The sequence below is a fragment of the Condylostylus longicornis genome, unplaced genomic scaffold, assembly GCF_029603195.1.
Source record: "Condylostylus longicornis isolate FDR11 unplaced genomic scaffold, ASM2960319v2 ptg000063l, whole genome shotgun sequence".
NCBI classification, from domain to species: Eukaryota; Metazoa; Arthropoda; class Insecta; order Diptera; family Dolichopodidae; genus Condylostylus; species Condylostylus longicornis.
In genome coordinates, this window is record NW_026578031.1 from 491,625 (window position 1) to 563,713 (window position 72,089).

A 72,089-nucleotide genomic window follows, 5' to 3' on the forward strand; every position below is an offset into this window, starting at 1 on the left:
ACTTAAAAAAACGATTTCATCTAATTATATTTTGTTTCCGCACGATATGGTGAAAAATGATTCACCATTATTATTTTTTCACCATAACAGTTTCTCTCAGAAAAATATTTCAATTTATTGTGTTGAAAACAGAGATTATGTTTAATGAAAATTATTTGATATGCGATTAAAATAAAAATTTTTACAATTTTTGAAATTTTGTAAGGTGCGAGCATTAAGTTGCACCAATAATACCAAAGTTGGTTATAAATTAAAAAAACTTATTTGAAAAATTTGTTATATTTTGTAAAAAAAAATTTATAAAGAAATGTGACAACGATAATAACGTTTTAATACGTTTAACAATGTTCAAATGACTTTGTCAGAAACTGATCCATGTACCCAATTACATTTTAAATATGATGAAGTTAAGAGATTATTTGAAATCTATACTCGTATTTGTAATTTTGATGGTTTGATATAAAAATATTTGTTTGTAAATATTTAATGTCAAAAAACACAGATAAAATTACTTTTGAATATGTTTTCAAATATTTGCCAACGTTCGGCGCATTCCGAAGTTTTGAATTTTGAAAATTTAAAACTTATCAAATTATTCTACACTTTTCAACATTTACATTTTGTTTTTGAATTAAATATCTTCGCTGTCATTATGACTATTTTATAACTGTACAAGTATATATGTATGTTCATATGTATATGGACATATTCCTCGGTTTCGTACACCATATTGTTGCTATATTATAAATTTTCTTGTTCTATGCAAAAATACAAAAATGTTCTTAAGATTTGTTATAATTATTCTATATCAGAACAATATTTCAAATTTTTGACGTATGAGTGATTGAACTGTTAATTCAATTTAAAAATCAAAAAATATTTTTATTGAAATTTTTTCGAAATTCAAATTCAAATTTTCAATAATTCGAAATATTTTTTATTGTATTACGTTTGAACTTCTCATAAAAAAATTTCAATTTTCTTTTTGAAATTTAATGTTCATTAAATTGACATGTTTAATTAACAAGAACAATATGACAACTGAACAAAATGAGCGAGAAAAACTAATTTTAAAAAAATTTATTTGAGATTGAGATTCAATTATTTTATTCCATAGTCCACTCTCATTTCGTTACTAGGTACAAATTACAATCGTTTAACTTCAGTTTTCCTAACTTTTTCTCGTTCGTTTATAATATTTCTTGCTATTATTTTATGGCTTTATATTTGACAATTCATTTCTCTGTTATTTGTCACTCTCATTTTTATTTTGTTATTAAATAAATTTTGTTCTAGAATATTGTTATACCATATAGTTTTTTACTTAAAATTAAATTTTTTCAATATAAAAAACAATTTACCTTTAATAATAATAAAATTAATAACAAAAAAAAAAAACAATAATTTCGTCCATTTGTTCTATTTAATTCTTCTATTGTGACGACATCCTGTAAATAGAAAATAAAAAATGGTTTTATTTAAATGAACTAATTTTCTACTTTATATTTGAAATTCAAATTTTACACTCTAAAAAATAAAAGTAAACAATTTCACTCATATTAGAATTTTCGGAAATTTTAAAAAACAAAATTTCGAAGAAATTATTTGATATTTTTCAAAATTTAAAATAAATATCAAATGTCCCAAAAATATTTATTACCAAATTACAAAAAGAATAAAATAAAAATTTAAAAAAATTACAATAAATTCAAAATTACAAGAAAATCAAAGATTATAAGAAAAAAAAAACTAAAATTTCCTATACAAATAAATTTTTTTCAAATAATAAATTCATAATTTCTCTTCCTTTTTAAATCTTTTTCAATAATATTATGCCTATATGTCAGTAATATCCTTTATCCTATTTGTGTATTGAATTTACTTACAAAGAAAAAATACGTGTATGAAAGTTATATACACACACCTATGTATGTATGTATGTAAAAAATATTTTGTAAATTAACTTATAAAATTGAAAAGAAATTTATGTTTAACTTTTCTAAGGAAGAAATTTCCCAGATCCTTTTTTGATACTTTAATAATAATTACTTGTTTTGTATAACTAATTTAGAAAACGCACACATATACAAATTAAATAATATGAAACTAATAGGTACATTATATTATAAGAATGTACATAATATAGAATCATATGTAAATAATTTTATAAAATATTGAAAATTAAATTATAAAACATTATATACAATAAAATAAATTTGAGTGATATAAAATTTAAAAGTGAATTCGTATGTACGTACGAGTATATGCAAATGCATTTAATGAAGAAAACAAATACAAGGAAAGAAAGAAACAAAGTGAACATTAAAAACAGACAATTGTGGTAAATTAACAAAAATTGCCCAAAAATATAAATTTCTTCACAATAATATGTACAATACAATTTGTAGGTACATATATTATTGTGTAGGTGAATATAATATATTATGAAAAGTATTATACAAAATAATGTATAATAGTGTTATGTAAATGCCAATAGCAGTGAATTCATTTTATGCAATTCATACAATATAATGTTGCAAAATTTTATTTTTTTTTTCTTTTCATTTTTATTCGTATACTCGTAATATAGAAATTTATTTATTGTAATTTTTTTTTTTAATTTTATATACTTGTATATAAAATATTAAATAGTTCTAATGTCTGCAGATACTTAAAATATTCACAATAGTGTTCAATATAATATTATAATTGTTATTTTTGTTGTGTATAAATTTTTGTATAATAATATTCTTATCATACTTGTATGATATTTTACAATTAGTATTGTATAATGTTATGATGATCATTTATAGTTAATTTGTTATATATGTATACAATTGAATATTTTATTGTTATATTATTACCGACATATTAAATTTAGATTATAAAATTTTAGGTATTACAAATTTGTAATTTAAAAATTGTTATATATAGTTAAAATTGTTTCAAACTAAGTTTTTTAATGTTAGTGATTGTATATAACACTTATTTTTTTTATATCAATATTGCAACAGTAAACAGTTAATAATTATTATTTTTATATTTTTATATTGTAATCAATATAACTGTATGTCAGTTATATTGATTACAATATAAAACTGTTATACTGACCAGTATAACAGTATTCTAATTCTCAATTTTATGATAGTATAGTGTTTTTTACACTTTTTTATAGCTGTATAACAAATTTATAACTGTTATACTGATTATGTAAATTAAGCTATTTTGAAATATTGTTTTATTTAGTGTGTTTAAATGGCGTTTTTTCTAAATGCTACATATAAAATTGAATGTAACTTATAGTTGATTTGAACAAGCTATAAAATAATTTTTCTTTCATTCAATTCAAAAAAATGTTTTAATGTTCAAAATGATTTAAATAGTTTTTATTGAAATATGTATCATATTATAAAATATGCATGTATATTATATATGTATTGCATATATCCTTTTAAAAATCAGAAGCTCCTCTTGAAAAGAAAATAATGCCAAAAAACAAAACAATAAAATAAAATAGACACAAGCAAAAAAATGCTAATTTTATTGCATTGAATGCATTGCATTTTTGAATGTAAATGAGTTTTTTAATAATATAAAATCATGTGTTTTTACTGTACTTAAATTGCTATATTTATGGTTAATTTCATAGTGTGTATATGTATTTAGTATATAAAGTATATTTTATTTCATAAATAAAATATAATATTATGTAATAGATTATTTTTTAAAACTAAATACTGTAGAAATAATTTTGGTATATAAAATTATAGAAATATTGAAACTCTAGTGTACATTTTGATATTTGGTGCTTAAAAATTATTTTTTTTTTCTGGTATTTAAATTTGAAATTGAAATTTTATAAATGGTATTATATTTTTTGTTTTTAATAAAAACGGTTTTAATACTACTTATGTATTATATATTTTTGGGTTAATATTTTACATGCAAAAAAATGCTAGTTTTGCCTTAAGATCTGATAAAGCGAGAAATAATAAACATGAATATTTTTATCTGAAATTAAATAATTTTAGTATAATTATAGTAACTGTTATATTCATTATGCTTGACGGAGAGAAAGACCTATATATACAAACAATATGTGTATAACATGTATACAAATATTGTAAACTAAAAACAAACTTTCATAAGAAATTATCGAAAATTTAAATTTTTTAATAAAAACAGGAAAACTATGAATGTTTTTTAATCTCTTTATTCAATAATTAATTATTAACAACATTATAATTTTTTAATTTTATTTTTTTAAATTTAAATAATTTTTGTCAGGTAATTAAAACACTACACTAGTACACATTGAACTCATTATTGAAATTGTTTAATGACAAACAAAAAAAAAAAAATAAAAATTAAATTAAAAGAAAAAAAATATGATGTGATTAATTTGTAATTTACGTTTTTTTTTCATCGAATTAATTGTAATCTACGTATAAAAAGAATTAAATATTCATTGATGACACGCTCTTATTGCATATACATACATACATATACATATTTGCATTGGTGAACATGTAAAAAAAAATTATGCACGCATGCATAATCATTGAATTAAATTTAAATTTACTTCAGTAGTGGAAAAATTTTTAAATGCGTAACGTGATGTCATCAGAAACAATTTTCGGATGTGGGCCCACTAATCAACTACCTAAAATTGAAATTTTCAATTGTATATGTATATTGCTTTTTTTTCAGATCTACAAAATTGGTTCAAAAGCTGGTGGGGTCAGAAAATCCAAAACACGGGTTTAAGTTTTTTTAAAATCACGGTTTTAAGTTGAAATTAAAAAAATTGTAAATTTTGTAACTTAAATTGAGAAAAGAAATTCTTAAGTCTAATCTCAACTGAAGCATTTGAAAAATCTAGAAAGTCTGAATTCATTTACATAGCCTTGCTTTATTTTCAGTTTTCGATCACTTATTTCTTTTTAAAAAAATTAATTATTTTTATAAAAATTAAGTAAAATAATTTACGGAACGGAACAAACATTTTTTCTCATTTGAGCACGAAAACTAAGTAAAAATTAAGAAAATAATTTACTTTTTCTCTCTCAATATTCAACCAAAATTGTTAAATACCCAATTATGCCTTCTCTTCTCTTCGCTTTCCTTCCGCTATATAAAAACTCAATTCTACTACTCTTTTCCCTTATTACATACACAATATGTAATCGTGTGTAATCATACATACGGATTGATAGTTTTACAATACACATACACCTAAATCACATTACATTGTAGATTGCATGTAAATTACAAGATGGCTCAAATATTTTCAACCTTTTTCTATTTTATAAAGTTTTCATATTAAAAGCAGAAGTGAGTTGAAAAGGTAAAATAAGAGTAAATTGGAGATAAAAATTTTTACATGTTGAAAAAAAAATGAATAAATAAATAAAATTTAATAGAAGAACATGATTGCCACAAATAAAATGGACATGGCAACCGATTAATTAAACTAGGATAATATTTTATTATGCCTGCATTTTATATACCTACTCGTAATATTTATCTCTTGGGAATCAAAAAATTTTCAGGGCACGGTGATTTTGTGTACTTATGCATATGTTATAGTAAGTATATAATATGAAACTGTGATTTTTAAATTTCTTTTTGTTATTATTAAAGATTTAATATTAAACTTGAATTTTTATTTCGATGATCCTTATGGTTTTATTATTTGCAATTAATTCACACAACTATTTTGGCTAGAAATTTAAAAAATGCGATAAAATTTAGATGAAGATATCGGATTCTGAATCTTACATCTTGTAAGGGCTTGATTTGCTCTCATGTATAGTATTAAAATGACATCTTTTAATTGCTGTTATTGCTATAATGCATTTTACGATTAATTAAAAATTGTATTGGGTGTTTCATGTCCAAATGTTCCATAATTAAATTCTGTTTTGAACTTTATTGTTACAATAAAAAAGCTTTATGGCGGTAATATGAATGCGTTTATGGTTTTAGAAATTCAATATCTGCAATTAGCAATTTCTGAATCAGGAAGAACTTCAGTATACAGATTTCAATTTCAAAACGTTCCCATTCCTCTCCTCAAAATGTAAATATAATTTAAATTAAATCCTATATATTTAATATAATGAAATTTTTTTTAAAAATTCGTTGAATTTAAAAATAATAGATTTAATTTTAGTTTTAAGCAAAATTGTAATTGTAGAAAAGGAAAAAAAAAGGGTTTGGTTTTTTCTACAATTACCCTATTTAAAAAAATACCACATGAATTTGATGGTAAATAAAATAAGCCTAAAAATGAACACAAAAATTCACGATCTTTATTCTTACAAGAGAAAAAATTGCCTATATTAAGGGGCAGCAAATTCTTTAAGTAACCTACCAGAAAAATATGAAAATTTTATAGCTTCAAGTTTTAAATTTTTAAAGCTTCCATAAGAAATTTGTGATTTCATGCTAGTTTAATTGTTTTGAACACAATTTCCATGTGCAATATCAAAATTTAATTGTTTTAGCATTCGAAAATTTTACAAGAATATCATGAAACTCATAATGAACATTTATAATAGCAAATAAATAAATTCTGTGTTCCTTTATTAATTAAAGTGAAACAATAAAAATGCAATCATTATTTGTTGAACATTATTTAAAAGGATCCTTTTTTAATGTTACCAATTTCTGAGCGAGCTGTAAACAAAAGAAAGAGAAAAAGGGAATAAAATTATAATATTAAGTATGTGTGTATTGTATTGCGTCTGTGTATGTTAATTTATATGAATGCATATGAGAAAAAAAAATCCTTTATAAAATATTCGAGTTCAGTTAACTTGTTTTTTTTTTTCTTTTTTATTATTTTACTTATTTTAATTTGATTTTTTTTTGTTTTTCTTGTTTATTCATTGCTGTGTTTTTTTTTTTTTCGTGCAGTTTATTTTGTAATTTAATGTGTTGCAATTTAAAAGTAAATATTAAAGATTTTTTTGAATAGGTTAGGCTTGTGTGATATAAGTGCGATGATAATAGCTGCTGCATGCTGTAATAATTATTGTTTAAATGTGTTATTGTATTTCTACGATATAAATACGACCAAATGTAGATATGTGTATACGATGCGCTTCAATTTAATTTATTATTGTTGAAAAGTTTTGTTAAAGCGTGTGAAATTTTATTTACAGATATGTAAATATAGATTTTATTTATTGCTAATTATTTTATCTGCATCAGATTAAAATCATATAAAAATTACATTATATATAAAATAATATTTAAATATAATAGACACATTGAAGTTTTTCATGCATTAATATAAGGGTTAACAAATGTTATTGTTTTGGAATGGCGATTTGTTACATATATATAATTAGTGGGATACTATTTAATATTTTTGTTCTATAGAATTCAAGTTGTCAAATTCAAATTATAACATATTTCTCATGATATTGAAGAAAAATCAAGAAAAAATTTCTCCTTAGCTAATTACAAGTCGAACAAGTATAGAGTATGGTAAGAGAGAGAATCAATTTTGTTTGCATTTGCAAATATCATTCTCATTATTATTCTTTACGTTTATTAATGAATATTCTATGTCTCTTCTCTTGCTCTCTTCTCAATAAATAAAACATAATAACAAAAAGAGCATTGAAAATACATATAAGATTTCAGTAGTGTTGCCAAATAGATTAGTCCAAATATCTTCATTTTTTTTTTAAATAAAATCTTCATTTCGAAGATTTGATAAAAAAGAAATCTTCACGAATGATTCGAGATCTTCAATTAAAGTTTACTTGAACGAAAGACGGAAGCCAAAATATCGTAATTTCAATTTGAACCCAATCAGACAACAAAAAGAAAAACTAATGACATGCAAAATGATAAATGATGACATAAGAAGACGTATGCACATTTTGTAAATGCATCAAATATAGAAGTAATAAGAGCGGAGAATATCAAAAATTTTTCTGTGATGGAAGTAGAATTAACATGCGTTGCCTATTAAATTGACTGTTTGTTCAAAACATTTATTTCTAAACTTTGAAGAATGAGGACAAAAGGTGAAAAAAATTTTAATTATGAAAATTTAATTAAAAAATCTTCATTTTGAAGAAAAATCTTTACTTTTGGCAGCGCTGGATTTCTGTAATATTTTCTCTTTTAACGATTTTTTTTCAGAAAAAGATGGTAACCCTAATTTATATGGTGTATGTTTAATACAAATTTATACATATAATGTGTACATACATAATAAATATATTAAAATAAATTAATTTTAATTGTATACAAAATTGTTATGTTTCGTCTCTTTTTTTTTTTTTTTTTCTTTTTTTGGTTATTTTCATTTAAATGGTTAATTATTTTTTGATGTTGTGTATATGTTAATATTGCTTGAGAGTTTTAAAAGATAAAACATAAAATTAAAAACAATTAGCTTCATATTTTTATGCATAATAAAAATATTTACTGATGAAAATCTGACAAATATTTTTGTTCACATTATAATGAAAATTATTATTACTGTCATTATTAACATAATTTTTTTAACCGATAAAAAAAAAAAGAATAAACATCAAAAAAATTTAATTTTTATTTATTTTTACCTATATTATAAATTCATATTAAATAATATTTTAATAATATTTAAATGTAAATAGAATTAATAGGGAACTGTAGTAGAATTTAACAATTTTACAATGAGATTTCCGTGCCGGAGAAAGTTAAAGAGTTGGTAAGGCATTCAATTGCCATCTTGGATTTTTTTTGGAAATTTCCACAATGTTTATCAAGGTTTTGTATATGACCGCAATTTAAGAATAAGTCAGCCTTCAGTCGTATATAATATTTTAAGTTCAATTTTGTTTTCAAGCTAAAAATATTGAATATAGTCCGCTACAGGTCTATAATATACACTTAACTAGTAATATAAGAGCATTACCTTAAAAGGGATGTTTTGCTTAATGAAATTATCAAGATAATGTTATACAATATAATAAATTCTAATAAATTTAAGGTAATATCTTAATTTCATATAAATTTTTTTATAAGTTAATTAAAAATCATATAAGTGGAATGTATACATAAAATTTTTATTGTAAATTGTTTTAAGAAATTTAAGTCATGAAGCTAAATTATGTCGTTCCTATCCACAGTATCCGACAGTATACTGTGGTAATTAGTATACAATTACATATAAGCATGTAATTTTAAAAGTACAGTCAACAAGATTTCCATAACTAAATTAAGATTCTAGATTAAAATTTTTACTTTAAATTTAATAAAAATTTTTGGAGTAAATTTTCAAAATTCATAAATAACATTTTTTTTAAAAACCCTAACAAATGATCATAAACATTAAAAATTTTTGTTTTTTAATTATTAAATTAATTTTAATTGTCAAATGCAATTATATTTTGTATATGTAATTTTACTATATAAACTGTTTGCCCACAAATATATTTGATTTTGTTACTAATATCTTTTATGATTTTTATAATTTTATTAACAATTTTACCTTATAAAATTTGTGTAAGTTGTCATTTTAATAAAATACATTAAATTTATGTGTTTGTACACATGTATATTAAGTTAATAATGTTTTTTTTTTTAAATTCTTGTATCCTTTTTCAAAAAAGAAAAAAAATTATTATTACATCATGTGTATATGAAATATTTTAATATTTTACATCCTGAAATTTTCAAAAATCATTCAACTTTAAAATATTTTAAAATAACAATTGAACTTATTAAATAAATTTTATAATTCTATTTCAACTTTGTATAACTTTTATATTGAATTAAAATGGAACAATTTCACTTTTATATATTTTATAAAATTATTATTAAAATAAATATTATGTATGAATTAAGAGAGAGAGAGAGAGAGAGAGAGAGAGAGAGAGAGAGAGAGAGATTTTCTTAGAGCTTATTAGTTTCACTCTGTCCGACTGTCCGTATATCCGTCTGCCCATGTATCTATTTAGAAACCTGCTTCCATAGGTAGCTGAAATTACATACACAAATTAATCTTCTGTTAAAACTTACATCTTATCCCTCTCTAAAAGTGTTATAACCCCTCAAAGTCGACAAAATACCTGTTCCTGACTATTTATTTAAAAGAAAAATCGCAAGCATCTTTTGAATTCCGCAAATTTACACGGGACAGTAGAGAAAACCAAAAAACAAAATGGCCGATAAAATTAATCGTTAATTAAAAATCGTTTCTCTTCAAATTTTGATTTTTCTGCTACGCGGTAAGTTTCAAGAGTTTAAAATTTTTACTTGTTTTTAAATAGTAGTAAATAATTTATTTCATTAGAAGAAAATTTTTTTTACCTCCACCCTCTTTCAAGCTATCGCTTTTTGAAATTTATAAAATTTGGACTTTCGGTGCCACATTTTTTCTGGAAACTGCAAGCTTTCCATCCCAAATTTCCATCATTCCAATTGTATGCAATCATTTGATATATTTTAGAAATTTAAATAATGTAGTAGATTTTTGTTAATAAGCATATTTTCACTTATTCTAAAGAAAAATGCTATTTTACAAAACATTGGACCCATCTTTATTAATAAAATTTTATTATAAAATTTCTTTAAATTAATTTTTGAATTTATGAAAGCATTTTATTATAATTTTTATCTGATTTAACTTCTGTATTTTATTATTAATTGAAATTTTATTACTTTTAGTTTTTACTTATATAACGTAAGAAATTTTAATACACTTATTTTCTTTAATTACCTTAATGTATATCTTAAAGTTTAATATCATGTTAATAGAATTGTATACTATACGAAAATTAAGTGTCTATATAGAACATGACTTATACATAGATCGTATTAATATTTTAAATTAAAACAAGTACAAAATATGAAATTTAATGAAATATTTGAAAAATTAATAATCGAATACAGAATAGCTTTAGTTTATTAAAGAATAGCTATTTGGTTTGTTCAATGCTCATAAGCAGTTCAACTTAAATTATAATGAATAAATTTGTACACACCATTCGAGCGTAAATTATTAGCCATACATTCGGAATTAAAAACCTACCAGAAAAACATTATTCTTCTTCTTCTCTCTACACCTTTGTCCCTTATCTGGAGTCGAACATCCTTGTCCTGCCTCGCTAAGAATTCCCATCCTGGGGCGTCAAATTTTCCCAAGTTGTCATCCATGATGTCTTTATTTATAATCACATCTGTGCTAAGCCATGTGGCGATAGGTTTGCCTCTTGTTGGTTCATGGATTACTTCTCATTATATAACGGTATCATCTCAATATATTTTCTTTTAATTTTTCAGCTATTGGAGCTTTAAGACTTCCTTTGATTTATGTGTTCCTTATTTTATATTTGAGTGTTACACCACTGGACCATCTCATCAACATGCAATTTTTGTACGTGTTTGGTGTGTGTCGCTCATGCTTAAGAAGCGTATATTATCACAAGTCTAATTGTTGTTTTATAAACTTTTCCATTTACTTTGGAAGGTACCTTTTTCTCACATAATTTTTTACACATTTTCAGGCCTTTTTATAAAAACATTGTGCCAGTAATAAATTTTTTTTAATATTCTAGTGATTTTTCTTGTGAACTGCCTAGTATAAGCAGGCATTTTTTTAAAATGCTTCAATGAATTCTTCATTTAACGAATAAAGGACCCAATCCTTCAGACCGCTGATTATTGACTAATTGTTTTTATATTTTGAATCTTTATATTACACTACTGAATCTTTATATTGCTCTACTAATTTTATTATTAATCTTCTTAACCTTTAAAAATTCAAATACAAAAGTACTTCAAATTCTTTGTTTCATAGAGAACAAAAATCAAGAAAGCTTTTCTCTATGTATGCAAATTAAAAATGGATTTTACGAAAATAAATTTCCCTAATTTTCTTTTTAATTCTACTTAATAATTTTCGATCTTTTATCATCATTATTTATAAATTAATTACTATTAATAATAAAAGTAAAAATATCAGAAAAATAATTACCCTTATTTTAAATTTTATGCGTTTTTTTTTCTGAAGATGCAATTTAATTAATATTCTTCGAAGGAATATTATAAAATATACTCTTTATTTTCTTAACATGTATAAAACGCCTACGTATATAATACTTCTGTACAGGTAACTCTCGATGTATGTCACCTCGTTATATGTTTTTTCGATAAAATGTTAGTCAAATTTTTGGCACCAGGTTTCGTTTTGTCAACTTCGATTTATGCTTTTTTTTTCAAGTCAAGGTTTCGCATCAACAATTCAAAGTCGGAAAATATTTGTACGGGAAAAATGGAGCATTTATTACTTGTGTGGATATCTGATTTAAATTATAAAAATCTCCCAAGCCTCAACTCAGTTAATTCGACAAAATGTGAAAAACTATATGTAACTAAAATATACTATTATGTAGAAGATATATTTCCGAAATAATATCTTTTAGGTGTTATTTTTCTGGCCTCCATATGTGTTGTTTTGATATACAAAAGAAAAATTTCGGTTCCAAAAGAAAAAAATTAATCGAGGGATTCCTGTACTCAATTCCATATTAACATATATATTTATATGAGTATAGGTATAGATAATAATCTAACATTGTGAATGAAAATTATTTTAAATTTCTTTTTTTGTTTGTCTTAATTTCAAGTAATTTGGAAATTTTATGCACTAGAAAAGTATTATAATATTCAAAAATAAAAGAAGACTACAATAAAAATAAAAAAATTTCTATAAAACTCTTAACACAAATTCTTTGCAACATCTAAGATGATAATTTTTGAGTATATCCTTTTCCTTAAGGAATTTTTCAAGACATGCACAACATAAATATATGTTAAGATGAATCAAGAGACAGAACAAAAAAAAATCACAATAAAAAGAATGAAAATATTGAAACAAATGAAAATTGAAACAAATAAAATGTACTGTTATTATTCTTCAAGAAAATTAATTTTATATATGTATGCAAATTATGTATACGAGTACATTATTATTGTGAATTTACAGTACTATTCTGTTCAGTGAAACCACATTAAAGTTACAAATGGTCTCTCAGCTTAATAATATACTTCAAGAGAAAAATTCGATTTCATAAATTGAAAGAGAAAAATTTATATACGCGAAGTTGAGAGTGAATGAGTGTAGTGTGATAAAATAATTTCATTGGTTAGGTAGCACAGTAACAATATCGAAATCAAAATGGTCTCTCCATGCGGTTACTATACTACATGCGGAAAACATTTTCGATATTGACACTAAAAGTAATGTTCAGAGAACACGAATGAATATGAATGTGAGAGTATAATTTCTCTGGATTGCATTTCTGGATTGCATAATAATACTAATATACTAATAATACTAGAATACTAGTACTAATAAACTGTCATTTCACATTTTAATACGATCTAACAACAAACCATATAATTTTTGAAATCACCCTGTAAATTTTGTTGAGAAGCATACTTTAAAAATATAATTTTGTATAACATTCAAATCACACATTATTTTCTCTTCACAAGTAAGCTAATAATAATTCTCCATCTCAAAAAGAATATATAAAGGTACTCATTTTAAGAAATTGTTTAAAATCTTTAAGCGGCATTTCATTTAACAAATGAAATTTTCTCAATTCTCATTTTGACATTATATTAGAGAGGCTAATTAGAATTTTACTTGTAAGCAATTAAATATTATAATTTTTTTTTTCTTTCGTATTTAAGTGGTTTTAAATTTATTATTGTTCTTATAATATTAGAATTAAATCATTTTCGAAAATAATAATATAAGAATTATATAAGAATAATTGCAAATATTTAAATGATAGCTAGATTAGAATAAAATTTTTTTTAAGTGCCTAAGAGTATAAAATAATCTTTTAAAATGTAATAAGAATCGTTTGTGTTCTTAATATAGATTTTGTACTTAAAATATTTTATTAAATTGTCATATTTGGTGCATACATACACGTTATACTTACACACATATATTTATAAATAATTGTGCAAAATATAAAATTATTTATATACTGTCAAAAAAAAATTTTTTTTTTTGTGTGTTTTTTGTTTCTTCAGAACAAAAATCTGTATTTGAAAGGAATTTAGTGTTTTTGTGTTTCTTCTGAATATATGATAGAGTTTTGAATATACAGTTTCATCTTACAGTCGATTTGTTGAGCATACTCTTCAGAACAATAATGGAAAAAATAACATTTTCATGTCATTAACATAAGCTATTATGGTGAGGTAAGGTTTATTCCATAATAATGTCTTTATATTCGAATTTCGAGGATTAAACCATTTTCTAAATAGCTCAGTTTCAATTGGACAAGTTTTCAACCGTATAACCAAGGTATTACTGCATTTTCTATCTATTAAATTCATTAAATTCTTTCTTACTATAATACGAGTATTATTTGAATTCCAGGAGTAGCTGTCGCAGTTATTAAAAAAATTCATATACTAAATCTCATACAAGAACTGAAGACTATAAATTGAAGTCATGAGATAGCAAATTTGTCTTAAATTATTTTTATTACTACAATTTTTGAAATATGCAATTCTACATTGGCCTGTACTCGTGTGTTCATGAGAATATTTTATACTCAATGTCTTTAAACTTCGTATATTCAATCTGAATTAGAAATTTTTAGAAAATTAAGAATTCTTTAGAGGAAATAGTCTGTCCTCTTATAATTTCTTAAAAAATATAAATTTGCTTTTCAGAAAACCATTAACTTAATGCTAACTTGTTGTTACTTTTTCCCTCCATTAATCCATAAAGAAGAAAATGCATATTTATGTACGAATGTAAAGTTTGTACATACTATTTATGATTGTGTGTTTATGATATTTTTGGAAAATTATCTTTGTATATATCTTCAAAGTGATTTGTATCCTATACAGGATTTCATTCTTTTTTCTTTTTATTTTTAGGTGCACACAATATAAATAAATAAAAATGTATGAAAACATATTCGTTATATAATTTTATATGTTCCGGATTTCTTGGGTTAAAATTCATTACAGTTGCATATAAACCGATTCATGCACATATGAACAATGATAATTTTATATGAAAATTTTTTCAAGTATATTTTTCAACTACTTATATGCAAGACATGGTTTACTGGAACAATTTAAACTTAAATTTTTAAAGAATTAATCGTATAGCAATAGTGATCCTGTTAAGAAAAATTATTCTGAATTTTTAACTACTCACTTCTCAGATGAAGATAAATTGAATTTATTTTTGAAATCAGTTTACTTTAATAAAATTTTTCTTAGTTTTTGGAATATTCAAAGAAATATGGTAAATCTCTTCTCTTAACATCTTTTGATGCTTAGATTCTGAAATAAGCTATTCCTCGTCTCAGTAGTTCCGCAAATTTATACCAATTTCATTTTAAGTCGACTTGCAATACGTAATAGTGGATTGGTTTAATTAGCAATCTTTCAAGGTTGTTTGTAATATTAAAATTCTGAGACCAGACGCAATTGAGCATGAAGAAAAAAAAAATTATTTGGTTTGGTCATTTATTGTCAAAAACTGACCATTTAATTTGTGTTAAAGAATTTTTAATATTTTTAATTAAATAATTGCTATAAGAGTAAAAAAATATTCTTCCTAAAAATTTCTTTACATAAATTTCAAAAATTTATTACAAAATATTTTCGAAATTAAAAAATTTATTTATTTTAAAAATTTTTTCTGGGTAAAATTATTTGTGTTCTAAGCAAAACAATTTGTGAATTCTTTAAAATAAATTGAAAATTTCATAAACGTAGAAACTATTATTTCATCGTTTTTATACATACTTAACGCATTCTGACAGGTTTCCATAACCCACATACACACGTACAGTTTCTTGCTTCCTTAAAATATTGCTCCCCCCCTTTTCTTACGTCTTTACCACCCCTATTCTAAAAACTAACATTTTTTTATAACAGTTTAATAATATTGTATATTTTGCATGTAGTACAATTTTCTTACTTTCTTTTCATTCTTCATCTTGTATTTATATTTATAACTGTACGTATGTAAGTATTTTGTTATATTTTAAATTTTTATGTTTTTGTCAAGTCATTGCCAGAAATTTAAATTTTTGTTTTTTATTGCAAAAAAAAATTGATCATTATTTATATGAAATTTTAACAAGCATCCAAAAAAGAAAGTAAAAAAAAGAAAATCAAAAACCTCATAAAATTTTACAAAACCCTTAAAATTTAATACGTGCCATATACACATATGTTGTTACATATATAATACAGTTGTTTATTTAACATTTTGTATGAAACAAAAAAAAAAAAGGGAAAGTAAAATTTTATCATCGCAATTTTCGTTAAATACTCAACTGTTATGGTGGGAATTATTTCGGGAGTAAAACAAAAAAAAAACCCAAGTTGAAATTTCTTGTACTAAAAACTCTCAATCAAAAATAATAATATGCACCATGAGTATAAAATGTCAACACATAAACACATACAAGATAAATAATTTTTTTTTTTAATTTATTTTTTTATTTCTGTTCGAACTTGTCTAAACTATTACGATATGAGATAAAATTGCAATGAAAATTAAACTTAATAGAGAGAGTGGAGAATTTTTTCTTTTAAAATTCTCTCATTCAAACTAAAGTTACAATGCTTTCTTAAACAAGTTACAATAGCACTATCGTTTTTCTGAACAACTTTAATTTTCAATATAATTTTTTTTTTGTTTTCTTTATTAAATTTTATTATAATTGTGAAATTTCTATTTAAAATAGAGAAATATAACTTTCTCGTGTTTGCATTACTTAAAATATATAAAAAAAAATAATAATTATTTCCGGGATATGAGAGAGAAAGGAGGAGGGAGAGCGGAAGGGATTAAAACAATAAAAGTCTTTTTATTTTGCCAAAATATTGCATATATGAAAATCTTTTCTTTCTCTTATGATGCTTGTGACAAAAAAACAAGAAAAATAAAGAAAATGAAGCACTAACAGTGCATGTTAAGGAGTACATACATACACACGTACATATATACCAATCCATTATCTCGAATTCAAATAAAAAACAACACAAAACAATCAAAAATAAAAAATCTGCTCTTTTTTTCGTGTTCCTTCTTTCTCATTCCTAAACAATTGTAGAGAGTGAGTGGAAACAGTTCTCAAATCATAATCAAAGAAATAACATTTATTTATTTATTCTTGTTTTTTGTTTTTTACTAAACAAAAAATAAAAAGAAAAGGACAAATACAAAATAATTTTTTTATTTTTTATTTCAATTTTTTTTTTTATTATACTTACATGCATTTGTATGTTATTGCGTTGTATTGTTTGTGATGTTTATTCCCTACGTCAGAACCATCTCATTTAATATATATTTGTAACAGTAAAGTAGTAAAAATAAAAATGTCGTAATAGTTGTAAAATTGTCACAACTTTGCATCTGGGTACCATTCATTATAACCCATGGTGATAGAGGTGATGGTACAACAGCAGGAGGTTGTTGTGAATTTCTTGCTTTTTCATAACCATTTCTTGATGGTGTAAGTGGTGTATGTACTGTTAAAAAAAAAAGGGTAAAAAGAGATAGAAAATAAATTTTTTTTTCCGTTATATGGTAAAGAAGAGTAAAATTTAAATGAATTGGAATAGAAGATACCAAAGAAATATTGTTGTTCTACTATTTTTTTCTTCATTTTAAAGAAGACTGTTTTAAAAACACATTAGAGCGACAAGCATAAGTGTATGTATAATAAATGTAAAGAAAAAGAATAAGAATACAAAATAAAAGATGAACATGAAATAACAATAAATGTTTTTAGAGTTTAAAGTTAACCTTTAAAAATTATGGATGGAAAAAGGAGAACAGAAATAAAAAACAGTTATGATTTAATAATTGGAAGCAACAAGAATTTAAAAACATAGTAACCGCATTCGGAAGTCCAAATTTTTATTTTAGAAAAATTTGATTTTATTTCTTGATTTTAACAGGAACATCATAGCAAGTTGGTTTAATTGCGTCAAATTTTAATTAAGTGATGTTTGAAATAATGCAAAGCGTTTTAGCTACACGCTTGCATGCTTGATAAGGTAGTACAAATCAAACGTTTCCCGTCAATCGAATTACATAGGAAGGTTCCTTGAACTCTTGCAATTTACAATTATGTTATGTGTTCACATAAAGATATTTGTTATTCGTATTCAACTCGTATTATAATTTTTTAATTATGTAATTATAAAATTTGCATATATTTAGGCGTATTGAATTCAAATTTTGTGTATTTTCAAACGTATTTGCCATTCAAATTCAAAATTGCCTACTACATTTAGCAGAAATTATTTTTTAAACTGCAAAAGTAGATTTTTCTAATTGAAAGGTGTGCATTCGAATCTAAGGTGTGAAGAAAATCACACCAAAGTAGTTAAAATAAACTTGTACGTACTGCCCTTATTGTTGGTGAAAATCGTTTTTAAATATTATTTTTCGTTTTGAAAACGATCACATTTTACAATTAACATGGACGAAATTTCAATTCTTTTTTTTTTAAATAAAAACTATTTCGAAAACTTTCTTTTCAAATATAACAGAAGGTAGTGAAGGCTTTTGTTTGAATAACAAAACTAATTCTTCAACAAAAAAAAATAAAAGACGAAGTTTGTTGAAAAACAGACGAAAAAGTTAAAAACATAAAACTGTTAAAATAAGTGCTATGTAATGAAGTAAAGCAAAGGACACTTAGACTGCAAAAAAAAGAGGAAATTAAGTGTAAAAAGTAAATTTTAGGAAAGTGTAGGAATAAAAAAGGGAAAAAGGTTTTTCAACAAAAAAAAAAATCTGCATATGCGACAACAAAATAAAAGATTTGTTCTTCGGTTTTTTTTTTTTTTTGATTTTCGGTAATGTGTTAGGTATTTCCAGCTAATAATAAAATTTGATGCTCAATGTTTCAATAAATTGCTCTTCGAGTTTTTAATTTAGTTCAATTAAAATCATAATTTTGGGCAGATTTGGAACCAGCAATAATTTGCGAATTTTGTATAAAATTCAAATGTCTGAAATCAATTGACAAGTAGCAGCAACGTGAAAGTGCTTTGTGGTCTAAGGAGTACTTGAGGGGGTTCGCGATTTAACTCCGCAATGCAATAAATACGACATGTATGATTTCAGTTATTTTCTGTACGGCAATAAGTTGACATAACCGGAAAAATTATGTTTCTTGAATTAACATCTTGACAGTTACTGTAAATAAATAGAATACTGTCAAGTAGTTTCAGAAAAATTCTATTAAAATCAATTTTAATCTTATCCTTATGGTTTTTTCAATTACTAGAAGAAATGACATAAAATTAGATCTAAATTCTATAACTAAACTTGGTTGCAAACACTTGTTTTTTGTACAAAAAACTTTTATTCCACTCATTTGTTCTATACCTAAATTGTAGAAGTACAATGTAAAAAAAAAACTTTCGAAACCTATAGATTTAATTTTTAATTTAAGAATAAAAACAATGCTATAAGAGAAGGAAAGAAAACAACAAATTTTACACAGTAAAAAGTTGTTGCATTCACCTAACTTACATGTATGAATGCATGTGTATTTAAGATTATTGTTATACATGTCTTATACATTGAAAGAATGCAATGAATAAATTTAAGTAGCTAAAACAAGAAAAAATGAAAGCCATAGAGAATTAGACATAACAAGAGAAAGGTGGAGAAAAGTAAAATAAAGGAATTATTGCAGAAACTTTATAATTCTCTAAAATTGGGCTTCAAAAACAATTTTAAAAATTTTTATTTTTTGTGCATTAAAAGAGCAATAATACATTACTCGTATGTATGTAATATTGTAATGGTATGAAATTGAAAATTGAATGAAATAGTTAATCTATTTGTATATTTAATTAAAATTTTGATACTGTGAGAATTTGCTGTAGATTTTTTAAAAGACTGTAAAAATTTTACAATTGAGAATTATAAGAAAGCGATTAAAATACAAAATTTTTTGGGATTTTAGTCAGAAGCAACTTTAAATTGTTATAAAGCTAATTAAAGTATTAAATAGGTTCTTGTCTAGACTTGTCTATGGTAATTGTAATTTGAAAATTTTTGCAATAACGAATCATTAAATTCAGAGTCTATGAGGAAAGGGTAATGCTTTGAATTTATTCTTAGAACTTGGCATCGAATTAAAAATGACAAGGATGATAGAAAATTTTTTTTGAAAATTTAACAATTTGAAAGAAATTGAATTCCATTTTATAGCTTTTATTAAATTTTTAAAATTTCACCAACATTTAATTTAAATACATTTTTCTTGATGTAAGAAAGAGAAAAAAAAATTTTACATAGCAGAGAAAATTTTACTCTTAATAATTATTTCTTTGCATTTTTTTTTCTCAACCACAAGAAGACTAAACTTTTTGATAATTTCCAAATTTCAACATAATTATTTTTGTTTTCTGTTTTTTTTTTCAAGTATGACAAAGACAAAACCATTAAATGTGTTAAAACTAAAAAGCCAATTTCTGACATTTAAGTTTGACCAGGAAAAAGAGTAAAATTGAAAGTAAAAAAAAAAATTTTTTTATCTAAAATTAGAAATTACAAAAGTATTGTAGTAAGTGTAACTTCTCTTGTATACTAAACTACAGTGGTAATATATTTCACCTATGCTACGGTATCAAGAGAGAAGAGAGAAAAAAGAGTAAAAATTAGAATTTTTTTTTTTGTTTGTTTTTTCAAAATAGTTGAACTTAAATTTTGTAAAATAACATTGTATGTATTTAAAATACAATTATACAAAACACAAATGCAACAATTTTTATAATAAAAATGTTATACAACATGTTCAACAGAGAAAACATACATACTTCTAGTGTGTTTGATTGTATATAACACGGAAAAAAATTATCTTTTGGTTGTGTAATTTTTACTTAAAAAAATTTCCAAAAAATAAAAGAATTCAACACATATACTTGTATTTGAACTATCTTTAAAATTATAAGGAGTGAGAGGGAAAACAAACACAAAAAAAAAAAAAATGTGAACAAATAAAACTAAAGTGTTGCTTTCTTACCTTCCGGATAGCTATTTAAGACATCATTCTCCAATATGTGATTTGTAATTGCGGTCTCCTTAACTCTTACAACTTCGTTAATATTTTTATTGTGATTTGTTACAGTCTTACGACGTGGTTTTTGTGTTGTTATATAGGGTGTTGGTGTTGTTGTTGGTTTTGGTGGTAATCGAAGTTCTGCAATAAATTGATAATAATTTATAAAATTTATAGAAAACTTCTTTTTTTTTATATATCATTGGTTTACAAAAAAAATAAATATATATATATATACATAAATGTATTAAGGACAATTATTTGAGAATGAAACTAATAGAAGCACATTTCACGTATGTTGTATAGTACGTATGGTATAGTGTTTACGAAAAATATAAAATTTTTTGATGATTAGTTTATTATGTTTTGATATTTTGATGATTATTTACCAGGAGGGTGAGAACAAGAGAGGAAGTAATCAAGAGCGTATCAACAGCATGGTACCCTTGGAGTAAACGTATTGTGTGATTCATTCCCGCATATGATTCCCACAGAGTTATTATTCGCACGAATTTTGTATTATTCTCACATATTATTTGCCAATAAGCATTTGGAAAGAAGTCATATCAGTAATCATATGAGTAATTTTAACATAACAGTAGTTTCGACTTGTCCTCAGGATTTTTTAAAACCTGAGCAATTTTATTAAGACAACATCCTCCCTTGTAGATTACATATATATTGGTGTAGTGTAGATTAAAATTACATATGCATTTCAGGTGTAAAATGGAGGAAGACGCCGTCTCTTTCTTGGTTTCTTTCTATCTTCTGCGCCATATAGTTTTTCTCGGCGCTTCTACATAGTCTTGTTGTTATAAGCCATCATGGTCAAAATTTAACAAGTATGTGATACATTTTATGAGCTTCATACAATATTTTTGAAGTTTCATACTGTATTGGACAACACCATGTCTTCGAAAAATTTTTACACAAAAAGTGGAGAAGGAAATTCTGAATTATTTCTGTTTTTTTTTTCTCCTATAAGGATGTTTACTTGTTCATTTTATTTCTTCCATTTAATGTGATATATTTTCTCCATGGACTTGTAACAATGCTTTAATGATTCTTTTATGTGTTACGTTTACTATATTGTACATACGTCATATACTCGTATGAGTATAAGTTTATATGTTATGTATAAACCTACAATAGCTCCTGACTAAAAAATTTTTTATAATTCAATGAACTCTTGTATATAAGTGTATATTGTTAAAAAAATAAATGTGGTACTTTTTACATTTTTTAACTAAAAAGACTTGTTGGTCTTTGAGAGAATTCAATTTGTTTTGGAAAAAGCTAAAAAGTTTTCTATTATATTTTTTTTTCCCATTTTGAAATTTTTTTTCCTTTAGAGTGAAAATTTGAGAAAAAATCCTTATTATAAAAGTAAAAAAAAGTTTTCAAAAGAAAATTTTAGTTTTACAAAGGGTTTACTAAGTAGTTTTTAAAGATGCAACAGGGTTTTTTTCCCTCTTTTTCGATTCTTATAGCCAATGGTATGCTCTTAATCTGTATTTCAATTGGAATCAAATTATTTTGGCTCAGTAATTGGATAATGTGCTAAAACTTTAAATTATTTTATTCGTGTCTAGTGGTACAAAAATCAATCTTGCTGTTATTGGCTTCTATGGATGAATGAATAAGAAATCATTTGTCTTAATTAATTTAAAAAAAAAACCTCTGACTTAAAGCTATATACCCGTTGAGGCAACTAAACGAATGTTAGAATGCCCAATACACTATTCGACTCCTGAGATTACAATAATAGCTTTTAATTTTAAAATCTAAAGATTTATGTTGAAGTTAAACGTAAAAAATTTTCCTCATATAGGCATCAGTCCGAGAAATATTTGGAGCGGGGCAGGATATCAACAATCGACATGAATATTGCGTTATATTGAACGTTTTATTCTATCATAGTTGTCACTTACGACACTCCAGCTCCTTAATGATATTATATGGATTCTAACTCAATTAATCACGAAATGAGATTTGATTTACTCATGACCTTATTTGGGATATTCTTAATATCTAGTTTGTGATCCAGTAGTACCTTAAAGTAACCGTAATTGTAGTGGATTAACCAATCCCTGTTACACGTTATTATACATTGATCAGGAGAAATAATTAATTCGAGCGATTTTATCTTTGCATTACTGATGTGATTTAAAATTAGAAATTAGATACAATTCAATTAAATGGGAATAAATAAATCCTTTAATTTACAGAATATCAGGATTATTAAAAAAAATGCTCTGAGAGAAAACGATTTACCATGCACTAGAAACAAAACAGAAGGCAACATCTTACGATTCTTATGGAGGACATTATAAAATGTTCAAGTTTAACAAAGCAAATTTTCTTTATATTTAAAAAAAAGACAAAAAACTAGCGTCATAATTTAATAGAATGAGAAAATGTAAGTATAAATAAGAAGATAAAAGGAACAAAAATCCGAACACAAGGCAAGTAAGGACACAAAGAAAATAAAAACTGCATAACTGTAAAATCTTTGTGTTCATTTCTATTTTATTTTTCTTTTCTTCTCTTGTATCTGGTATTTTTTTTTTAAGGAAAAGTCCGGAAAATTCTTTTATAATAATATATGTATAAGAATGTAATTTTCTCAAGGATATCTATTAATAACTCTGAGTTTATTTAAATGTATAAATAATGTAAAAAGGACATTTTTCTTATTTTCTTTTTGCTTTCGATTTAAAGAAAAATATTTTTTATTTTTTATAATTTATATAGAAAATTTACAATAAAAAATAATGTGTATATGGTGCTATGTAAACATGTATTGCAATGTGTTCATAGAATAGAGTACAAAATACAAAGGATAATGGTATTGAATATGAAAAAAAAAAAAAATAAGAATTAAAAATTTTCAGACGCATCAAATTTAATTCTGCACACACACACAATATTAAAGAAAATCATCTTTTTCTTAGAATAAGAATATATCAGCAAAATATCTACACTAACAAAAAAATAAGAAAGGATACAAGGAGTTTTTCTGATATAAGGGAAAAGTTTTTAGAAAAAGCAAAACAAAACTTCTTTTTATATATATCATTTTACTTATACTCAGTATTAGGATATCACGTCGTCATCAGAACAAAAGGCATTAAACCATAATAATAATAGAAAACTTTAAATAAATTGTATGTCCCAAGGATAGTAATTTAAAATACCACAAAATATGTCTCACATACAATATAATATATAAGTAAGGTTCTTTATGCCTGTATAAATAGAATGTGTACAATACAATGGTGATCAGAACAGAATAAAATCTATAAATAAATATAAGAAAAGTGTTAGTAGAAAAAATTTTCTAAATTTATTATAACCTTAAAAATGCAAAAATATTGAAAAATATTGTGTGGACCATGGACACTATATGTTTATTTTGTGCGGAATATGTTAAACAATAATAAAATTTTTCCATTGTAGCACCTTTTATAGCTAGAAGAACATATTCTTCCATTGCAAATGACGATCATAAGCGTAAATCTTATATTTGTGCGGATGTTATTAAAAATGTACTTCTTATGGTTAAAACTGGAATTCTACATTTAATTTGTACATGAATCTTTAAATGTTTTGCAGTTCTAATCTTAAAAACTGAATTTTCAAAAACATCCTAGTCTGTCAAAATTTAAGGTACCCGCCACTTCAATTCAAGTCAAAATGTACCTTAGAACTATCCTCTACAATTGTCTCATAAACTATTATATGAGTCTTAGTTTTAATTAGAGTTTTAATTAGTGGCGCCTGACATTGGAATTTTGAAGTCGATTAAATAATATCACATAAGCAATAAATATCACATTTCTATATTAATTATATTAATAATAGTTTTAATAATATTATATTAGTTAATAACAATAGTTATTAGTTCAAGTTTTTTATGCTTTTAAAGAGTAACTTTTTATATTGTCACATTCATTCACAATAACAAATTGTTGACCGGAATTTTTGCAATATAATTATGATATCTCTGGCAACACTTTTTTAATAATGCGTTAATTTAAACGTTTCCAAGATAAATTTAAAATTTAAATAAAAACTATATTGCAATCTACTTTAAATTACTTAAATATATTCTATGAACACAGCAGGTTTTAATAGCCAATAAACGCTCAATTTAAATTCAAAATTTATGCAATTTTAAATTTTTTAAACAAACACACAAAAAAAAAAAAAATAATTTAAAAACAAACAAATTTACATATTTATTCCTTTCTTTTTTTAAATTGTTTTTAATGACATTACGAGTATAATAAAAGTAGGTACATTAAAATAATTGATTTACCTTGCAATCGAATTAAAGCTTCACTTTTGCCTAAAGCATTAACACTTGAACAACTATACGCACCAAAATCATTTTTTTGTAAATTTCTAATTGTCAAATTTAATTGCCACGTATACATATTTAGCATAGCTTCTGATATGTTATATTTTGGCCCATCATGTAATTTAATATTTCCTATATTTACAGGGAAAAAAAAAGTAAAACATGAAAGAGAAAAAAAAAATAAATTTATTTTTGTTTTTAATAAAATTGATTTTAATTGTTATCGGTAAATGATAATAGACCAACAAAAAAAAACAAAACAATTAATTGCCTACCTTCATTTTTATACCATCCATTTAATGGTTTTGGATACACTTCAACAATACATTCTAATGTAACTGATCTTTCAACAGGTGCAGCTAACAATTCATTAATAGCTTTAACAGATGGCGGAACTATATAAAAAAAAAAATAAAATAAAAGCAGTAATTAATATTTTAAATTTTAAATTTTTATAATACCAGAATAATTGAATTATTTAAAAATTTAAAAGAATTTTACAATTAAAACGATGGGCATTAATATTTAATAGCTTGGAATTGAGCCAATGATTTGCAAAATAGTAAACCATTTTAAGCAATTAGAAATAATATATATAGTCATATGTTGTTGCATAATGTTAGGAGAAAAGTTCGTCATATGTTGTTGCATAATGTTAGGAGAAAAGTTCGTCATATGTTGTTGCATAATGCTAGGAGGAAAACATAATTAATACTGAAATAATGGGCGAGTCCGGACAATTAAGTTATTGGGTAATTAGTACAATTAAAGCAGACAAAGAAATTCAATAATAGCACTCTCGAGACATTTTCCGTAACTATTTCCTTAAACAGAGATAAATGTATGTTTGTAAAACCATCACCATAAGTTTTTTCGGCCGCAAAAATTTTTTCATAGCTCGTATCGTATGCAATGAATTATACGAGTAAAAAAAATAATTTTATTAAAAAAAAAAAAAACAAGAAATTATTGCAATATTTATATATAAAAATTAATCAAGCTCAGAAATTTTTAAAAATCTGTACTTCATTGTGGTTGAAAACAAAACACAAAACATATGTGTACATTTATTCCAAGAATTTTAGAAAGGTCTACTCTTTCTTCTATATTAATTGGAAATATAAACCCATATTTAATTCATAAATCATATACAAGAACCATACCTATTTCATATTTAATTATTAAATGGCCTAAACACAATTTTTTTACCCTATTTTAATTATAAATTTCTCTTTGAAAAATTTCATATTTTCAGGATATTTATTTGTTTACTCTCATTCTAATTCATCCCTTTCATTCATTTGATCTATTTGACTCCTAAATAGTGAATGTCTTTAAAAAGATGATTTTTTTTCCTATCAATTTAAAAAAAAAAATTATATGAAGTAAATTATAAAAAATTAATTGTTAAAATATCATCATATCCTTTTTTTTTACTTTTGTTATATTGTTTCTATGCTCTTAATTAAAATGTAAAATGTATGGGAAAAATTAAAAAAAAAAAATTAGAAGAAAAATAGTAAAATAAAATGATAGAAAAAAAAAACATAAATTTTCTCTCCCTCTCTTAATATTTTACGAAATTTTCTATGCATGTATATGTAAATGTATGTGTATATATATATACACATATATATTTCATTATTTTCACTTATAACAAAGTTTTCGTATTTTTTTTGTATTTTCAACCGCCACAATAAAACGCAAAGCCGTTAATAATTTTCTACTTTGACGAGAGCAAAAAAAAAAAAAGCAACAACAACAATAACCAACAAAAGAGTGTTATTTTTTTGGGTTTTATATTCTCTTTTTTTTTTCCTCATTTTATGTTTATTATAAGTACCGGAACGCGCTAAAGGATAATGTAAAGTCATAAATAAAGTGGATTAAAGAACAATGATCCTTTCCTGTAAAATATGTGCTATTTTCTGCAGCTGAGCATTATAACACTTTGAAATTAATCATGTGACGTTTAAAAAATAAAAAATAAAAATAGAAAGGAACAGAAAAAGCTAAATAATATACACCTACTTACTATTGTATATTATTAGATATATTAACGCATACATATATATACCGTATATATATAACAACGTACATAGTAGATATGGGAGAGTAGCGTGGAACGAAATATTTTAATAAAAAACAAATAGAGAGTAAGTATAAATGTTATTTTTGTTATTTATTTGAAGAAAAAAAATAAGTATTAGAAGAAATCAGGGTTCTAAGATTTTATTTCAATTTACTGTACTACTGTATATAAGACCCCTCCGGGTGAAAACCGTACACCGTAATGTCACGGCACCCACATTATAGTTATCTTGTTATGTCTAGCCAGAATGTCAAGGGTATCGACGCATTCCGTTAAAAGTTTATATCCCACTACATCAAACGAAAGGACGCCAAGAAAGGCACTACTGTCCGGAATAATAAAAATCCTGCTCTTTTTAAAGTTTCTTCTAATATACTCTCAAGGACACAATTCTATTAAACTTATTTCGGGTTGAAAAATTGGTGGATAGGTTACCCAAGTGTCCTAAGATCAGATCCCTAGTTTAGTCGGCGATTTAGATTCACTCCCAAATACTTGATACCTATAGAAGGTTCAATAAAACACCGGATGCAAGCTAAATTTTTGTTTAGTAAATGGCACAATAACTGTTTTGCTAGGGTTAAAGCCGAATTCTTCAGTATCCAGTTTCAAACAACGTTTAAGACATTCGGTTGACTTCCACATGATCATGCTGACGCCTCATAACAACGACTAGATCATCAGTTTAGCCTGGCTTATTATACCCGCTTTCGGATAGCCTGAGCAGAACACCGTCAAGCACCATGCAATAAAGCAAACGAACTAGATGCCTTCCTGAAGGCAGCCGCACAACTTGCTACTATGCTGAAATTTTCTTGTTCTATATTGAAATTCTCAATTGTCCTAAACTTTTTATAAAATTATTTTTTAAGTTTCAACTTTTTTTATTTGTTTTTATTTTAAATTCTTAAAATCTCGATGACAACACTTGAAACGTTTATAAAAGAATTTAGAAAACGAATGTGTGGCTGTAACTGTTATGACAAATGATATACCGGAGTTTGAGGTGCACTTATTAATATTTATTATTTTTTTTTTTGAAATGCCATGCCACCTCTTCTTTTTCTCTCATTGTAATATTTTTAATTTTAATTTTCTCTAAATAAAATGTACAGTGACGATAAAAACACATACAAGTGAGCACGTACATAACTGAGTGAAAAAGAGAATAAAATATATTGTATTTATTTATTTCTCAATTGTTGTTGTTTCTTTTCTTTGTTTAATAATATGTACGTGTATAAACTGATCGCTTAATTCTTAACTAAGAGAAACTATAAAGACGAACAAAAAAGTATTTATAATAAGGTTTTAAGTCTTTTTCCGTTAGTTAGTTATCCTGTATATTTTTATATTTTCCAAAAGCAGATACAGTAAGTAGAAAAATATCACAACAGAAATAGTATTTTTTTTTTCTCAGTCTTTGTTTCTATTTTAGAGTACCTACACATTATAAGAGGATGCTGAGAATTACAGTTGAACGTACATACATATATAAAATATAATAAATCGCGGAAAGAACAAAAAAAAAGTAGAAAAAAAGTATAGAAAATGGTTCACTTGTAAATAGTAAATTGGATCATTTCGGAAAGGGTTAAGATGATCTATGTAAGGATAATATGCCGTTAATAATTAAATGTGAGAAAATGAAATTTAGAAAAATGAAAAATAGAATAATATAAAAATAAGAGCAACAAATTAAGAAATTGTAAAAGGAAATGAAAGATAAATGTCTATAAGTAAAATATATAAGCATAATTATTTTAACATATACATAAATGTATATGTATGTGTATTGCATGAAATAAATGCGAAATTATTTTCTTTTTGGTTCGCGCTATTAATTATTCTACTACGAAAACAATAGAGATTTTGGGTTTTTTTTTTCAAATATAAAGCAATTCATGGTGGTTTACTGTAATTTAATATTAAATATTATTTTATTTAATTAATTAAATTAAATTAAATTAAAAAAAGAGCAGAATTAATTATGTACATCCCACAATATTTTATAAAGCAAACGCTGTTCTATATTAAAACACATACATTTGAAAAGAAATCTCGGAAAACTCTTATTTTCGTGTACGATATAAGTTTATTTTACAATTTTAGAATTGTTGAGAGAAAAGGAAAGATGTGGCTGCTGCGGGATTACTGCGAACATGGATGATATAAATATTAGTCTCCAACAAATTTCTAAAGATGGTTAATGTGTTTATGTTTATGTTAAGTGAAAAGTGAATTAACCACCATATTTTGAGATTCGATGCGCTACGATTTTAATAGAATATAAGGACTGTCATAGAAATATTTGAATGGAAAATTCTATTGCGGTGAATGATATTGAAATGGGGTTGAGACCGTTCCGGTGACAAGTCTACTAGATAATTAAAATCATTTTCAAGGCCAGGTCACTTGTGGTTGTCAGAGGATTTTGATGGGTGGCTCGCACCCTCTTTCATCATTTTTGCGTAGTGATCACATCTGTAGCCGAAATAGAGTGATCTTGCGAGCACTTTATAGGTGGATCGTTAGAAACACAAACTTGAATGGATCGTTTTGTGTTTCTATCATTCGGGGAATTGGGAAACATTAGTGTTTTTTTTTATTTCAAATTTAGATTTTCATCTATTTATATGTTGGTATACTTACAATTAATATGTACATCAAAACGTTTACTGACAGATGGTGGTACTCCATTACTAGCTATACATAAATATCCTCCCATATCGGTACGTTGAACATTTGTTAAATATAAACGTTCTCCTTCAACAGTTTTCACAGCTGACAATTACAAAAATTTGTTATTTTTAATTTTTCATCTAAATTTCTCTAATTATATTCGAATTAAAATCAATTTTTAAATAATTTAATTTATTGATTAAATTCATTTTTGAAATAAAAATTAATTATAAAAATTTAATTAAATTATTTCTAATTTATGCAAAATTTTATTATTTTGTATTTTAATTTTCCAATATCATATTTTATTTAGTGCCAGGAGAAACCTTTAGTAATATTCTGATTTTCTATTTTAAAATTATTCTATAATATTTTAATTTAAAATTTTAATCTTTTAGACACCAAATAGAAAATCTTATATAGGAAAGAATTATGGCTTTTAATGTTTTACAATAATATTGTAAATTTTTAAAATAAAATTCTTAGATTCCATTATTAAAGTTCATTTACCTTGTTTTTCTCTTGTTTCATGTCTTAAAACAATATCTTTACCACCTTCACGTCGCCACATTACTGTCGGTTCTGGTACACCAGTAGCACTACAAATTAATAATATTATTCCACCTTCATTTGTTATTCCTTCTTCATGTGCACCAGCACCAGCACCATTTGAATCTGGTGAACTTAATATATCAGGTGGGACAACAACATTTAGATATCCAGACTGTAATAATATATATAATATTAAATATGTTATATATACATATATAACAGAATAACATAAATTTATAAGATGAACCAAAAACCAATAAGGAATAAGGAAATACAAAATAATAAAAATAAATAAAATTTTATTAACAATAAAATGTAATCCTTATATCTTATATATAGGAAATTGTAATATTAAAACGAAGAACATAAGCATATAAGATTAAGTTCTAACAATAATACATAACCATTGCAATAATGAAAAAAAATATGTAGAAGAAGGACATTTGTTATCAATAAATAAAATTTCTTGAAGTTTAATTGTTGTGTTCCTTAATTATATCACTTGTACTTATGGCATTATTGAAATTTTATAAAAGGAAGAACGTTGGCATTAACCAATGAATTAAAAATATTGATTTGTTAAATTTTTAGAATGATTTTTCAAAATTTATTTAATTGAATTTCTATATGAAAATTAAACAATGTTAAAGTTATTTAAGATAATTTTAGTAATTAATCCCAGATAATATTACTCAGTACTACTTTAAACCCGTAAAATTTGAAATAAAACAAAAAAGTAATTGTCCTCATATCTCCTTAAGGTTGTGAAATTGTTTAATATAAATTTTAAATTTAGACTATGTGTCCGAAAACAGATGGTCATTGATGATAATAAACTCATAAATTTAGAAATTTTGCAGATATTCATTTCGTAAATGTTTTTTTTTTTTATTACAAAAAAAAAGGCGACGTGATTTTATTAATATTACATTAAAAATAGGGCAATCATATCACTTCCGGATTTTATAATACATTTATATTATCTATGTGTATGTGTGAGTAGAAAATGAAATGGAATTTTGTTTTTAATTTTTATGATAACCGCAAAATATAAAATTTTGTAAAATTATTGAAAAAAAAAAATTTAATTTAACTTTAAGTTTGTGAACGAAAGATGGCAATGTGCAGTCTCAAAGACGTCTCCTATGCATGTAGTAAAATTCAAATAAACAAAAATGCGTGCTTTGACAAATTGTGCTGAAAAATTTAATAAAATGAATTTGTGGAAGAAAAATTTTGAATTTATGTATAGATATTATCATTTTAAAACAGAATAAGAAAAACCGACCAATTTGATCAGCATAGGTAATTAAAATATTTTATTCCGGTTAAATTTAAGGCCGACAACTGCTGTCCTTCCAAAAAATCAATTACCAGGAGAGTAAATTACAATATCTTGAACAACTTTTCAAGATATTTTAATTTGCTCTCCAACAATATGTGGGCCTAGAAATAAACATCACTAATACGAAAAATAATAAATGCCTCAACGATCTTACAACTCAATAATGCACAAAATATTTAGATACCTCACCGTATTCTTACCACTTATACTGCACCATAACATGTGCAGAGAGATAGATTTAAGAAGTTTAAGAAGAGAGCATTATTCGGGCGATCAATATGGAGAGATGCTGCCTAACAACGGAAAAGATAGAGCATTAAATATTGTGATCCCGTATTATATTAATTTTCATATACGGGGACAAGTGGAACCAAACGTTGCTAATTTTAAAAAGTGGTAGGCGGAAATAGCAAATTTCCGGAATTTTTTCAAAACAACCATTTTGGTATAATTTTTACGAATAAACAACAAGGAATTCCGTATACAAACAGACAGAACTAACAGGAAAATATGAAGTGGAAATGAATTAGATACCCTTCAAGACCATAAACAAAATTGCCAGAATAAGTTTGGAATGGAATGTACACAGTTCTGCGAATATCGGGACTAATGAAGGGAATTGCCAAAAACTATTTGTTAGTGTCTATAAAACCTAGAATCATGATGGAGTATGGAAAAAAGAAAAATTTATTGTTATATGGCTTCTCTCAATCATCAAATAAAATGTGGATAAATTTTTCATAACAAAGATCGCTATTCCTCTATTATACTCGTACAATTACACAAAAATAACCATATGTGCTAAATTTAAAGTAAAATAACCTTCTTATTAATTTTTGTCTAGACCTAATGTAATTAAATTTACATACTTATATTACAAATACTTTCACTACTCAATACAATCTTAGTGTTAGTAAATGATGATATGCTCATTAAAAAATTCTTAAAATTTCAAAACAATGTCCTTTTGTACAGAAATTCTTCAAAAGTAAAAAGAGCTCTTAAAATTCAAGTACCTACATGCTATGCATTTTCAAAACAAAATTTATTAATCGTTTCCATATTCTGGTATTAAACTAATACAATGGTTATATGTATAACATTATATTTAGATGAGAAAAAAGAATAATTTTTTTTTTAATTCTTTTAATTACCAAAAACCTCAACCATGAAATTAAAGACAGAAAATAAACCCAATGTCATATAAATAAAGTTAAGAATATAATTTTAGTTTCGCTAGACCAAAAATTAATGTCATTTCTAGTAAAACCTAATCACACCCAATTCATTCTAAATTAAGGATTAAAAATATTTTCAGAAGAACAAACCGAAAATCATCAAAAATATAGAAAGAAAATAAACAAATTTTAATTTCAGATTTTTGTGAACTTAATCCTTTCGAAAGGATAAACATTTTATCTTTGGAATATTCAAGAAGGAGAAGAAAATTTAAAACTTTTTTATATTTATCATTCGGACATTATATTGTATAACATTATTAGGCATATTATTCATTGAATGTATTTTATTTAATTTTAGAACTTAATAATTACATTATGTACATATATAAACAAATGTACATGTATAGTGTATACTTTGCACATAATTTTAATAAATAAGTTTATTATGTGTGTAAAAATCACTCTTGTATTCTAATTTTTATGTATAAATTGTATAAGAAAAAGTTTCCATTATTTACAAATTATATTACTTTACACTCTATTTCAACTTAAAATAAAATTTGTATATTATATGAATATTAATTAACTTAACTAACTAACAGAATTATATACGATCCAAATTATTCAACAACAACAAACAAATAAGACTAATAAACAAGAGAGGGAGAATGAGATAGAAATAAAGTCGGGTCAAATCAATGGTTTGTAATCCAGCGTTTTTCCCTACATTATTAAAATTACTTTCATTCATATACGAATATATTTCAAAAATTGCATACTTTTAGGATTACCAATGTATTCAATCTTTGAAATAAATTAAAAACAAATTGAAAAAGGCATTAACATAATGCTCGAATCTTAGGGATATTTGCGTCAGTTAAGAAAAATAATTATATTTTTTAGTTGTATGGAATTTATCGTTAGCTGTCTGCGTTTACAGAAATTTGGAAAAGCTTACGGTTTCGAAAATATAAGGTACCAAAAATTCAAATTTTACAAATCTCGTGAGACAATAACTTGAGAGTGCGTCCAGGTAGAACAACATTTTTTTCCAACGAAATGAACTGGTTATTAGTGTTTAAAAGTTGCTAAAGTTTCAGACTCCTAAATTTTTTAGGCTAGTAGAACAACGATATCAAAAATTTGGAAAAAAACTAACTTTAGATAACGGTAAATTTTAGCGGCCATTTTGCTTTCTAAAGTTGAAGTATTGTGTGGCGCGGTAGAAGAAACCATCCAGTATTTTTCTGCGTTTGCAAAAATTGAAAAATGCTTATGGTTTCGTTGTAATAAATATTTGATAAAGGTAAAAAATTTTGTTCTACGGAAACAGGCTTCTCGTAAAGACCTATCTATCTATTTTAGCTTTCTATCTGCAAGGGTGTAAAAGTTTTTTAAAAATGTCCACGTACGGACGGACGGACAATATCAAACTAACAAGCACTTTTTTTCAAAAATTTTTGGCAAAGTGCTAAGAAAAGGGTATATATTTACTAATATTGTTGTTGTTGCTATTGTTCAAAGTGAATAGAGAAATACTTCAAAAATCAGTTCGAAAATAACAACAAATAAAAATTCTTGTAGTTTGTTACTTTTATGTAAGTGTGTATTTATAATGAAAATTTACTTTTCTGAAACAATTTTAGTATACATATATAATGTTTAAAAAAAAGGACTTCATGGACCACTTTTCATATATGTATTTATGTGTACGTGCGTTTGAGCACAAGATGTACCTTGTTCATGCGAATCGTAAGAAATTACTCAAGGATTTAAACTTTCACAGCGTAAACTGTATTTAATACTAGCCTGATATGCTTGTTGTTATATAAGCACATATGGGTCTTCAAATATATTTGATATACAAGTATATAAAAATCTTGCTAAACATTTGCGGTCAGTCGCCTTTTATTATGGAGATCTATGAAAATTGCTCTTTGGAACATGTTTGATCAGTTTTAATTTCTATTTCGAACATGTTTTATCTGTTTAAATTCCTATTTCGAACATGTTCGATTTGTGTAAATTTCCATTTCAAACACGAAATCGACTTTCACTTAAATGTACGAAAAAATTTTTAAAGTACGTCAAAACCTTTTCAACTAAAGATTAAGAAATGTGGCACCATGTTTTGAACTCAAAAGAATAGTAAACTTGCTTGTTAAGTTCAAATTATTGGTGGCTCTCTCAGTCAGTCGACAGTATAATCATGCGACTTTACACCTAGCCCTATAACTTTTATTATGTTGTATGACAAATGTAGTTCGACTATGAACAAGATCCTACATATTAAGTAATAACGACTGCCACAACATTCACGAATTTTAAATTAGAACAATTTAATTTTAAGCTCATTTTGATATTTTTTGAGACAATTTGTAGAAAATGTTATACACCAATTCTTATATTTAATCATTAGAACACATATACATACACATAAATAATATACATGTTTTTATATGTTGTAAGGTAAAAGAAAAGAGATTTTGATACAAACTGACCAGAATATTAATTACCATGTAAACTGACTTTACTAAAAAAAAAAAACAAAAAAAAGAAAGAAAAATTAAGGGAGGAGAAAAATAAACTTTGGTCCTGTAAAGTTAATCGATTTATCCTTTTTTTTCTTGCTTTCTCCTTTTTTCTTTATTATTTTTTGCTATTTTGACCCTTATAATAGAGCAATCAGTCGACTTAATTTCAAAGCACCTCATCAAACAACTAACAAATTCCAAAGAATAACAGATCCTTTGGGGAAATTTTCTTTTTTCATATTATTTACATGTTCCTTTTTTTGTTTTTGATGCTGTTCTGTGTCACTTTTGTTTTTATTTTTTATTTTGTATTATAAGATTTTATTTAAATTTTTATTAACCTTATATATTAGAGGGAGTGATAAGTGAATTTAAATTTTTGATCTTAAAATATTTTCTAAGAATAATTTGTCATTTAATTTTAAATCAAATTTGAACTTGTATTGATCGTATTAAAGTAAATTTTAGAAAACTATAAGGGTACCAACAGTTTATGACAAGGAATTTAAGTGCTGGAAAAGTTATTTAAAAAATATGAGTATTGGTCTAAATAGTTGAGTGTCGAAAACAATAATTGAATTAGGCCAATCTTTTTTTTTTAAATTTGGAAGTTTGATTTAAAGAACACATTTTTGTATTTACATGTGATCTAATTCTAAAAAGAGTGTGAAATCATTTAGGGCTATAAGTGAGATATTGTATAAGAATTCCGTATGGCATATGGATCGTATGGCATAGTGATGCGTATGGTTCGCTATTACAACAGCGATCTGATTATATAAGTAAGAAATTAATTAGTGTTCAGTAAGTACGAGTTGTTCAACATGCAAATGATAGGTACGATTAGTTATACTATGAGATTATGTGAGTCTAAAGTCTTAGCATTATAAAATAGCGGCAAATATGTTGTAAAAAAAGACAGTTGATTAATTTTAATTAAATTAATTTACTAAAGCATCAAGCAGAAGTAATGCCTGTTATACTTAATATTTTAATTAACTGAGAGTTAGGGATTCGAATTTTGAATTTTAAAATATTTAAAATAGTAAGTTTTGTGAAAAACTTTAAAAAAACTAAAGTTTATTTCATCACTTCGAAATTCAAGTTACCTTCTTCGAGTTAATTCTCAGTTTACATTCTAAATTCTTACTTGTTTTTGCCTTTTAACACAATATTGGATAACAAATCATTTTTATTGTGTATTTTGTACATGAAAATCTGCATAAATAATGAAAACATTATACCAGTCATTATTTTGTTTTTTCTCACTTACTAATATATAATCCATATATACTTGTTCTATACGACTACAAGTCACATATAAATCTATATACTCGTAATATAAGATGGTATAGGTATGTGAACGAATATTTCTGATTATTGTCCAACTGATCTACATTATAATGCAGAAAAATATGTGGTAATAAGTCTTTTTATATAAATAAATTTCTAAGTCTGTTCATCTAATGGTAAATATTCTGTGAGAAATTGTTCCATTATACTACAAGTACTAAAGAAGAAGATGAAGAAATAATTCTTAATATTTACATATATGAAATTAAATATGTTAAAGTATATGTACGTGTAATCTTTACATGTAAATGCATGTATATGAATGTGTGTACGGATAAGGATAAAGTTTTTGATTAAAAACCTATTGATTTATTTTTATAAGGCGAACAATAGCAAAAATAACAATTATAGCTTTTATACACAAATTATTTCTTAAGATACATAAATCTTACATACATTTTGTATATAGTGAGTGAAAGCATGTGGAAAATGTCATTAAAATCATTGTCAGAAAACTGAAACTGAAAATTTGTTGGTTGGAAAACAAAAAGTATAATAATAATGTTACAAAATTTTCTTATATTGTGTGTGATTTGCAAATAATGGAAAACAAAGTTATTTAAGGAATACAATTTGATGTTAATTTCGGTGTTGCTTGAAACAGAGGGTGTCGTAAAGTAAGGCTACCAAAGGAAACGCGATAGTTAAAGAATTGCAGCTTTGAATTTGAATATTTGTTTAAAAATTTAGATAAACGTTTGATTTTTAAGCGTATTATTGAAGTAGTTCCATATAAGAACCATTTGTAGGCACGTTACATGATCCACAAGAATGTGAAACAAATTCGCGAAAAAGCTTTTCCGGATTTCAATAACATTAATTAAAGCCAAAATTTTATGCAAAATAGTTGACAATTGGCCTGTCATTCAAAGAAAAATTCAAGGATAACATGACAATATACAAGTTTTGTATTCGTTTCAGTTTATGAATGACAACCTAACATAATAATATAAGAGTAATTATGTAGGCCAAATTGTGTATCCTTGAACTAAATTATGATTTTTCATGTAAAGAATTATTCTCATATATAACAGTTATAATTACAAGTTATTTGTATATAAGTTAAGTTTTGACTAAAATACAATGAACAATTCTACACACATGTTTATAAATTAACACCATGTAATCAACTAAGATATATATGTGTGTATATATATATAAAATTAGCAATCATTTAACTAATCTTATGATAATGAGTCAATATATGTATATATACGTGTATATCAGTTTATACACATTCATTTTGTATTTGCTTAATTAAACCATGTATATATACAAAAAAAATCTATGTGTACATTGTAAACATATGCGATTCAGTAAATTAAGCAGTAAATTTTCAAATCTTTCTACTTTTACTATATACAGTAGTTTGTACTGTGCGTGTTGTACATGAAAATATAAAACTATTTTACATTTACGGATATTTTGATTAAGTAAATTCAACATTAAAAAACAAATTCTATAATTTTTTGGGGGGGTTTTTTATAAAAAACTTGTTATAAATACTTTAATAATCTTTGGAAATGAATAAATTCAAGTTGCGATTTAATTGAAAATTGAATATAGACTTATAGAGTATATAATATGAGTTTATATTATAAACAGGGAAAAAGATATTTGAACCCATTTGTCGACATCCTTTATATGACAAGGTGCGTTCCTCGTCTTGCATAGCAGGAGAAGAGGAAAATAATAATTTTTACTCAAATATGTTTTGGTATTATAAGTTTTCGGTTCCTCCAAATCTGATTTGCCAGTTTTCATAAGCGTCCATTATTGTTAATATCTTGCTTAAAATTTTGAAAATTAATTTCCAATTTGTAGAAGTTTAATGTTCCACAAAACAATTTTTTTTCCTAAATCATTTCTATAGAAGTAGCGAGATTTTCGGAAAAAATAGAACTAGGAAATTCGACCTGTTGTTCGCAAAAAAGGATTAATTAATTTGTTTTTTATAAAAAAGGATTAATCATTGAATTAAATTAGAATTTTATATTAAATTTTAGCTCTGCTTTTTAGCAAAATTGAATAATAAATTTTTGAGAAATTTAGATTTTGAAAAGGGGAGCCTCTCCTTGGGCAATAATTGAATTTAATAATGTTGTCACTATTTTCTTATTTGTGCAACGTTTTCTTCAAATAAATGAAAACAGTTTTAGTAAAATGTGTACAGCTCAATTAATAAAGTATGCCAAGCGGTCGTTTTTATGCTCCCCTTAACCCAAAAGAATAAAATTCTTTTTGATGTGAATAAAATTCTATTCCAAAAATTTTAGAATTAAATTCAATAAAAAAGTGTTTTCTATTCGATATTCTTAAATTTAATGTATTTTTAAATTTTAATTATAATGATACACACTATAGATGTTACCATCAATAAAATTTGTAGCCTGTTACCCTAATAAAATTCATTACATACTACGCAACCATCTATACGTCATTTTACTTTTCATGAATTCACCATAAAATTGTAATTTTAATTTAGAAAATTTTATATTTACTTTATATTTTAATAAAAAAGATTTTTTATTACGATATTTAGAATTATATCATACCTGACTTTTCATTGGATCTGTATTAACTTGACACATATAACTGCCAGAATCATTTAATTGTACATGTGATATATGAAGTTTCCATGTATTATGACCATTATGTGTAACTGATAATCGTGGATTTAATGATACCATATGTGTATGAATACCTAAAATTGCTTTTGAATCCGATTTAATCCATGCAACCTAAAATTATATTATATATAATATAAAATTAAATTTATATAAATATACGCAAGAACATATATTCTAATAACAATAATAATATATAAAAATAATAAAAGATATCATAAATAGCATTAAAAACAAAGGTAATAATAAAAATTACTGGTACATAATATAAATGTAATAATGATAATAATAAATAGTAATTTCAAAATTAGTAATATAAAACCTTTATATAAAAATTTAATAATCTTATATAATTATTTGCCTTTCAAATTTAAAACAATGAAAATAAAATGAAACTTAAATTTATATTAAATTCTTAATGTTCATTTATAATGAAATTTAATTGTAATTTATATATAACTATAAAATATATATATATATATATATAAATTTAATAATGCAATTGTATAGGGATTAAAATGTAATTCATCTTTATTAATTTAGTTGTTAAGGATACTCGCATATTTATTGTGTGTAAAGCATGCGTCGCAATTGTTACTTTTTATAAGATGATAACATTTTCCTTACCATTATAAAATCTACTTTATTAATTTAAATAAAGAAGGTGTTAATTAAGCATTTAAATGGTTATTATTAATAGAATTAAATTTATTAAATCGGTTTTAATTCATAAAATTCTCATTATTATTAATTTGGGCCCATATATGTAAAGTAATTGGAGAATTTCTTTGGAAAATTTAGCATCGCTTTAGATAATTTAATAAAATTTCTAATTTTAGATCTATATAATTATATACGTGTGTATAGATATGTTTGAGTGCGGTTTCGTAAAAATATTTAATGAATTAATTAACTATATAATTAAAGAATAATTGTATTATCTTTGTAATTGGATTGTAACAGCATTAAACAATAATTGAATTACTGGTTACGGTAAAACCCGCATAAAAAAAACCTCCCTTTGTCATTCATTTTGTTTCTTATAGTATAAGTTTTTTCCAAAAGATTCCGTCTTAAGAAAAACTCGATTTCAATCGGTCCATTTTCTTTTAAAAGAGTAAAAAGACATTGAAATGAATGTAATATGACAAATGCAGGAATATTTATTTAAAACGGGAGTTTGTTTTATGATAGTTTCTTATAAACGGATTATACTGTATATGGCAAAAGCAATAATTCATAAGAATTGACTATGACATTGAGTTAAAACAGTGACTACAAATGTTTGAAGTAAAGAATCGACACTATTAGCAAGTAATTTAATAAAATTCAGTTTACAAAATGCAGCAATAAGAAAAGTGGGTCAACTGTCAACTCAAATATAGCAATAATAGGATCTATAGCTGTTAATGTTTTTAGTTAAACTCAATATAGGGTTGGGTACTTATTATAAGTGCAATTATTACTAAATTTGTTGTATTGCTTTACTAAAGTGCTTACAAATACAACGATTCTATGATTAATCGATTTAAAAACTAAATAAATTCGAACTTCCGATCGATTCTCCTATAATTTTAATCTTTATGTCGCTAGTAGCACTATCATCTCTAAGTAGTTATTAAAAAATCATTGCAAAAGCTAATAAAGTTCTCTTTCCAAACTCCTTTTTTCTAAAATGTATTTTACATTTCATTTTAAATAGAAAGAAAATTTTAATACTAAATTTTATTTATTTGCATCACATTCATAATTTTTGATATTTTTTCTAAAAATTTTTACTAAAAACAAATAATTTTTTATTTTTATTGTAATGTTCAAAAAAAAAAAAGAGGAAGAGAAATTATTTTTTATTTTTCTATTTGTTGACAATAAACACGTATTTTTCATATAATTTTTTTTTCTTTGATTATTATATTTTTCATTATATACAATACAATTATTACATACAACAATCAAAGAAATATTTTATTACAGAAGTTATGTCCTTACAGGATGTTTTGCGAGCACTAAAAATCTCATGAAAGTTTTTTCTATCTGAGAATCCTCTCTTCTTTCAAAAGAATTCACAAAACGTAATATTGTCATCATATGGCAAGCTCATTCCTTAAACGTAATATTGTCATCATATGGCAAGCTCATTCCTTCATAGTCATTTGAATTATAATAAACGCCAACTAGTCTTATGTATTCAATATAAATTTTAATAAATTTTAAGTAAATAACCTAAGTGATATTTGATGAGGTTACAACGATGGGGAATGATTTCTTGAGATGTAAGATGATTTGTAAATCTTATGTCAGCCACTACACTCTAAAAGGTGCTGCAAAGGTAACCTTATCAAGAGCATGGAATCTTCAAACAAAAAAATCGAAAGGTACGGATTTTACCAATGATTCAAGATCAAATGTGAAAATCTCGAAATGAATTTAATTCAGGAGGAATATAACGTGAATTGGGTAATACTCAGAAAGTTGAACCTGGGCCAGTATAATTTTCGAAATCCTGAAACATCCAGTAAGATGTAAAATTCTATACTTGTAATAAGAAAATAAAGAAATTGAATGAATGAAATTTTGTATAAGGCGTCCTCCATATGTGTAATATAAGTCCACAATTATAAAGATAGCAATTTTGAGCCTATTATGATTTTTATTGTTATTGAAAAAAATTACTGCAGAATTTAATCTGATTAAAAATATATGCATTTCTATGCCTACATAATACACACATACACATTCATACGTCTACAAACATGTATATATCCTTGTATATACTAAAGTATTATTTTCAATTCATGTTCGTTTTGAATAATGTACAATAGAAGGAGCCTTTTTCTTTCTATTTTTTTTTTAATATAGTTTGATCGTTTCTGCATGTAGGTATGTATATATGCATGTATGTGTAAACAATATATATAGAAATAAAAGTGATATTAATTTTTAATATTGGTGTTATAGTAAAGTCACGTCCCACACTCTATTATAATATTCTTTTAATGTTTTTTTTTCTCTTAGCTTATGGTTCTTTTTATACTTGGTTGGATGCATTAACATTAGAATTATGTATGTATTATGTGAACATAACTGTATAAATATTAGGACATCTATGTATGGTTGTACGAATTCATATTCAATTCTTCTAACTTAAAAATTTTTTAAAGTTTTTAGTTTTTTTTCTTTTGTGCTCTTACACAATAAAAATGCAGTCAATCAAATCAACGTTATGTAAAATAGCACATTATTTTTAGAAAATTAAGTAGTAGACGTCGGTTTTTATAAAATATTGTGCTGGAGAATAAGTCTCTATCAAATCTTATTGCATATATTTAGGAGGAATATTAAAAATAATGATACTAGTTAAATTGCATTGCTAATTTAGTGAATTAATTCTATGAAAAGCAATGAGTTCCGTTCTGTTTTTATAAAAATTTCGTATAGCTCAGATATCTTGAGAATAAATGTTACGGGTTACCTTACTTGTAGGTATATAACTAGTATATATCTTGAATATTTTAGAATTTTTTATTGGATTCTATTAAATTGAATCTTGTTTCTTTAGTACACTAAAAGGACTTTAACAGATCATAAGAATTAGGACGATAATGGGAGTATGGAAGGATAGGTTAAAATTATTTTTAAGGAAAATATTTTCATCGTTTAATTTTATTCACCTACAGAAACTCGATGGTGGATTTGCAGCCAATAATTGTGCGAAAGCCTTACAAGATGGACGGGACGGAAACAATCAAAAAATTTTTCTGCAATTTTATTAAGGAAATGGCCTTAAAATGACAAATTTTTGTTCATATGCGCACACATATATATACTTCCATATACTTTTATAACATTAGATGAAATAAGAATTTAAGTGACATTTGTTGATAATACATTAATGTTAGTTGAAATATATATATATACATATACGAGCATCATCTATGTGTATATACGTATTTTTAGTATAACATTTATGTGATATAATATGTGAATATGTGTGAATATAAGTAAAATCTGTTATGGTAATAAAAAGGAAACCATAGAAAATATTTCTTAATTTACTTACAACTGCAGCAATATAATGTGTAATATGAATTAGTTGAAATAAAAAAAAAAAAAATAATAGAAAAAAAAAAAATTAAAATTTATTTTTCAATTTGGTTGTTTACACACGAACACACACATACATTTATATACATTTATTTAAGTATAATTGTATAAGGTCTAGATATATGCAATTGTACAGCTCACTTTCTTTTATAAAAAATTTAATATTTATTTAGTCTAAATTGAATATCAATTTAGGAATAAAGCATAATGTGTTTTAAAGTATGAATGAAATGAAAATATTATGAAAAATTTAATATTTTTAGATTTTGTGTCCGAAAAATAATTTTTAAATATTAATTTAAATTTTTTATATTAAATTTGAAAATAAATTAGAGATAAATGATTTCGGACTCTATTTAGCATATTCTATTTTTTACAATGAACATAAGGGATTCTGAAAAATAACATAGGGTATAAATTCCAAATGTAGTCTTTAAATAATAGAATGTCATCAAAGTTTTTAAGATATTATTAATTTAACAACAATAAATTACAAGTATAGAGAGAAAGTTTTCCCTTAAATCGACTGATATTAAATTAATGAACTGTCCATGATAGCTCAGATCGAGTTGTCAATATGGAAAGGCTTTCATCAAATACTTTTCTATATACAATCCCATAAAGCTTATCTTTATGTGAAAAATTTTAGAAACATGCTCAATTCGTTTGGAATATAATTTGTCTAAAAAATTCGTTAAAATCTAAAAACACCTTTCTCTAGAATGCTACTCTTATGAAAAATTGGTGTATCTGGAACGTTATTTATATGAAAATTTCTTGAATTATGAAAAGATGTCTGTATGGAACGAAAATTATTTGAAAAAATCCTTAATATACTAGGGTTAATTTGAAAGGATAATTATTATGTTAGTTTTATTCTAATTCTGAAATTTAATATGCTCTCTTTTTAAAGTATTTATGCTTGTATTTAAAAACTGCATGAATTTAAAATTATGTAAATTTTTTTTTATATCCTTTTAATAACAACTAAAATTCTAGCATTTTATAGAATAGCTGAAAAATATTATTAATAAATTTTTTATTACCCAATATTCATTTAGTAAAATTTAATATTTAAATGCTTTTTAAAGTTTATTTATACAACTCAAAGCCAATCAACAACCTCATCTGATATTAAACTTCAAAATAAAAACAAAGAAGCATGAATCATCGCCGAAAGTGATGAAAATATTCGAATTGAAAACAAAAAAAAATATAAAACAAACATCACAAATTTAAATTCTCAAATTGATTATTTTTCACAAAATTTCCATAAAAATAACAAAAAAATAATAATAATAATATGAATGCAAAAAAAATAAAACGTATGTCCCTACAAAATATACTGTAAACACTGTACATATATACTGTAAATACTGTAAACATATACATTAACACTACATATACATATTACATATTTGTTTATACTTACACGATATTGTCCTAAATTGTTAACAACACAAGTAAATGAAATATCCCGACCCTGTGTTACAGTCAGATTATCTAATGTTGACAGAAAATCCGGTTCAAATTCAATACCTTGGTTATGTCCTGCAACAGATATGAAAAAAAAAAAAAGAATGAAATTTAAAAACAGAAAATGAATATTAAATTCGTACAAAAAAAAAAAAAATAGCAAACAGTCGTCTATAGAAGGACAACATGTTATACATATAGTTATTATGTATGTATTTCCAAATAAATGTATACATACATGTTTACCTTACATATAAATTTCATATGTTTTGTAAGGTAATTTCATATTTATGGAGAATATTTGAATTTTTGTTGATTAAATACAAAAAAAGTTAAAAAACAAAAATTACAAACAAACAATAAAGTAAAAAAAACTAACGCTTTTATTTGTCACATGGAAATTTCACAGGTAACCCAGAAAAATTTCGGTGTTTATCTATACATACCAGGAACATTCGGTTATGTAAATTTTAAACAAAATCAACAAATAATAAAGTTAGAGAGTGTCTAGTTGTGTTTTCTTTAAATAATAACATTGTTCCTTAAATTTATTAATAAATTTAAAACACATTTAAATTTCAGATAAAATATAAGAATTTTTAAAATTAAAGAATTTTTTAAAAACTTTATATTTTGTGAAGCTATACACCATTTAAGTGATCGAAGTGAACCATATTTACTATTATGTCAGTAATTATAAGTAAAATGGTTTTGGTAGAAAATATTCTATAACACTGTGGTAACAAAATACAAGAAGAACGTATTCTTCAAATTGTAAGAAAAATATAATTGGATCGTAAGAAACGTAAGGTGGATTAAAATTCCTTTCTATGTAGACAGGCTGGTAAAAAAACACTATACATCATACATCATACATCATACATCATACATCATAGATCATACATTATACATCATACATCACACAACATACATCATACATTACACATAATATATCATACATCGTACATCATACATCATACATCATACATCATGCATCATACATCACACATGATATATCATACATCATACATCATGTATCATACAATATATGCGATAAATCGTATGTTATACATCATACATCATTCATATATATCATATAGGTTGCCATGATGCATTATATGTCATCATACATCATACATTATAACTATATCATATGATCTTACATCATCGTACATTACACATCTTACATAATACATCATACATGTATTATACCATTTTATCATAATCTTAATTCAAAAAATTCAAAAAAATTTTGTATTAAAATAATAATGCAAAATTTATGTGATACTTATACTTTTTGACATCGAACTTGTTATTGATGTCAATGAAATTAAAGAGTTAAATTGCTCATAAAACCCAATATTGCTATGAAAGTGTAGGAAATTAAATGAATTTCATTTTCATTCCAAATATTAAATAAACAAAAATAAATAAAAAAAACTGGTTTAAAGTTAAATGATTTAAAAAAAAAATTAAATATTATTAATTTTTTAACGAAAAGAATACCAAGTAAATGAAGTTAAATGTAAATAACAATTTTTTATATAACAAATAAAACATGTTTTGTTATTTTCATACTCAAACGCACATACACACTCAAACACACACACGAGGCTAATTTGTATGCAAGCGCACATGAAAGTTTTTTTTTTAATTAACAAATATTTTTTACATAATTATTTAACTTTTTTTTTCTTTTAATTTTTGTGTAATAAACATACGGCGAAATTAATATGCATTTTTAACATGGAATTTTTCAATTTGTGCAACGAAAATAAAAATGCAAAATTAAAATTTTTTATTGTAATTTTTCTCATATTTTCGTATTCATTATTTGTTCATAATTAAAACTATTGCAAATATAATTCATTTAAAAATGAAATAGTATAAAATAAAATTATTCATAACTGGATCCTGCTGATTTCAGTCATTTCATATTCATACCCGTATGAATGTATATTCGAGGGGTATAATAGTTTTACTTTACCGTTTGTAATGTTAAGAAATAATGATCCGAGAAATTGATATAAATGTATGCTTTTGATTAGCATTGAATTCTGAGTCGATTTTTATGTCTGTCCATTTCAGCGATAAATCAAAGACTAATTGAAATATAAGCCCATCAAAGTTGATACAAATGATTTATATTAGTAAATTTCGGAAGCCTATTCAAATTGGTAGTGATCAGTCGTTAGGGTAGCTACTATACAACTTTATAAGTGAATTTGGCTTAGAAATAATTGAAGCTATAAGGGGCTCTTATGTGAGATAAAAATTGTTGAAATTTCTTGACTACCTGTGGTGCAGCCTTCATACAATGTCATACAATAGTTATTTGATGATATCTTAGAAACTACTTAAGGTACAGAAATGAAATTTTGTATTCACATATATGGTAACATGGCCGCTACATGGTAACATTCCAGTAAAATGGTTATAGTTAAGACAATATTAGATTTAAATAAAAATAACTAGTTGCAAACAAATTTAGACATGGGACTATTTATAATTTAATGTCAAGTAGAAAACTGTACACTCTTCGTGTAAATTTATTCAAAATTTCGAACTCTTTTTGAAATTTAATCAACAGTAATTAAGCCTAACCTAAAAAATAAAAATTCTTCTGTTTGCTTCAGATTATTATATTTTATTTAATTTTATAATATTAAAGATAATTAAAATAAAAATATAACTTACCTTGAGCTGAAACGCATATTGAAATAAAAATTGCATAAATACCAAAACAAAATTGGACAATTTTTGTACCAAAATTGCATTTAAAATTATTACGACCACCACCACCACCAAAACTAATATTTCTACCCATATTATTAAAAAATAACATTTAAAAATTAGAATTTCCTATTTTGTTATTTAATTTTTGATTTTTTTCAATTCAAAAAAAAAAATATAAAAATAATTGAATTAAAAATAAAAAAATAATCAGTAATAAAATTGAATTCTATGATTTTTTTTTTCTCGTTTTCTTTTACATTTACTGTTATGTGAAGAATTTTTTAAAAGAAGTTTTAGATTGTTGTCGTCCTTTTTGTTGATTTTTCCATTCAAATTTATAACATTTCATTTAGAAATGAATTTTTTTTCTTTTTACCCTTATTTTTTCAACTATTTTTTCTTTTTTGTGATTTTATTTACTTTAATATTGTACATAATTTCCTTTAAATTCTTTTAATTTTTGGCCTTTGGTCACTGATAATTTGATGAAGTTGACCTATAAATATATGAAGATAAAAAAGAAAATATTAAAAATTGAGGAAAATATTAAAATAAATCAAATTAATATTGCGAGAAAATTAAAAAATAATATTTTAATAGTTTGCAGTACAGCAAATTATTTGTAAAGTAGCTTTGGAGGCGGAATTGCAACTATTTAACTCTAATTTATCTAGCGTAACTTTAATTGAATTCCTATATTTCTAGCTAAATTATTGTTGCCATAAAACTTGTGGTTTTATTGTGATTTTGATCGCTACCTTCTTTATCCAACTTAACAAACTACAAATTGAAAATATTAAGTTCCACATTAAAGACGAAAATGTTCTTCAGTCATATTTGTTTTTCAATTCACTATGGGGTCAAGAAGCCATTAGACCAGATGATCATATTCAATTTTCAGTTTCTGTTAACAGACTGTCTGTATACTAAAGTTCGTTGTTACGATAAAATTCGATCAATAAATTATTTTCACGGAAAACCACTAATAATTTTTAGAATAATTTCTTCCTAATTTTCTTAGTTCACTAAGTGTAGATAATTAGATTAGTATATTATAACTTTTTCTCAAAAAAATCGCTCTCATTATCTACCTCATATCTAGTGGTTGAAATATACAAGTGTCATTTACAGGTTGTTTTATACATGCTCCTATTATGAGTGAACTCATTAGGAAGAATACCCGTACAAAATTAATAAAACTTAGTATTGGCAGGTGAGGTTCAAATTTATTATTACAAAGAACCACAAAGAATCACAAAGAACCGCAATAAATTTGAAAATAATATTAATATTGAGACAAGACGAATAAAACGTATTCAAATTTCGATCATATTTCAACACCTTTAATATTATTATTCGACAATTTCCTCACATATAAACTAAAATGTACTTACAATATATTGTCTCTACTATTTTACAATAGAGATGGAAAATATATAGTTTATGGTCAAAAAAACAAAAAAAAATATTATTAAAAAATCAAAATTAAAGACAATAAATTGGAAATTTTTTTTCTTCTTTCTCAAGAAAATTCAATGAAAAATTTAAAAAGACAAAAAATATTGGGAGAAAAAAAAATTGAATGGTTAAAATTGGAACGATTTGCGGTACATTAAACATCAGTTCGGAATTCTATATATGAACCCATTTATTTTTAAGATTTTAAAAACCTGGCGAAAAATGACCAGCAAACACATTGATATATACGCTTTTTAAAGACTACACTAAAATTGAAATCCAAGAATTAAAAAAATTGAAAAAAATGAAAAAATAAATTTAATTTCATTGTATGAAAAATCGATTTTTCTTTTATTTTCCTTTTAAATTTTCCCAGTTTTTTTATTGTTTTTTTTTTTTTCTAAAATTATGTATCTATCAAATTCACACGTGACTTGAAATTTTAAGTAGAGAATAAAAAATAATTTTATTTTATATATTTTTTTTTTCTATGCATTCTGCATTGAATAGCTTTTAAGGGTACCACTTTGTTTTTTCACCAGTGTATACATTTGTACATACACATGAATGTATTTCTTACACACATATACACAGGAAGCAAAAAAAAAATCATTTATTTTTTATTTTTATGGAAATAATAAGTTGAAATATTTTTTTTTTTTGAAGTAAGGGTCCTTCTTCTTAACTTGGTTACATATTTTTAATATTATTTTTTATGTTGAATCAAAAACACACTTATATATGTATGATTGTATGTAAAGGGCGGCTTGGCTGGCGTATACCATATCTATATTAGAATGAAAAGATTATGAATAAGAATAAAATCTTTAAAGGATCCTTTTTATTTTTTTTTTTTGTTTTCTATACTCATTTTAAAGATTTATCAATTTATTATTGCTGCTGCTGTTTTAAGTGGGAAACCATTATAATTTTTATTCTTTTAGGTTTTAATTTTTTTTTTTTTGTTTTTGTTTTAGAAATTTGAGAACTTAATTGAAATAATATATTTCATTTTAAAGAAAACATAAAAAAAAAAAAGAAAAGTTTTAGACGTCATATTTATATGGCAGAAAAAATATTTGCAGTAAATCGAGCGAAAAAAATTAAAAAATTTAGACATTGCAATTTTATTAAAATAAGATAAAAGGCTGGTTTGAGAATTACTAGGTTTATATGAATTAAGTATGCTTGAAAATCATGTAAAAGTACTTGAATTGAATTGGTAAAATTTAATTTAGTACAATCATTTATTGTGAGTCTATTGTGAATTATTGTGAGCCTATTGTGAATTATTGTGAGTCTATTGTGATGCTAACTATTCAAATAATATTTTGAGACAACTTCGTTTCTAACGCCGAGATATAATTGCTTAAGCTACTCACTGTAATTTATCATCGTTTAATTCTACTCATAGTTGAATTTTGAGTCGATTTATGCATATTTGTTCCTTCGTCTTTGCGTCGGCAACTTGAGTTTTCTAACATTTGGTTAATGATTAATATAAATGATGATTAAAAATTATCGAATTGCGAGTTGTTTATACTACGAAAGTTTTCCAATTATACACTCAAGAGTTTATATATATTAACAGCGGTAAATTCACGATAAATCTGCTATCGTTTTAATATAATTTATAATTATCGAATTTAAAAGTGAAAAATATTAACTAATAAGTGATTGAGTATAAATAAAATAACTATGAGAACAAGAACTTATTCTTATATTTCTCATTAATATATTGTAATATTAACAGAATTGCCAAAATAGTTGAATTTTTTTGGCAAATAACAACAATAAAATGTGCGAAATAAGATGCTATTAACGAATTATTTAGAAATTATATACTCTACACTAAATATACATATACATTCATAAACGATATTGATATTGAGAATATTATTCTTTTCCACATTATTAGTGTCGCAATATCAAACATTTTATATCAACTGCAAAATTGACCACAACAAATACACAGTGTGTACGATATTTTTGCTGTGATACTAATTATGAAAACCAAAAGTTTAGATTATTATCAATTTAATTTTACTTCATTTCACTTATATATATATGCATGTGTAATATATAATTCATAAAAATATTCATTATGATTTCAAAAATTTCTTAATTAGCAATTATTTTGTATTTGAATCATGATGTTGTAATAAAAGCTCGGTACCAATATAATTCTATGGAGTTTTGAATTAAATTTTATTTATTCAACTAATTAGTTTAAAATTAAGAGAAATTTATTTTTATTTTATTTGACCTTTTTTGCTCTAATTTGCCATTCAATAATTTTAATAATTTTTTTTTTCCAGTATAGTTTGGAACCTGAAAGCAACTATTGACGTTATTAATTTTAATTTTTGGTTTAGCATTAAAATTTTTACAATGATTTTAATTAGAAATTTTATATTTGAAAAAAATAAAAAGAAAATTAAAATATTTAAATGTTTTTAGAATCTACACGAATAACTACATAATTTTTCCTAAGTGGGTGTTATCAATTTAGGGTACATTTACGAAAGTTTGGTGTGAAGTGCGATGGCGGCTTTGGATAAGAGAAACAGACTTCGATAAACCTTCTTCAGAGTGAGGCTTTGGATCTTCCTTCTTCGGAATACGGAGAGTGAGGCTTTGTATTGCAGATAAAATGGAATTCCTGGGTGGCTCTGATTTGGCGGAGAAAGGATTTCGGGTAATTGACTTTTACAATGTGGTCGAATTTATTGGAAAGATATGTCTTGATGAGGTATTTTAAAACCTTGTCTGTACTTAGTTGGAGAGCACGATAAATCTAACTAATGGTTTTTCGAGGGCAATTGTCACTCTGTTCTGACAAATCATTGAATAGCATAAATAATGATGAATTTTATTCAATTATTTCATTAAAAAATTGCGTTATCAATGAAATAGCAGAGAGTAACAACTTAATCGATTAACAAATGCGACGTTAACCAAAATTATATATGTACATACATAAGTGCGAAATTTAGCCTGTACCATATTTTATTAAAATAATATTTGTGTATTTATGTATGTACATTGGATGTATATTAATTTTAAAAGATGAAAAATTCGAAAACTAGTCGAAGTCTAATAAAATTTTGAATAAAAATCTCATTTTCTAAATAAGATTTCTAATTACTTTAAAATTTTTCTCACTCTCTTCAAAATTTTAAACCATCTATGTAAAAGAAGATGAACTAAATTTTCACATTTCAAAATTATGTAATAGAAAAATGTTATGGTTACTCGCTCTTTCCTCCATTTGTGAGTTAAAATTTGAGATAAGATTTGAAAATCATTTTTCTCTAATAAAAAATAGTTTTTATAACCGCTGACGTTGTCGTAATATTGTTTCTTCTCGTAAAATTTTAAAAAAAACATAATTTTAAATAATTAGAAAATAAATGGTTCTTTTGAAACACAAAATTACTATCAATTCAGTAATACCATAAAGTTGCAATAAAGGAAAAATAATGAAAGAAAAATACAAAAATTAAATTTTCAAGGTTTAATTTCTTTCTTTTTGACTTCTGTCAAAAAATAATAATTAAAAATTCAAGAAAAAAAAACAATACAAAAATAAAGCGCTTCCGTTTTTAATTCAAAAATTTAGAGATCCTAAAAGTATGCAAAAATTATATACTATGGTAGAAAATTTTTATTAAATTGTCAAATTTACTTTTCATATTCCTAACAGAATCAACACAATGACAAAACAAAATATTTCAATTTTTTTGATTTTACTCAAAAAATTTCACAAAATAATTTTTTATTTTTTCTTTGCTTTTATCTACAAAATCACATAAACACTCAAAATCTATAAATACAATAACCTGAAAATTAAAGATAGAAACAAAATATAATCCTTCAAATACAGACACACATAACAATATGAAAACATGCATAATTTTCTTTAAACTTACTACATAATTATATTTGACATAGAGTGAAGGTCTATAACTATATACACAAATATTATAGCTACAGCTATGCCCATATAGTTGTGTTTGTGTATGTACAATCAATGTAATAAAATTCATATTGCTATCAAAGTTAATTATTTAAAAGAGAAAAACTTTTTCATCCTTTCCTTTATTTGTTCTACAACACAAAAATAAAAAAAGAAGGATAAATTTATTTACTATATTACATAGGTATACATACATGCACACACACATGCTTATAATATGTGATGTAGAGCAAGAGAAATATGAAAATGAAGAATAATTTTTTAATAACAAATGTTATGATTATGATTATTATTATGATGACAATGATATTGATGATGACAGCGTTAATCATGTAAAACTACAACAAAACTAGTAAAACAGCATATCTTGTGTGACTTTAAAAAAGTAAGAGAAAACTAATAATATATAGCGATTTTCTATATTGTATACATATTTTGTGTGTGTGTAAAAATTATTCATAACAAAATACTGAATTGAAAATAAGCAAAAACACACAAACATTTGTGTATAACTATAAACCATAATCATTATTAAGTACTATACGATTACAATATTTCCGCTACAATTTACATACATGTGCATATTATGGGCTTTATGTATACGTAGAATGGGATTTTGGCATCAGTACAAAAAAAAAAAAAATTGCAAAATCAACAATTTTGCCTTTGTCATATTTGCTTTTCTATTTTTAATATTTTTTTTTTTGGTTTTCATTATTTTTTTATTTTGCATATTTTTTGGCTCGTAAGGTAAAATAAACACATGGAATATCAAGAACGATTTCCTTTCGGTTTTTTTTTTCTATTTTAACAACAGACGGCGAAAATATTAGCATTTTTTTTTATTTGCTCTCCCTCTCTCTCTTTTTGTTAAATTGTTTTTTGTTTTTCTCTAGCCCATTCTACCTGTTACCACCGTTTTCACTTTATGATTGTTTTTTTTTTTAATAGGAAGGTTATTCCACGCTAACTCTACAAAGTTACGTTGAAGGTCTTTGCGTATTTTTATACAAATGGTGATGGTATTTTTGTTTCTAGTAGTTGGTAACTGAAATTGAAAATTCAAAATCCCACAGAGCTCTAACATAACTGTCGTAATTAAACTGGATGCCAAGGCACATTGCCATGAAGCATAATAAGCTAGCAAATAAGAAAACTAATGTGTCCCTTTAAAGGACCGAAGTCCTGCCATGAAATCTGTTTGCAGACAACAACCATTAAGAAATCGAATGAGGTGTGGAATTCAATTGGAACTCACATCTTGTGATTATGATCAGAATTGATTCAAGAAAGGAACTTCTTTGGGGAAAAAGTAAATGATAATATTCTCATGAATGTTATAACAGAACGCAATCGACCGAACTAACACTTGAAAACGTCGGGACTGGAAGGCGGGGGCACCTGTCGTCGGTAATCGCAGAAAGCCACCATGCACGTTTTCGATAATGTTCAACATTTAATCTACAGTAGATGAAGGACTTTGAGGTATTGCACCAAAGAAGTGCGTAAGACTACGGCTTTAATTGGATGGCACAATAGATTTTCGGAATAGTCTTGATGCATTATTACCCCGAACTAAACTAGAACTAGACGACTTATGGTTTATGATTCATAAATTCATTTTTCTCTCTCACTTTCGTTTTCAAGAATCACTCATAATTCTATCATATTTTCAATGCTTCAACTTTATAGCACTTCTTGATAAAGTTAAGAGTATAATTTTATATATATATACAAGTAATAATAAAATATGCAAATAAAATTATTTTTCTGTGTAAAAGGTCCTTTCGTTTTTCTTTCAAATCAAATTAAAAAGACGACGACTTGTTGCTTTTTTCTATTAAAATATGCATGTTATACTCTTTGGATGTATATGTATGTACATTATTTGTATATTAAATCTATAAGTAAAAAATAAAATATTTAAAGGCATTTAAATATTGTGTTTATGCACCCTATATATACTGTATATTTACATATTTATATTTTATATTAATTTACATTTATAGAGAGTTATAAAGAGCTTAAAAGGGCTACTCATATATATAAGTGAAGGTCTACGGGTATAGGTATACAAATAAAATGTATTGAATAAAGTGGAGTATTTAATGGGGTAAAAAAAAATTTCAGAGTTTTTATATGAAGAATGAGAAGCGAGTAGTAGGAAAGAGTGGCTATTTTTCTTACGACCTTCTGACTTCTTGTAGTATGGCATTTAAACCGGATTCCGGTATAAATTTCTATTTATATTTTTTCCCTTCTTTATTATTTCAATGACCTCTTTATAATATTGAGTAGTATACTTTAAGAAGTTTGTGTAAAAGGAATTATTTTATAACAGATCATTTTAGTGAGTGTTTAGCATCATATTTTTAATACTATTTGATTTCTGGGCCATATATAAGTATGTATGTTTGTGTACACTGTATTGGAGTTTTAAGAGTATTTTGTTTGTAATTATGAGACGCCGGAACTTTTCTATAACAATATAAAAATTTATTAAAAAGTGAAGACGAAAGCATTAAATAACCATCAAGGAAATTTTGAATTGTTGAAATATTGTAGAAGAAAGAAGGAAGTTATACTGGTATTTACAAAAAGGAAAAAAATTATTTTTTTATTTTTTTGGAAAATAAAAGGATATTCGATAAAGCAGGAAAATATTTGCATAAAGAGAAAAATTTCATTTAATTTTGCTTAAATATTATTGAATTTTCTCAAAATTTATTTAATTTATTTTGTTCAATGCGGTTCAAACAATGTAAAATTTATGCTTTAAAATAATTCCTTTGTATTCTTAAATGGTGTAAATGAAAGGAAAAACACAATATTGAATTGAATTTATAGAAGATTAACAAAAATGAAAAATCCTTAAAAAAAAATAGATTCTTTTTTTTATTTTGTGTATGGCCAATTCATTGAATTTGAGAAATTAAATTGAATTTTGTATAATTTTTTACACTTTAAAGAAAAAAGTATATAGAAATTGGTATGAAGTTTATAACCCTTTAAAGCTTTGAACCCTAAGCTTATATTTTGAAATTTCTCAAAAATTTAAGAACCATTTGTTCAGAGGAAAGTATTACTTATTAATGGTGAAATTGGATTTGTGTGTTTTATAAAATTTGCGACGGGAAAATGAAATAAATTTTTTGATTTCGATTTTCGTTAAGGGTTTCGAACCTCCTCTCCTGGAACATTGATAGAATCGATTTATGGAACGAAAGTAAATTATTAACCCAACGTTCCCCTATATTTGTAGAACAAAGCTCCGAATTTTCCCGAAAGCTGTACTGCGATTTATCCTACTTGCCCACAAAATCTATATAAACAATAATTATTACTATACCCAGCTTTCTGAACTGTACCACCAAGTTACTCGATGAGGAACCCCGTTAGTATTTTCATTTGATTCTTATCCATTCAAATAATATTTTTAATATGTTATTCTGGTTGTCATATTTATTTAGCCCATCGAAATTTTGCAAGATTTCCCTAGTTCTCAAATCACACCTTTACCATTTCTACCTTTAGGTTTCTTCGTAATAATGAAGAATAAACTGCCTCCCTTCTTCGTCAACTAGTCTGGTATATTATTCTCTTCCATAGCACTTATTTGCCATCTCATTCTCTTTTACGCATGCCGTAGTAACCAACACAGAATAGCATTGAGCTGTGAATTTTTAACTCATTAACTCTTTTAAGAATGTCAAATATCATAGCAAAATATACTAAAATTGAATTCTGTGTTCCGATGGGTGACTGACAGTCAGAAATGATTACTATTTACTGAACTCATAGTTAAGAAATGTCTTCATTTATTTATCAATAAGTACGTTTTTTATTAATAGAAATTTGGAATGCCTGCAATATTCAACATTAAAAGAAACCATGTTTTGGTTCTTTTGTTGGTTTTTTAAAAATTTAATTTTTATTATTATTTATTTATTGGAATTCTTTTGTAAGAAAAATAATAAATTCAAAAGTAAAAAATGAAAATTTAAGAATTTTAAAATTTTTCATTTAAATTGAAAAATAAAATTTTATTATTAAATGAAGAAATTTTTGAATAATTTTAAAGTCTATATTGTCAAACAGTGTGAATTTAATACAAGGATTTAATGTTAAAAATAAATAGAATTTAACTTTGATAAAGAGTTAACAATTCAATAATAACCAGTAGCCAAGTTTGATTTAATTTAATATTAAGGTTATTATTACTTAAGGGCAAGTTGAAAAGAATTATTAATTAAAATTACTGGCTTGAATAAAGAATAGACGTCGCCTCTACAGTTTGCAAGTAAGAAAAGTGTCAATTAAGAAGGAACTTCTAAGAAGAAGTTTTACTGCATTTGTATTGTAGAAACATTCAATTCATCTCATAATTCATCAACTATCTATCAACAGAAAAGTCAACTTCCTGCAACTGCTAGTCAATATTTAAAATAATCTAAGCACCGAAATTTTCAATTGAAGTTTGTATTTTCTTGCTTAATTAAAAATCTTCAAACTTTTATTTAATTATGCCACATATCCATAAATACAGAATCCTAATTAAAAATAACCACGAAATTTCTCATGACATTGCTTAAATAAAAATTAAATTTTCAGATTTTTAAATAAAATTTCTTAAAATAAAATAAAATCGTCACTTTAATCTTAAAATCTTAACTATATTAATTGGTTGCTCTGGAGATTTTAATTAGATTTTGTTAAAATTTTAATTTTTTTTCTCAGTTTTTTATTAATTTTTTTTATTATTACAAACCGCATTGTACAGAGTAAGGTAGGTTATGTGATGGCACCAAATTTTGGATGTCGAGTTTTCGGTGGGAACGCACTTCTCCATAGTAGGGAAGCGTAAATAAACTATTTTTAGATTGGTGTCGGTCTGTTGGCCTGTCGGTCTGTCGGCCTGTTGGTCTATCGGTCTATCGGTGTGTCGACCTGTCGTGCACGCCTGTATCTCAAGTACGACTAAACCAATTTTTATAAAATTTTATATGTGAATTGATTTTAGCTATGGCAGGGATTGATCAACTTTTGCAATATATCAGATCTCGAAAACTGGACCTTTTTGCGTGCCATTTTACATTTTTGCGTATATAAAGAGAAAGAATCAACCAATTTCCATGAAATTTAATATTTAAATTCGAGGTGTTAAAATGAATCAATAAATTTTTTTGGCAAAATCAGGGCTCGGAAAACAAGCTGGTGGTCGATTTTACATTTTTTTTTCCTATATCTACGGAACGAATCAATGGAATTTCTTGAAATTTGATATTTGAATTCTAGTCATTACCTAAGAGCCAAATTAATGATATTCTAGGTATGTTAGCCAAAAGCTTGCCAACTTCCTTTAAAATTGAAAGGAAGTATTCAAAACGTGTTTTCGTAATTTTATATAACACTTTCACTAAGTGAAATATGCAGAAGTGTTACAGAAAATTCCGAAAAATTTCCTAACTTTCTGTAACACTTCTGCATATTGCCATATACATTACGGTCGGTTATGTGCTGATCACATCAAATTTTTTTTTTATTGTAATCCTTTTCAAATTTATTATAATTAATTTTATTTTGTATAACATAAAGGGGATAATGATTTTTAAATTTCATATTAAATTTGCAACAAAGCTATACATATATATATATATATATGTATGTATTTGAATCAATTTTTAAGATTTTAAATAAATTTAAATAACAATTACGTATTTATATTTAATTTAAATTTTCATTTTACAAGGCTATAAATAATCATTAATGTAAATAATAATTATGTTATACAGATATTGTGTATATAATATAAGAAAATAATTAGAAAATTGTAGAGAATTTTAATTTGATTTGGCTAATATTTTAAAATGTTGGTATTGGGTAACAATTCATCCTATAAGTATGCAAATGTTTATGTATTTTGTGATAAAAATATCGGTATCATGCTTCATTCAAACGGGCGTAAAATTTAATTTTATTTATTAAATTAAAATTCTTCAAATAGATTGTCTAGGGTCAACAACACTTAATTATTGGTATAAGAGTATTTGTGAAAAATTGCTCTTCTCCGATATATTTGAGTTAATATTTCTGGCTTAAATTAAAAATAATTTTGATAATTCATATTTAATAATAATGAAGAAAGTGTAAATACAGTGGTTCTGGCCGAAAAGCTTATTTGCATAATATGTATCTGTTGTTGGCGCTTAATTGTAACTGCCCTTATTTTTCACAATAAAAAAATTGTATTATTAGACAACATTCTTTCGAACATGTTCCCATAATTGTATGTTTTAAAAATCATAGTCATCATCATCATCCTCAGCTCTACAACCCGGTGTGCATCTTGGCTTTCTCTACTAACTCTCTGCATTTATATCTATCTGGTGCAATCGATTTCCAGTCTCATATACCCATTTTATTTAGATTTGTTTCGAGTCCATCAAGCCATCTTTTTCTTGGTCTACCTGGTGGTGTACTACCTATCGGAGTGGTATTTAACATTTTTTTTTGGAATACATTTATTCCCATCACTTGGTGAAGTACAACGCCAATAATTTCCTCTTACTCATTTAGCTCAACCAACTGTAGTAGAGCGTCGAAATAGTAAAAAGTGATGAAAGAAACATAAAGTTCAATTTAACACTTAAATATTTCACTAGCATAAAAAGTTTTTGATATCAAAAATACTTCGTCAGAGGGCGAATTTCAAAAGTCTTTAAATGAATGCACGTGAAATTATTTTAAACAGTCATATTTCTAGAGTTATAAGCAAAACATGTAAAAATTGAACGGTTTTTGAGTAGGACTCATTCTATTCCTCTGATTTGTGGGTAACATCGAGTCTTGCACAACCCTGTATATTTGTATTTGTATAGCTAAATATTTTTTAACCTTATTTGATGATTTTTAATTAAATTAATAAACGTTTACCATTATAATAAAATTAAAAACGGTTAGTGATTTAATTTGTATAATAATTTAATAAAATTATACAAAAATTTATTTATACATATATACAGGATGATTCACCAACAAGTTAGGAGACGCATACCACCGGTTCTCCACCCGTTGAAAATGAGCAAAATATTTGTTCGGAACATATAGTTAAATCGGAATCGTTTTCGAGCTACAGGAATTTTAAGAAAGTCTGACAAAATATTAATATACTTAACGTAAGTGTTTTTACCTATAACTTCTGTTCTAAAAACGGTCGCAGCTCCAATCAAATAATTTTCGAAAGGGATATTAGAGGCTTTTAAACCAAGAATGCCGAATTATTAGGTTTTTCTTGTTTTTTTCGGAAATATAATCACTCGAACTTTGGGAAAACTTTGATTTCCCTCATCTTTTATTTTTCTATTTTTTTTTTGTCCCGTCTATTCCTAATGAATTTTTTTGAAATTTTAAAAATTCTCTTTGCAAAATTTTTACTCATTTTCGGCTCACAACCCGATACATATGGCTCTTAGACTCTTGATGAATCACCGTGTATATACACATATTTATAGCGTATGTGTATACTTTCATTATAATATTAAAATGTGTTATGATACCATCATGATTAATTAGTAATTTTTTTATATGAGGGATTTTGTACATTTAAGATTAAACTATTTGTATTGAGATCAATCTCAATGATTGATTATATAATTTTAGATTTATTTATTATTTATGTAAGTACCAAATTCGATCTTGTGATTTATGTCTACGATAAATGTACACGTATGTAGAAATGTGTGTAATTAAAATTATTTTAATGGATTTAATGAACATATTAATTTGGATCCCTTAAGACTAATTAAAATTTATAATATTACTAATTATATTGAACAAAAAAAAATTTAATGTTATTCTAAATCAAGAAAAAAACTAAAGAAAATCAAGCAAAATAAAGTGAGTGCAAAATGACCCTCTCAATTAAATTGTGAGGGTATATGTTTTGAATTGTTTAAATCGCATTCATTTTGCATCTTATTTAATAAACTGTTAACTTTATAATTAAAATTGAAATATGTGCTCAGGCATTTAATTATTTCAATTGCATGCAATATCATAAACAACATAATTACTTGCAAAAGTTATGAAGGCATTTCGAGGTAACATAATATAGTTGCATTTCCTGACAGTATTTTTAATACCAAGTAGCAGATTTGGTATTTCGGGCTATTTCGGATTATTTCGGGCTATTTCGGGCTATTTCGGACTATTATACTCATTTTCAATTTAGAAATTAAAATCAATGAAAACATTAAAATTGGAATAAAAATTTTAAAGCTTTTCATTTAATCAATTTCCAATAAAGAAAAGGCATTTATAATTTGCTAAGTTGTACAACCAGAACTTTGGTATATTTTAGAAAATTCATCATGTCATTTTGATTTCGTGGTTATTAAGACCTTAATGGCCCTCCCAAATTTACTTTTAAATATACCCGAAAAAATTTAAATAAATATTGTTTTCATTTCAAATTTTCGTCCTCCTATAAAATATCAAATAGCAATCCAAATTATTTCAAACAATATTTGAAAATTTTGTTTTATTTTTGCCATCTTTAATTTTTATTTTTTTTTTTTTTGCTCTTAAATGCAATTAATATGTGGCGAACACCACTAAAACCATACAATAACTAAATTAATTTATATGTGTGTAAGCATATGTGCTTTGCAGAACAAAAAAAAAACCCCCCAGCAACTTATAACATACTTAAACGATATCATATTTTTATTTATCCTTTTTAATATTAAATAAAAATTACAACACTTTACATAATATAGTAAGCCAATGCCGTATAGGATCTTAATAACAAAAAAAATAAAGTTGGGTCAAACCAATGGTTTGTATTGTAGCACTTTTCCCTTCAACAAGTGAAAATTCTGCTTTTAAATACAGTCTATGTATACCTATCACACTATTAAAATTATTTTCATTCATATACAAAACTATTTCTAGGATTGCATATATTTAGGATGACGCATATACGAGTATGCAGTCTTTGAAATAAAGCAAAAATTAATATAAAAAGGGGTTAACATAATGCTCGATTTTAAGGGTTAATTGTGTGAGTTAAGAAAAATAATTATATTTTTTAATTTCACGGAATTTACCGTTAGCTTTTTGGGTTTATAAAAATTTGGAAAAGCTTGCGGTTTCGGAAATATAAGGTGTCAAAAATTCAAATTTTACAAATTTCAAGAGATGATAACTTGAGAGGGAGTGGAGATGGAAAAAAATTTTCTTCTAACGAAATGAACTATTTGTTAATATCTAATCCTAAAATTTCAAGCTTCTACAGACTGGGGTCTAGAAGAAAAATGACATCAAAAATTTGGAAAAAAAGGACTTTAGATAACGGTAAATTTGAACTGCCATTTTGTTTTTCTAAAGTTTAACTATAGTATACCGCGGTAGGGGAAGCAAGCCACTGCCTTTCTGCGTTTGCAAAATTACAAAAATGCTTATGGTTTCATTGCAACAAATATTTAAAAAAGGTCATTTTTAGGGTTTTGGGGGGGTATAACTTCTAGAGGGGGGGAGATAGGTAAAAATTTTGTTCTACGGAAATAAGTTTCTAGTGAAGATCTATGTACGTATTAAATTTCAGCTTTCTATCTTCAAAGGTGTAGAAGTTTTGTAAACAGACACACGGACAGACGGACGGACGGACGGACGGACGGACGGACGGACGGACGGACAGAGTGAAACTAATAAGCACTTTTTTCAAAAATTTTTTTGGAAAAGTGCTAAAAATAACAATATTAGTATATGATGTAAAAATTAAAGAGAAAATAATTTAAAAGGATGAAAAATTTATTCCACTTTTTTTTTTATTAATGATTTAATATTACTGTTTTCTTATTTTTTCGTTACTGGTCTGTGTGTTTGTATAGAAAAACTGTAAAGAAAAAAAAAAGGAAGAAGAGCGGCTTAAGCAACACAACATCAGACAAATTATTTTGGTAATTAATTTTATTTTTTCTAATTTATTATTTTGTAAGCACAAAAATACCCAAAAAAAAAAAAGGTCATCAGACAAAATATCTTCACTTAAAATCCTATAATTTGTTGCCCATATTCCATATCAAAAAATAAAAGGATAAAAAAATCCAAAAAAAAAATAATAAAAAAAAAATCTATTAAATCAACAAATGTTTTAATTTAAGCAAAAAAACGATTAAGGATTCAAGCAAAACAAAAAATGAAAAACGAGCAAAAAAGGAGCAAAACCAAAGCAAAAAAAAATAACAAAACTATTTATAATACTTTTATCCTTATTCCTTAATGTCCTTTGTGAAAATAATCAATTTAAACCAATAAGAATTTCATTTTTTTTTTAGAATTTTTTGCTAATATTTCTCTTGTTTTTTTTTTGAGGGTAAAATTGGATTGGAATTTTTGGCTGCTCCGAACTTAAAACTAGAGAGTAAATAAAATCCGCCATTTCTTATTTTTTTTTATGTAATTTCTTAATTTTTTTCTAGCCTAGAATTTTTTTTTAAATCTTTAATTTAACAAAGAAAAAGTGTTATATCTTTAGTCTAGTTTTTTAACAAATCTCTTGAATAAGAATGAGAATTTATAGGAAAATCTTGTATATAGAGGCAAGTACAAAGGAAAATAATCTCGTTTTTTAGAATTTTGTATTAAGATTTTTTTTTTTATTTAGTTGAAAAAAAAAATGAGAAGTTCATTTAGTAAAAAATTGTTAAAACAAAATATAAAATGAATTTTTATCCTGTTTTACGGTAAATAATTTTTAGTTTTTCTTAATTCCCTCTATACCTTTCTCTCTTTCTCTTCTATTAAGATAAGAAAGAAAAAAAAATTGTTAAATGGTTTGTTTTCTTTTTGTTAATCTAGGTCAAATTTAATGAGATTTTCATTTAAGTTTCTTAGCAATATTTTTTTTTTTTTCGTGCAAGATTTTTACTTTTATAATGTTTATATGTTGTGTGTATTTAAGAACAAAAAATAGTTGAAGTAGTTAAAAATAATTCAAAAAAACATACACAAAATTTTATAAGAATAATAATAAAACAAAATGGGTAAGCATTGTAATTAATTTAACATTTCCCAGACGATGTAGGAACGAGAGTAAAAAGACATCTTTATATTTTGTTTTTTTTTAGATATTATGAAAAGAAAAAAAATTGAGAACGAAATGAGCAATGAAAAATATTGCGTTTTTTTTAATTCACAATTTTATTTTTTAGCATAATGTAAATTTTAGCATAATTTAATGTCAAATAATTTGCAAATTAGAGAAAACAATAATGTAATATTGAAAATGACTTACTCTTCAATAATGAAATCTCTCAATTCTCAACATTCATTTCCCCGCACACGTTATATTTGAGCGTTATGTACAAATTTTTACTGAGTACTGAATATTGAGAGAGTTTATTTGTTTTTAGATGATTATAGAGAAATTGAGTTGTTTTACATATTGAGAGAGAATTTTAATATTGTAAAATATCTCTAATTCATATAAATGGAAGAACATTAATTCTAATATATAAAAAGATGATATCGGATTTCCTTGCTCTCGTTAAACACAACATAATACCGACTGGCCGTAAATTGTTGTTGCCCCTATATTTAAGAACCATTTTTTGGGAGCTACTACGCATTGATAAGCAAAAGGTTCATTTAATAACCATAACTATCTGATATAGCATTTATTAACTATTTTTTTAAAATATTATTAACAATTATCTTAAATATTAATTTGCAGGTTCCTTGAGAAAACAAAGATGGTATGCAGAACTTATAGAGATCTATCGCAATACAAATAATAGCAATACGATAGACTGTCTGCGTTATTATTGAGGCTAATGCAGATAATTCCCTTTTGAAACGAATCTAAAGTCTACAATAGATTAAATTGAATTTTTTTGACACTTCTGTTTCAAATGCATTGTGCAACACTTATTTCGTATAAAAATTTGTATAAAACGTTCGGCAGTACCTTATTATTTCAGTGCATAAATCAAGTACCTTTTAGGAAATGTACTTTCTAAAAAATCAAAATTTTCACTTTGTTATTTTCTTTTTTCAGCTTTTTAAGTATGATGATAATTTCATATTCTCAACTAACTACTATTTTGTTTTTTTTTTGTTTGTTTTTTCAAAGAACCTGAAAAAATAAAAATTTATGCGTTTTGTCTTTTGCTTAAGGATAAGAAAATGTCATCTGCTGCTGTTCTTTCTGTTGCTTACTGTTAGTAGCATTAAAATTATATATTTATTTATTTTTTTTTTTCATAAAATTAAAATAATATAAAAATAAAATATGTACACACACACATAAATGCACGAATTTTTATAAAGATAATAAAGTATGTATAAAATAGATGAGGGTGGAAGAAGTAACAAAGAGTGGATAAACGGGCAAATAGAACACGAAGATAAATACGGAATGCGACGAAAAAAAAAGCAAAAAAAAAAATTCATACTCGCAGTCATCATAAGATAAAACAATGAAAAAGTGCAAAAAAGAAAAATGAGAGAGAAAAAAACAAGAATTTTTTAAGAATTAGCAAGCGAGTTCACCATTAAGTTTTACAGGAAAAACCAAAAGAACGAGAAAAATACGAAAAAAAAAAGAGAGCAAATAAAATTAACTCTGAATATTAGATTTGAACATACAAAACTAACAACAGCGGGATTTCTTAAGGCGGACATTAAATTTTAGGGGTGTAGTAAAACGCATGTATTACGGAACTTCCTTAAAAGAAAGTTTTGTTTTTTTTTCAGTGTTTTAATTTTTTTGTGAATATTTTATGTGCTCTTTTTGTTGTCTTATTTTTTAGGTCATGGTGGTGAAAAATATTTCCGAAACATTTTTACTTTAAAATTTATACGATAAACTTATGAAAGTTTATAAGGAAGAATTTTTCCTTCATCGCATGTAATAAATTTTCTTATTGTCTTGGAATTTTTCAATATATTCATAATACGAAGTTCCTGTTTTATATAATATATATATACATACATATGTTTTCGTCGGATATATATTGCATAAAATATTGTAGGGTATATTATGCACATATCGTTTAACAAATGACATTTAAATTAAGTAACCAAGTACCCAAAAATATTGTTCTTGCAGATAAATTAAAGCAAAATATGTATATGATATCCAACGAATCATGATGCATATACGAAGATTTCTAAATTCAGGATGATTTCAAATTTAAAAATTTCGAAAAAAAAAGTTACAAGAAGTGAAATTTTATCTTTTTAACATGGTTTTGAATTCAAAGGCTCTTAATAAATTCTGTCAGTATAAGTAAATAGCATGTATATATGTAAATATATAATCAAACCTAGAAAATTAGTGACAATGCTACAGTAAGTTAATGGGGAGGCAAGCTTTCGAAATGAAATCAAAGAAATTTTAATTAAAATTATTAATTTGTGCCTGTATGTTGTTTGTTAGGAATTCTTTCTCAAGAAAATGTTAATTTAGTTCTTAAATATAAAAAAAATTTCATTTTGTGCCATACTTTTACAATTAATAATTATTGGCAGTATACACGGTGCAGGAAAGTACAAATTTTATTTGATTTCTGCATTCTTGTTATAAGAATGCCAGTTTTTGTAATAATTTTAATAGTTTTATAACACGAAGTATCGAGTTTCGAAACATATAACACTTAGCAGTAAAATAAAAATGTACAATATACACTGAATATCTGCTAAAATGGGCCTTTGAAAAGAATATCAGAAAATTTGTGCAGAAACACGGTGCATGAGCGTATAAGAACGGATAGAAATAAAATTATTTGAAAATTTAAAGTTTTGTGAGAATGAATAACAGACGTCATTCAACTGCGCTCGTTTCTACGCGCCGGAGAGATTTTGGTGACCAATCTCTGACATTAAGTCAAATACCAATACTTACATAATTTTATCAACAAGAGATTCTATTATTTTTCTCTCTCAATCAAAAGAGATTCTATTGTTATTGCATCTACTCTTTTAAAAATATTCGCAAGTAAAATAATTTCATGATATCCTATAATACTCAAGGTATATTAATAATTATTATGAAATTTAACATGCGTACAATTTTGTTTACTTACATACATAATGTATAATATGTTTTTATATGTAATAATTATATTTTTTTTTATGTTATTATAAAATAAAATTATTTATAAAAATAAAAAAGAGTAAAATTTACAAGGATAACTTTATGTTTAATTTTTACAAATAAATAAATCTTATAAGCAAACATAAATTACAACAAAGAATAAAAAGAGTAAATCGACTTTAAGTTGGTTGCAGTTGGTTATAGTTGGTTGTATTTATAACTTTAACAATTATTTTTACGAGTAATGGTTAGTATGTTCGTGGTGTAATAATTTTTTTTTTCTCCTCTTTTTCTGCTCCTTTCTCAATAACAACACTATTATTTAGGTTAGTACAGTGCTTTATGTTTGTTTGTTTGCATGAAGTATGAATAAATGTGTGCATAACATATACATTGATATTTTGGTTTGTTTTTTTTTTTTTGTTATTTTATTTTTGCATTCAAAAAATTTAAATAAGTACTTTGTTATTTACAATTTTAAATTGTTGGGATTTAAGGATAATATTTATATACTTTGATTAAAAATTGGATAATATTTATATCCTTAATATATTTGTTTTGCATACATATATATGATATATATATAATTGTACAGTTATGTATGACAATATCTATATTTTGTCCGAAACCTTGTATAGTTACTTATACATATAGTGTTATACTCGTATAATAACAATAAAAATAATTTAAGTATGTTTTTAATATTTCTAGAATTCATTCAAACATAAGTATATATTCTATTCTTATATATATATATATACGTATGTGTTGATATATTTAAAACCAACATATTATATTTATATTTGTTATATAGTATATATGAATGTATATTAATAAACATATTGTTTAATTAACATTAATTTAATGTTATTAGATGACCATATTGTAAAATAAATAAATAATTATATTACATAGAAACCAAAATAATATTTTATGTATACACACATACATTATATGTATATATATCAAAATTGTAACAAAATGCATGTATATAGCAATAAATATAGTTACACTATCATACTATCATACATACAAATATCATATCATATAGTTGCATATATACACTATATATATTCCGCGGGTAAGCACCATGAAATATCTAGTTTCAATTATAGATACGTAAATGAAAATTAACAAACTATTCCACTTTATTGGAATCAAACAAATCTCTTAATTGCTGTTGTTTGTAGTATGATTTGATTAAACAACATATTAAAAAAATTAATTATTTTTAAGTTTTATTGAGAAAATAATTAATGAATTAGTAATAAAATTTTTTAACACATATTTGAATGCTGCAGGACTTTTAATAGTACCAACAATTTCCGAACAATATACAGTATGATAACAAACTTATCATACTGTATTTGATTGGTTCGATTCAACTTGTTTGATAGAATCTAATAAACGAAACCGAACAAAATCAGTATTGTTTGAATGAAAAATGTTGAAAACAACTTTTCTTAAATTAATTCAAATAATTTTTCGAATAATAAAATAATAAACTCTCCCAATTTTTAATAATATGTTAAAAAATATACGAAAAAAGCATATTAATTTTAAAAATAAAAAAAAAAATTTAATGGCAGGAATTTACGGTAATTTAATTCCATTTGTTTGCTAGAAAAAAATTTTTATGTAATTTCTTTTTTTTGGCAACCGCATTGTCTACAATAAGGGAGGTTATGTGATGGTATCTCCATAGTAGGGAAACATGAATAAACTAGTTTTAGAAGCATCTCAAATTCGACTTAGTTTGACATATCATGCATGTATTTTAAGTTCGGATAAACTGATTTTGATGAAATTTTATATGTGAGTTTACTTCAGCTATATCATGAATTGACCAACTTTCGGGATATATCAGGCCTCAAGAAAAAGGTCCTCTGGTGGATAATCAATAATTTTCCTTGAAATTTAATACTTAAATTCGGGGTATTAAAACAATGAACCAATAAATTTTTTGGAAAGATCGGGGTTCGGAAACCGAACTACTGTACTGATTTTATATCTGTACTGAACTTTTTGATATTTAATATTTGAGTTCTAATTGTTACTGAAACTAACTGGCGAATTCGGATGGTACAAAACGAAATTCTACTAAGAGCCAAATTTACACTTTTCTAAATATGTTAGCTAAAAGCTTGCTAACTTCCCTAAAAGTGCTTAAAACGCATTTTCATAATCTTCTGTAATATTTTTAATAAACTAGACAATACACATTTCGGTCGGTTATGTGCTGAACACATCAGATTTTTTTTTCGTTGTGTTTTACGAAAAAAAAACTTCATAAAAATTATTTTCATATTAAATCCTTTAAGATGTTTTTGTAAATTGAATCCTGTTCTTCTTTTTTTTTTTCATTTAGCCCATTTTACTTCCTTTTTTAACATGATTCTCACTTAATTTGCATTTATTTGATTTGAAATTTTTTTCTTTTCCTAAAATTTTAAAATTTATTTTAAGCATGTGAGATGAATTTTTGTGTTGAATTTTGTTGGGAAATCAGTTTTTTTTTTCAACATTTTTATTCTTCTCCCTAAAAACAGAGATTTCAAACTCTATATTATGAATGTAGAGAAATTTTTTTATAACTTCATTTTAAAATGAGATGTAATTAATTTTTTACAAAACATTTAACAATGAAAAACGTTATCATTAAATTTATATTAGAAAAATAAAATATAAACGAATTAAAAGAAGAAAAACCACAATAGAATTTGATAAAATCTTTTGTACATTGTTAACATCCAAAAGGAATTTTACCACTTTCAAATAAATTTATTAAATGTATTTCAAATATTTTACAGAAAAGAAGTTACAAAAGTGATTTTATCTTAGTGGCAACTCTTAATTTCTCTAATAACATGAAAATCATCTTAAGCGACTTCCATTCCTCGTTGTTATATTGCAATTAATAGCAGTAATTGTTTAAGTCGGTTTTATTAGTTTTAATTTTTTTTAAATTTCAATAGTTTACGTTGAAACATATACTCCACTAAAAGTTCCTCATTGTGTTTTGGTTAGGCTTTTGATTAAATGTATGCATCTTCTTCAGTTTCTTCAAGGGATTCTTTTTGTCCCAATATCGACCCAGTCGATATCGATTCTTATTCTATACTTGTTTGTTATAGGACTGATTAAAATTAAATTACGACTACATATAGTTGGGGTTATAGAGATATTTCTTTCCATGATAACCCTCCTCCTCCTTTTACTAAATGACAGCCAATAAAATTGATTAGGCTGTGCTCCGAAACTATGTCAACTGTCAGTTAATATCTGTATACCAAATGTAGAACTTCACTGCTTTCTATTGCCTACTAGTTTTGGTAGCATTTATTGTGTATATTGGGTGGTTTTCGTTACTTTTGAATAGGGTCTATCACAATCAATTTCTCCACATTTTGTTTTCCAAATTTTGTTCTCTACATATCTTTTATTTTTCGGAGTACCCATGCTTGGGAATAGTACATCATTATTAGAATTACCAGGGTTTTATTTGAAGATTAATTTTTGATTTTTAACCTAATACTCGTGCGGAGATTTATTTCCATATGGCATAATATTTAATTAGTTCATAGTTCACGTCATAAACAAGGGAGCCTAATTATTAATTTCATGGACTTCTCCAAAATTTTTCTACTAAGAGCCAACATTTTTCTACTAAGAGATGGACTTCTCCAAAAAAAAAACTATTTTATTTTTCGTAAACTTTAAATTTTCCAAATATTTTATTTTTTTCGATTTTAATTCTTTTTTCCTTTTTTATAAATATTTTATTGAATTTAATTTTTCAATTAATTGCTCTTTAAAGCTATTTATGCTCATACTTTAAATCTTATTCAGATATGATATAAATAATATAGTATAACATACTCGTACAGGGATTACATAAAAGGACATTTACATAAAATTCCATTTAATATTTTCTACTTAAAGATTAACTGTAACACTACAATAAATACATTTTTAAATTATATTTAAATATTAAAGAAGTATGCGTAATAGATTTTTCTTTAAGATATACGAATAACCAGGACTGATATAACAGTATTGACAAATTGATTATAAATTCGAAATTTTGTCTAACACATGAAAATAATTATAGAGTACACAACACATGGTTAAAATTTTAAGTAATCAGGTTATACCCAAAAAATATGTACAATAAAAGTAATTTGGAGAGAATATTATTTGTGCCTTAAAAATGACATACACTCTACTATATAAGTATCCCAATTCTTGCATTTCATGTATACAATAAATGCATAGTATTCTCGTATATATGTACTTAAAATTAAATATTTTATTATATATCGCAAGGATAGTGTTATACTGTATTGAAACTGCAATTACATTCATGTATAGTAAATAAAATTCTCTATGTATAACTATTATTATTTGGCAC

General features: G+C 24.8%; 1 protein-coding gene across 1 annotated transcript; it reads right to left on the minus strand.

The window, feature by feature from the left end:
• Window positions 1–1,269: 1,269 nt before the first annotated feature.
• On the minus strand, window positions 1,270–48,621 carry LOC129612206 (lachesin). Its single transcript, XM_055525726.1, has 10 exons — window positions 48,105–48,621; window positions 45,364–45,482; window positions 39,756–39,941; window positions 30,746–30,959; window positions 30,206–30,337; window positions 25,737–25,856; window positions 25,420–25,593; window positions 21,063–21,239; window positions 17,284–17,541; window positions 1,270–1,448 (listed from the first exon to the last, which is right to left on the minus strand). The coding sequence occupies exons 1-9, from the start codon at window positions 48,250–48,252 to the stop codon at window positions 17,330–17,332; spliced, it is 1,482 nt and encodes a 493-aa protein (XP_055381701.1). The 5' UTR covers window positions 48,253–48,621; the 3' UTR covers window positions 1,270–1,448; window positions 17,284–17,329.
• Window positions 48,622–72,089: the final 23,468 nt, after the last annotated feature.

Bases quoted from the DNA above. Each gene is read 5' to 3' on its own strand.
- LOC129612206 (XM_055525726.1), bottom strand. From the start codon at position 48,252: ATGTTATTTTTTAATAATATGGGTAGAAATATTAGTTTTGGTGGTGGT. The intron at 25,594-25,736 runs GTAGGCAATTAA...CTGTAAATATAG, and splicing joins TGGATGGTATAAAAATGAAG to GAAATATTAAATTACATGAT. The intron at 17,542-21,062 runs GTAAGAAAGCAA...TTTTTTTAACAG, and splicing joins CTTAAATAGCTATCCGGAAG to TACATACACCACTTACACCA.